The sequence below is a fragment of the Staurois parvus genome, unplaced genomic scaffold, assembly GCF_062004578.1.
Source record: "Staurois parvus isolate SC_StPar_1 unplaced genomic scaffold, SC_StPar_1.0 ptg000985l, whole genome shotgun sequence".
Classification (NCBI taxonomy): domain Eukaryota; kingdom Metazoa; phylum Chordata; class Amphibia; order Anura; family Ranidae; genus Staurois; species Staurois parvus.
In genome coordinates this window covers 1,992,262-2,059,147 of record NW_028318781.1, presented here as the reverse complement: position 1 = coordinate 2,059,147, position 66,886 = coordinate 1,992,262, and the positions used below count along the sequence as shown (strand labels likewise).

The 66,886-nt window shown below is 43.2% G+C and overlaps 1 protein-coding gene and 1 pseudogene across 1 annotated transcript; both read right to left on the bottom strand.

Moving 5' to 3' along the window:
- Positions 1 to 22,469: 22,469 nt before the first annotated feature.
- Positions 22,470 to 25,728, bottom strand: LOC149441429 (b(0,+)-type amino acid transporter 1 pseudogene; annotated as a pseudogene).
- Positions 25,729 to 35,406: 9,678 nt separating this feature from the next.
- Positions 35,407 to 65,674, bottom strand: LOC149441428 (b(0,+)-type amino acid transporter 1-like). The gene is made up of 6 exons (XM_089657358.1): positions 64,888 to 65,674; positions 61,352 to 61,485; positions 45,810 to 45,939; positions 42,817 to 42,941; positions 38,700 to 38,787; positions 35,407 to 36,953 (listed from the first exon to the last, which is right to left on the bottom strand). The coding sequence occupies exons 1-6, from the start codon at positions 65,632 to 65,634 to the stop codon at positions 36,723 to 36,725; spliced, it is 1,455 nt and encodes a 484-aa protein (XP_089513484.1). The 5' UTR covers positions 65,635 to 65,674; the 3' UTR covers positions 35,407 to 36,722.
- Positions 65,675 to 66,886: the final 1,212 nt, after the last annotated feature.

The window sequence follows — 66,886 nt, the reverse complement described above, 5'->3', positions numbered from 1 at the left end:
GGAGAAAGGAAGGAAGGATTGAAGGAAGGGGAGGGAGGGGGAAGGAAGTAAGGAATGATTGAAGGACAAGGAGGGAGGGAATGAAAAAATGAAAGGAGGGGATACAGGAGGGAATGAAGGTAAGGAATTGGAGGGAGGGAATGGAGGAAGGAAGGAAGAAAATGGATGAAGGAAGGAATGAAGGAAGGGGAGGGAAGGAAGGAGGGGAGGGAATGGAGGAAGGAAGGAAGGAAGGAAGAAAAGGGAGGGAGGGAATGGATCGAGGAAGGAAGGAATGAAGGAGGGGGAGGGAAGGAAAGAAGGAAGGAAGGGAGGAACGAAGGAAATTAAAGGAGGGGAGGGAGGGAGGAAGGAAGAAAAGAGAGGAAGGGAGGGAGGGAGGGAATGGATGGAGGAAGGGATGAAGGAAGGGGAGGGAAGGAAGGAGGGGAGAGTGGAAGGAAGGAAGAAAAGGGAATAAATAGAGAAAGGAAGGAAGGGAAGAGAAGGGAAGGGAAGGAAGAAAAAGGAGAGAGGGAATGGATGGAGGAAGGAAGGAAATGGATGGAGGAAAGGGAGAGAAGGAAGGAGGGGATGGAGGCAGGAAGGAAGGAAGGATATGAAAGGAGGGGAGGGAGGAAAGAATGAAGGGAGTGGATGGTGGAAGGAAGAAAAGGGAGGGAGGGAATGGATGAAGGAAGGAAGGAAAGAAGGGTGGGAAGGAAGGAAGGAAGGAAGGAAGGAAGGAAGAAAAGGGAGGGAAGGATTGGAAGGAGGAAGGAAGGAATGAAAAGAGGGGAGGGAGGAAAGAATGAAAGGGGGGATGGAGGAATGAAAGGAAGGGGAGAGGGAGAGGGAAGAAGAGGGAGGGAGAGAGAGGGAGAGGGAAGAAGAGGGAGGGAGAGGGAGAGAGAGAGGGAGAGAGGTGGGGAGAGGGATAAAGAGGGAGAGAGAGATGGAGAGGGAGAGAGAATGAATCACAGAGCTGCCGGCTGATATGGTCAGGGAAGGCAGAGCAGATCCTTACATCCACATGGATGGGTGTACCTGCATTACATATCATAGACAGATGATTTCTAGGAAGGTAGTGTATTACTTCAGTGAGAGAGAATAGTACAATATCCTAAAATACACCTAAGGTATACAATATGCCCACATGGATATGGATTGCTCTATAGGTATGTAGGTATGACTTACACTAGGAGGGAATATTAGCATCAATGAACACAACACAGAAATGGGAGTTCTTCAAAAAGACTGTATGTGAACACACTGTATATATTCCCATGGGCAACAAGTTTAAAAGGCTAAAAATCAAACCTATGTGGCTTACGGCTAAAGTTAAAAAAGCTATAGATAATAAGAAAAGAGCTTTTGTTAAATATAAAAATGAAGGAACGCTATCATCGTGTAAACATTACAAAGAGTATAACAGAATATACAAAAAGGAAATAAAGGCAGCAAAAATTTAAAATGACTGATTGAAAAAGATAGCAGGACAACCCCCCAAAATTTCTTCATATATATTAATAGTAAAAAGGTCCGAGCATGTAGGCCCTTTACAAAATAATCTAGAGTGGGTGACTGGGGACAAAGAAAAGGCAAATTTATTAAATACTTCTTCTGCTCTGTGTATACAAAGGAGCATGAGGGAGCTCTTGTCCATAATGGGCATGGTATTGACACAGCTCCAGATGAGTCACATTGGCTCACAATTGATCCAAAAATATTTAGACAGAATAAAGGTGAATAAAGCACCTGGACTAGTTGGCATACACCCACGGGTCCTTAAAGAATTGAGCTCTGTCATTTCAAAGCCATTGTTTGAAATTTTTAGGGACTCTTTAATGACTGGCATAGTACCACTGGATTCAGATACCACTGAAAAACAGGTATCTGCTCCCCACTCCCCACCAAAAGGTGGCAAATATGGTAGTGGGGGGGGAGGAATCAAATAAGCAGTCATTCCTCTTTTGAGTGGAACTCCACTTTAATAATGGCATGCAATGCCAAGCTGCGGTTTCTAAAGCAAGCAAAATCCTCTCTTGTATTAAAAGAGGTATAGACTCCAGAGAGAGAGATATCATATTACCCCTGTACAAATCATTAGTAAAACCTCATCTAGAACATGCAGTTCAGTTTTGGGTACCAATTCACAAAAAAAACATTGGCGAACTGGAGAAAGTAAAAATATTATACAAGGCATAAAGGAGCTCAGCTATGAGGAAAGATTAGAGGAACTGAATTTATTCTCTCTTGAGAAGAGGAGATTAAGGGGGATATGATCAACATGTATAAATACATCAGTGGTTCATATAGTGAACTCGGTGTAGAGCTATTCACCCTGAGGTCATCACAGAGGACAAGGGGGCACTCTTTACATCTGGAGGAAAATAAATTTAATCTCCAAATACGGAAAGGTTTCTTCATAGTAAGAGCTGTGAAAATGTGGAATAGACTCCCTCAAGAGTTGGTTCTGGCCAGCTCAGTGGATTGCTTTAAAAAAGGCCTGGATTCTTTCCTAGTGTCAGGGCTCCCAGGTATGACCAGAGGTGTGTGACTGATGCAGGGAAACGCAGACTTCAGATATGTGATAAACAATACAATTTATTAACACTAACAATACAAACATAAACGCAGTGCAATACTAAAACATAACACAGTGCAACCAAACCAACCACCCACAGATAACAGTATATACAAGCAAGCGTCGTCAGGCAGGCCGGGTCAATATCAATAGGGCAGGTAGGTACAGGGGGAGCAAGCAGAGAATGGTCGGGGTCACAGGCCAGGTTCAGCAGGTAGCAAGCAGCGTAGTACAGAGGGTCAAGCAGAGAGATGGTCAGGGTCACAAGCCAGGGATCAGGACAGGTAGCAGAGAATCAGACAGGAACAGAGAGCAGGAACAGGATACAGGGCCAAGAGAAACACAACACCAAGGCAGAGTCTGCAAGTCTGGCCATCCCTTAAATACCCCAGTATCATCAGTTCCAGGTGTTAGCTGGCTGAAAGGTTGAGTCTTTGATTGCTGGGAGCACCCGCTGGCCAGCCCTGGTACTGCAGATCAAAAGGCAGGTGAGTCCCACCATTGCTGGCCAGTCCATTCCTAACAGTACCCCCCCCTCAAGGAGCGGCCTCAGGACGCTCCAAACAGTCCTAGCTGGGCAAAATGTTCCACCGCCCGGGTCTGGTAACTGGCGGGATATCAAAGACTGGCACTCCGGGCAGCGGCACACCGGGCTGGACTCCGGGCAGAGGCACATCGAGCAGAGGCACACCGGGCAGAGGCACATCGGGCAGAGGCACATCGGGCAGAGGCACACCGGGCAGAGGCACACCGGGCAGAGGCACACCGGGCAGAGGCACACCGGGCAGAGGCACATCGAGCAGAGGCACACCAGGCAGAGGCACATCGGGCAGGACTCCGGGCAGAGGCACATCGGGCAGCACTCCGGGCAGAGGCACATCGGGCAGGACTCCGGGCAGAGGCACATCGGGCAGGACTCCGGGCAGAGGCACATCGAGCAGAGGCACACCGGGCAGAGGCACATCGGGCAGGACTCCGGGCAGAGGCACATCGGGCAGGACTCCGGGCAGAGGCACATCGGTTTACCAGGCGAAGCAGCAGGCAGCGGGCCACCAGGCGGAGCAGCAGGCACCGGGCCCCCGGGCGGAGCAGCAGGCACCGGGCCCCCGGGCGGAGCAGCAGGCACCGGGCCCCCGGGCGGAGCAGCAGGCACCGGGCCCCCGGGCGGAGCAGCAGGCACCGGGCCCCCGGGCGGGGCGACATGCATCGGGCCCCCGGGCGGGGCGACATGCATCGGGCCCCCGGAGCAGCAGGCACCGGGCCCCCGGGCGGAGCAGCAGGCACCGGGCCCCCGGGCGGAGCAGCAGGCACCGGGCCCCCGGGCGGAGCAGCAGGCACCGGGCCCCCGGGCGGAGCAGCAGGCACCGGGCCCCCGGGCGGAGCAGCAGGCACCGGGCCCCCGGGCGGGGCGACAGGCACCGGGCCCCCGGGCGGGGCGACAGGCACCGGGCCCCCAGGCGGGGCGACAGGCACCGTGCCCCCAGGCGGGGCGACAGGCACCGTGCCCCCAGGCGGGGCGACAGGCACCGTGCCCCCAGGCGGGGCGACAGGCATCGGGGCGACAGGCATCGTGCCCCCAGGCGGGGCGACAGGCATCGTGCCCCCAGGCGGGGCGACAGGCATCGTGCCCCCAGGCGGGGCGACAGGCATCATGCCCCCAGGCGGGGCGACAGGGATCGTGCCCCCAGGCGGGGCGACGGGCATCGTGCCCCCAGGCGGGGCGGCGGGCGCCGGACCCCCAGGCGGAGCGACAGGTCTCGGGCCCTCAGGAAGAGCGGCGGGCGCCGGACCCCCAGATGGAGCGACAGGTCTCGGGCCCTCAGGCGGAGCGGCGGGCGCCGGACCCCCAGATGGAGCGACAGGTCTCGGGCCCTCAGGCGGAGCGGCGGGCGCCGGACCCCCAGGTGGAGCAACAGGTCTCGGGCCCTCAGGCGGAGCGGCGGGCGCCGGACCCCCAGGCGGAGCGACAGGTCTCGGGCCCTCAGGCGGAGCGGCGGGCGCCGGACCCCCAGGAGGAGCGACAGGTCTCGGGCCCTCAAGCGGAGCGGCGGGCGCCGGAGCCCCAGGCGGAGCGACAGGTCTCGGACCCTCAGGCGGAGCGGCGGGCGCCGGACCCCCGGATGGAGCGACAGGTCTCGGACCCCCAGATGGAGCGACAGGTCTCGGGCCCTCAGGCGGAGCGGCGGGCGCCGGAGCCCCAGGCGGAGCGACAGGTCTCGGACCCTCAGGCGGAGTGGCGGGTGCCGGACCCCCAGGCGGAACGACAGGTCTCAGGCCCCCAGGCGGGGCGGCGGGCACCGAGTCACCAGGCACAACCGTGGGCTCCGAGTCAACTGGGATGACCGCTGGCACTGGGTCAGACATTGGATCGTCTGGCTGGACAGCGGTCATCGGGTCACCAGGCATCAGGTCATTTGGCTCGACAGCGGGCACCGCGTCATCTGGCAAGGCAGTGGGCTCCGAGTCAACTGGTATGACCGCGGGCGCTGGGTCAGACATTGGATCGTCTGGCTGGACAGCGGGCACTGGGTCACCAGGCATCAGGTCATTTGGCTTGACAGCGGGCACCGCGTCATCTGGCAAGGCAGTGGGCTCCGAGTCAACAGGCACGACCGTGAGCACCGGGTCATCAGGTACCGGATTGTCTGGCTCGACAGCGGGCATCGGGTCACCAGGTATGACAGCGGGCACTGGGTCACCAGGCATCAGGTCATTTGGCTCGACAGCGGGCACCGGATCAGGTACCGGATCATCTGGATCAACAGCGGGCATCGAGTCAACTGGCCTAATAGGATCGTCAGGCTGGATCAGTTCATCATGCTGGGTAGAGGCATCAGGCCAAGTAGAGGCTTCAGGCCGAGTAGAGGCTTCAGGCCGAGTAGAGGCTTCAGGCCGAGTAGAGGCTTCAGGCCGAGTAGAGGCTTCAGGCCGAGTAGAGGCTTCAGGCCGAGTAGAGGCTTCAGGCCGAGTAGAGGCATCAGGCCGAGTAGAGGCTTCAGGCCGAGTAGAGGCATCAGGCCGAGTAGAGGCATCAGGCCGAGTAGAGGCTTCAGGCCGAGTAGAGGCTTCAGGCCGAGTAGAGGCATCAGGCTGAACCACGGAAGGCAGGCTCACCGGTTTGGATACTGGCAGGATGGTATTGGTTGGAAAGAATTTTCGCTTTTTTCTGGTTTTAACTACTGGAGCACTGCAAGTAAACGCAGGTCTGCAAACGAATGGAGCAGCTGGAGACAGAGAAGAACTGGAGGATGGAACAGGAGAGGGAGCGGTTGCTACAGAGGGCTTTTTTACAGGGTTAAAGGCAGGATAGGTGCAGCGAGTGGGAACAGGGTACTGACATGCGGTAGATAGCAGGGCAGGAGGAGCTGTTGGGAATGCAGGAATAGAGTTTTGAGGAAATAGATTAGAAGCAGGACTGGGTCTTTGTAAGCTGACTGAGGCTGGGTGCAACAAATCTGTCCATGTCTGCAGTATGGGTTGAACAAAGCTGAGCTTACACAAAGCCTGTCTGGTCAATGACTGCACTGCGTTTATACAGTCTCTTAGTACCTGTGGTGAACATGTGGAATAACGCTCCAGAAAGTAACCCACATCATCCTCAAATAACCACACCAGGGACTCTACCTGGTCTGCACTAAATGGTGGCAAAAATTCATCCCTGCATTCGGGGGAACCAGATGAAACCAATTCAGCACAAACTTCAATCAAAGGCTGCACCTCAGAGAACTCTATGCCCTGATCTACTAGAACATGAGCGAGCCGTATACATTCTAGCAGTTCATCCCGGGTATACTCCTTCAGAGTCTGATAAGCATACTCCCTGTCATCAAACACTAGCAGATATAAATATTCAACCTCATCCAGATCCATCCTTCCCATCAACAAGCCAAGATGGCTTCCCTGTGCAGCCACTTCTGGTCAGGATTGGCCTTGGTGTAATGTCAGGGCTCCCAGGTATGACCAGAGGTGTGTGACTGATGCAGGGAAACGCAGACTTCAGATATGTGATAAACAATACAATTTATTAACACTAACAATACAAACATAAACACAGTGCAATACTAAAACATAACACAGTGCAACCAAACCAAACCAACCACCCACAGATAACAGTATATACAAGCAAGCGTCGTCAGGCAGGCCGGGTCAATATCAATAGGGCAGGTAGGTACAGGGGGAGCAAGCAGAGAATGGTCGGGGTCACAGGCCAGGTTCAGCAGGTAGCAAGCAGCGTAGTACAGAGGGTCAAGCAGAGAGATGGTCAGAGTCACAAGCCAGGGATCAGGACAGGTAGCAGAGAATCAGACAGGAACAGAGAGCAGGAACAGGATACAGGGCCAAGAGAAACACAACACCAAGGCAGAGTCTGCAAGTCTGGCCATCCCTTAAATACCCCAGTATCATCAGTTCCAGGTGTTAGCTGGCTGAAAGGTTGAGTCTTTGATTGCTGGGAGCACCCGCTGGCCAGCCCTGGTACTGCAGATCAAAAGGCAGGTGAGTCCCACCATTGCTGGCCAGTCCATTCCTAACACCTAGATACATATAATATAAGTGGATACTGACATTTATAGGTAAAGTTGATACAGAGACGGATTGCCTCTCGAGGGATCAGAAAGGAATTTTGCTGTTTTTTTTTGGCCTTCCTCTGGATCAACTGTCGAACTGAGTTACTAGAGCAACACAGTAATTTAAAGCTCAAAGAAAAAAACAAACATTTTCTATTAGTGTTTAAAAAAATATGCAGCTGTGTCAGCTCCAACCAAGTACTGAAAGACAAACATACTCGTCTCTGGTAAGAGCCCAAAAATAAATTAAATATCAAGGAGAGGAAGTGGATTGTTGAGGTGAATCTATCATTTTGCCTTGAATACGTAATGTAGAATGCAGCTCTTCTGATGCTTAGCTGTCATTCGTCCCTATAAATGTCCCCTCCTTGCAGAAGCTATGATTGACAACACACTCTTTCTATCTCTGGGATCTCTAGCTTAACATGAGTCAAGCTCAAAAACAAAGGTCTATTTTACACAGACATGAAGATTTGTAGGTTCTAATCCACAAACATCTGGTGAATTTAATAGCTATCATCCACTATGGTGAATGGAGGTTGCTGCATGGTCTGTAGGTCTTCTCACTGTTGGGCACCACATTAAATGGTCCTTCCACTGTTAGCATACACTGATCAGCAGCTGCATGATTGAAAATGTTCTGACATGTTCCTTTGACAGCAGTCAATTAAAGTAGAATTCCAGGCTTTAGCATGTTACAAATAGTCACATTGGCCCGACGTGGACCAATGTAACTATGTATATGACATAACTGGCCAATGCTGCTGGAAGTTGGAAATCACTGAAGTATATACTGCTGCTCCAGTGATCTCCACATGCTTCTGGGTCCAATGCTGAGCAACTAGCCTGATGCATTGTGAATACAGGAAGATGGTCATTCAGCATGAGTGCCATTCAGAAAATGCAAATGGATTCAAAACATATTCTGAATGAATGCAATGCATTCTCTGATTGGACAAGGTGGAGAGTGTGATGTCATTGCCCCTCCTCTCTACCTCATCCAGTGGAAGAACATATGCATTCATTCAGAAAATGTAAAGCATTCTCTGAATGGTGCCTGTGCTGAACAGGCAACATCCTGTGTTCACAATGCAGAAGAGCAGCTGCTCAGCATGGGACCTGGAAGCAAGTGGAGATCACTGGAGTAGCAGTATCTAGTTCAGTGAATTCCAGCTTCCAGCGGCATCAGCCAGGTATTGTGTACTTAGCTGGACCAATGTAACTATGTATAATATGCTGATGCCTGGAAATATTCTTTAAACAACTTCTGTCATGTGGAGGGAACCCACACACTGATGGAAATTTGGCCGGATCTGTTGAATTTCGATCAGTGTATGGTCATTCTATAGACAGAAACATGCTCGATCACCCAATAAGTATGGTCATGTTTGTACAATGAACTTTTGTTATAAAGATTGTTAGGTGGCTGCAACATGAATGTCTGTAAGGAGCTTTAGGAGCTTGTCAGAACTGATCATCTGACCTCCATCTGATTAGAGCCGAAGAAAATGTAATGCAGCCTTTTCTGAGAAACTCCTATTATTACAATTTATAAATTAGCTGTCATTTTATAAGAACACTACTGACAATTTAAAGTACCATAAAATTAGAATGAAAACACTATATTGGCGTTCACATGATTTTGTCATTAAACTATGGAAAAGTCTCCATGTTCCTAATCTGCCTCTCCACACATCATTGCTGGCAGCTCTGATTCCTCCGAAAATAGATTTTATCTGACTTTCCACACCTGCCAGAGATTGCTTACCTCCCAAACTCTGCGTATGACTGGATCCCTCACCACTCCCTCCTCATCCTGTTCCTGGGTTCATCAGTGCTGAGATTCATGCCCTCTGCTGACAGATATTCAGAGTTGCAATGTAGTCAGACCACAACCCACACCTAACTGCCTGACACCTTCCCCGAAATAGACTACGACTCAAGATAACCTATCTGGTCCTGATTGGTGGTCAGTTGTCACCAATGAGGCAATCCAGGGGGCTGCAGCCTGTAAGGGCTCTGCAATCAAACCCAACCTTACCATAATTTGACAAAAGGACTGTAGTATTTAATAGGGTTCCTTGAGGGACAGGGCACAGGGTCTCTGTCAGGGACCATCGCGACGCATGGGTCTGCACATGCGTATGTGTCTGTCAAGACATGCAGGCAGCAGGGCACTAGGACCCAGGCGCACCCGCCGTCTATGACAGTGCTGGGCAGGCACTAGGACGTAGGCTGCACCTGTCAGGTGCAGGGCGGGCTACTTAAACCAGCCCTGCACAGACACTTGTTGCTGAATGGTCTTTCTGCGATTCCTGTTATCTGATACCTGTGTTGTGAGTACTAGTGATCCGGATTGTCTGACCTTGCTGCCTTCTCCTATCCTGACCCCCTGGCTTGCCTGACTTCGCTCCTGGATGTTCCCCTTTAGATCTGATCTCCTGTTATTGACCTGGCGTGTGACCCGACCATTCTTTGCCTACTGTTTTGTACCGCACCGACCCCCCGGCTACCAACTCGGTTTGTTTGACTTAGCTTTCGCTCCTCCATCCATCCATCCCTCTAGGACCCCCTGGTCCCCTCACATCAGACTCTCACCCTGCGGGAGCCCCTGGCGGACTCCTCTACCACTGATGGGTATATCCAGTAGTCGCGACCTGGTCTCGGAGCGCTCCAAGTCCATCCCCACCATCAGGGGCTCTGGTGAACAAGTGCTCCGGAAATTAGACTCCGCGCTCTGGGGAAGCCCGACCAGTGGGTTGCTAGAGGTGCTGACAGGTGGTCCCTTACAGTCTCTCTCCTTCATACTACCTTTTTGCTTCCTTTTTTTTGCAAATTTGAGGTCCATGGAAGTGGGCTTGGAGCCTGCACTGCTACAGAGCCCTGGTTACAATAATTGATTGGTGCACTAGTTAAGGCTCCTGTCATCCTGTGACCAGAGCATTGGATGGACAAAATTAGTTAGTTATTTATCTGGAGTTGATTTGTTTTCTCAGGTATTAAGAGAGAACTAAAGACAAACCTTTTTTTTTTTACATTTTGGATAGAGTAACTCCCCTGTCACACAGAATTCACTTGCTCAATGGGGGATCTGTCCACTGATCCACCTCTGAGCAGAGCGGAGCAAGCAGATGATGACAGGCACATATCCAAGCCTCTTATGCAGAGTGGAGATGGACCAGCTCTGCTCTATGGCCAGTCAGGTGTAAATGGATAGCCAGTCTGACTGCCCAACCAACCTGTTTGTTTTTAGCAGATCAAATCGGATTGGAGGTAGGCAAGTGTAAACACACACAAGTCCGTTTACATCCACCTCTATACAAGTGAATAAAGGGTCTGATCGGGTTCACCTGAAAAATGGACAAGCAGACCCAATCTGACCAATTGTGTGAAAGGGTTCTTAGGGAGGAAGTTCGCCTCACATGAAGGACTTTTTGGAATGTATAACAGTTAACAAAAAGTACAGCCAACATGTTTCTGGGAAGAAAGCCTCCTCCCTCTTCTGGGCCTGAGGAGTTTATGGTAATAATATCATAATAGAATGCATTAGGGGACCTTTGTTAAGGCTTGATGAAGACTAACGTCTACTAGTGGCACTAAAGGTAGCCACTCAGCCAGTAGGGTCTACCTAATTTTAACACAGGTCCCCTTGCTGCCATCCTGCTCCTCTGCCAAGCCAGTCTGCATTATTCCCTGTCTCCAGCCCTTCAGCCTGTGGTATCCAGACCAGTCATCTCTGCGTTCCAGAGCTGTAAGAGAGGCCTTCCCCAGTGCTTCAGGCTCTATCACCAGGTACATTACAAATTGTCTATTTATCAATTTATGCATTCTTTAACTGTATTGCCATAATACATCCATTTCATCAACCACCCAATTGCCTCTGGCTTATTTTCTGTGTATTATTATAAAGTGGCAGCATACTAACCCTTGAGTTAAGCAGGTGTGAGTAGAGTACAACCAAGCAGATAAAAGGCAGAACAGAGGTCCCATGAAACTGAGCGGCTCCTCCAGCGCTCAGCACTACACTTAAAAAGACTTGTACAGTCAGAAATATAGGGGCTACCATTGCTGAGATTTTAAAGGTACAGGGTTGGGGATGAGCTCAGACATGTTCAGATCCTAGTCTAAGCCCGCCTGAACTATCCTGCCAAGAAGCTGTTACTGCACACTGCCAATCATAAGCAACTGAGGCATTCCCTGGCCCGTAGCCGTACAAATACAAGGGGTGTGTAAATATGTGACTGTGGACCAGGGAATGCTTTGGCCACAATAGGATCTGAACCTGCTTTAACTCTTCCCTGGTAGAGAGTCTTCATTGTCCTTATTCTACGGCCACACTAGAGATTTTAATATTTTCCTGTTAAAGGATTTGACTGGTTGTTGCAAATGAATAAAGCTACACCAGAGATATTTAGTATCTGAATCCTCCTTAATTCCTAGGAGTGGTGAATGATTACTAAACAGCTGGGACAAATGTCTGTCAATGGAGAAAGCTATACAAACATTGTGTAGTGGGCCATAGCATGTGAATGGAGCATTGTGCGGTCATGTGAGACTGATTGCTACTATGTGTTAGTTGTGTAATTTACTCTATAGGGTAGCAAGATTGAGCTAAAAATATCCTTTGTAGCTCTTGCCTATTAAAGGGATCTTTTATATAATTTTGTATCTCATGTGTAGCCCTAGGGTCAGCGTTGAATCAAAATGCATTTTTAATAAAACCAATATGTCATCTGAAACCAAAATAATGTCTGTAACTTTGTCAAATAGCACCTTGGATACAGCTACTGATCTGATATAGTTGGGTGAACCCTTGATTACTGGGTCCAGCTGGCATGAAATATACTGTATCTCAATGGTTGTTTGTGTCTACCATGTTCTTGTGTATGAATTCCAGTTGTCCTAAAACTACAACCTTTTACTGGAAATATTATAATTTATCCTTTCTTGCCCTCTTAATATTAGCTAGATGACAGAATGCTCTTTGTTTTCGTCTTACATATTTTCCTGATCTCACAACACAATATATTATAACAATACCGTCATGCTGAGACGTCCATAGAGCCAAAAGTTTCTTGAGCTTAACACTGCACTTAGAATGGGAGGAGACACATCCTTGCAGAGTCCACACATACTGCTTGGATTGAAAAGCAAAAGGTATCAACAATCTGGATGTAAAGGGACAGAAAAAATCATTTGCCAGATCAAAACCTGTGGAATAGTTGGAGGCTGGTGGTATCTCTCCCAAATGGGTGTGTAGATTTGGTACAATGTTTGTGTCAGCATTTATAATTGTATTACTCTCAAATCGTGGACCATACAGTAAGTTATTTACAGACCCTTAGATTTCATTTTTATATAAAAAAAAATATTTTCTCATTTATCCCGTCCATCTAAGCTATATTAGGTATTGTTGCAGCTGTAGTATAACAGCCACCTCTCTTAGTCTAACACTAACTGGTCCTACATCAAATAACCCCACACCACATATTTTTCTAATACCATGTGTTCTATCTTCTATAGCAGGGGTCTCTGAACTTTCTAAACAAAGAGCCAGTTTACTGCCCTTTAGACTTTAGGGGGGCCACACTGCGGCTAGTGGAAGTAACAGATGGTATCAGTGGAAAGTATAGTGCCCCATCAATTGTGTCAGTGGGAAGAATAATACCTCATCTTTGATATCAGGCCAAGAATAGTGCCTCATCATTGGCGTCAATGGGAAGAATAGTGCCCCAATATTGGATTCACTGGGAGGAATAGTTCCTCATCATTGATGTCATTGGGAGGAATAGTGCCTTGAGGGCCAGATAAAGGCAAGCAAAAAGCTGCATCCAGCCCATGGGCCGCAGTTTGAAGACCACTGTTCTATAGAATCAAAGTTAGCCTGAACCAATTGCAAAATACAGTATCTGCCCCTCATAAATTTGTTGCCACTATATCAGAAACTAATACTTGAGTGACCATTTCTTCTTCACACCCTAATTTCAATTACACTGATACTATCTACCTGAGGAACAATGTATTACCGCATTAAAAACAATCTCCCTTTTTAAGTGCAATGTTTTTAATATCAAAAGGATGCTTAATGAGTGCATATAAAATTTAGTATCACATGGACTTTTCTCTTAAATTTAACTTGGCAATGCTATTATAGGTCACCCACAGGAATACTGTACATTAATTTAAAAATGATTGGAAAACAGATTCAAAATAATTGTGATCACATTGTTTCTTATCATATTAATAAAAGACTAAATTCACCTTTTTGAATCAAATAATAAATGCACATATTTGAAGGAAAACAAAATAAGTAAAAGAAATAGCAAAAAGGAAAAGGACTTTAACGGCATCCAAAAATATTAATGCAAGCTTAACAGTTTATTACAATTTGTTCTAAACACCGTAAATATAAGAATCATACAAAACTGGTCCATAAAAATGCATAGAACCACCATGAAGCATATGAGTATAATAGTACATATTCAGTTCTTAATTTGAATCTTTGTAAGGGGGAAATATCAAGGTTGTTACTTCTAGAATATAAGCACATATGTCACAAGCAGCTCATTGAGAAATATTTCAACAAGGCAGTATACATGGACAATAATAAATCACTTACTGGACCAAAATCACTAAATTGTACTATTTCCCCAAGGTGTGAAGATTAATCCCTATATCGGCAAAGTTCCAGCTATTGAAGCACAGAGTACGCCAAAGAATTTCCCACTGGGCAGAAAAATGAATAAAATGTTAAGAATAAAGTAGAAAGAGGATAGAAAATAGAGAATAGAATTTTTTTCTCTTTTTTCATCATTTACATACAGACTTTGGGTCCCTATATTGTATTTACCCTACAACCCAATATTTTTTGTATAATTTGTGCACTAAGTTTGCTTGAGGTGATTGTAGCCGTATTAGTGCATTTGCGACAGAAACAATTGAGTACTGTCCGTGAAAGCTTGTCCTCAGAATTGTATGTTAGTGCACTATTTTTGTATTTTTAGGTGGGGATATATATTCTCATCACTTTTACTGATCTACATCTTGAGAGTTTCCTACTGTCCTGTTCCTTTGTGATTCAGTGGCCTGTGGTTGAGCATACTTGGCTATCCACTTTGAGTAGACACTGAAACTTCTCTCTTTTTCTTTGCAAAGAGCCCTAGAGATACTTATTTCATTTTTCACAAATGTTTCACTATAGTATGGTTGTTTACAAAAAATTATTTATTTACTTTTTTCTATCCTTCTACTTTTTTCTTAATGTTATATTCATTTTTATGCCCAGTGGAAAATTTAGTTTAGGGCATATGGTTAGATAAAGTTAGTTTTCTCTTTTTTCATAATTTATGTATAGACTTCGGGTCCCTATATTTTATATACCCTACAACCCAATATTTTTTGTAGAATTTGTTAATGTATAATGTTTCACTATAGTATGGTTGTTTACAAAAAAATATTTCTTTATTTTTTTTTCTATCCTGATTCTACTTTTTTCTTATTGTTATATTTATTTTTATGCCCTGTGGGGAAACTCTTTGGCGTCCTTTTATGCTCCAATAGCTGGAACCTTGCCGATCCCATATACCTGGAAACAGTGATATCTGCTCACAGACAAGGGGCCCGCAGATGTCTCCAGGCTCCAGACCTCTTCTCATTCATTTCTCTCAGCTGGAGAAACTTCCAGCAGCAGCTGCAGATACAGAGTGATAGATCGTAAACATTTGAGAGACCATTTATATTGACCACAGGAATGTAAACAATAGCTTCGCTGAGAATAGAGCACAACGTAGAGATACTTCAGCTGAAAACTGCCAATGATGGGTGCAGAGGCGGACTGACAACTCATGGGGCCCCCGGACAATAAGGGATCATGGGGCCCCTGTGTCCTTGCCCAAAGTCAAAAAATCCTATGAAAAAGGTACCAGGGGCATCTCATGGGGCCCCTTACTGACCCCGGGCCCTGGGGCAGTGCCCGAGTTTCCAAATGGTCAGTCCACCCCTGGATCGGTGCCAAGACCAGGTACACAGCGGCAATGAGTACAATTCCTGGAATAACGATCGGAACCTGAAACAAAAAAAATTTCATGGTCATGGGAAAAAACCTGATTCTTGTCTTCTGCTTTTATGAGAATTGTTGGCTGAAGGACAGAAACAGATAAGGATTATTTTAATTTTTGTTTATTCTGGTTTTCTTTAACTTGTTTTTCACCCATTCTCAAGAACCTTTAAGTGGGTCTTTACTACCTGGGGGCAGAATGAACTTCCTGATCACATGACCACTGTAATTGGCTGTCACAGTGGTCACATGATCCTGAGCTCATCCTGCTTTCTCCCGATCATGGCTAGGGACCCAATCGACAGCTCACTCGCTTTGCTGGGAGCACCCAATGAGTGTGCACTTAGCATAGCTATCCATAGAGGTATATGAGCGACGCATGGGCATTATTCCATCCTCTTTGCTGGTGCACGTATGCATTACAAGGGCAGCACGAGATTAAAGAACAGTTTTGATTAGGGTGAAAATATATGCATTAGCAGCATCCTAAAGTCAGCTTTACTAAAAAAACATAATTTGGAGTGGAAAATTTAGTTTAAGGCATGTGGTTAGATAAAGTTGCCTTTGTCCAGGAAAGAGATGAACTTAGAGATTGAGAACGCTTTTATGCCAAAATTATACCTTCAAAAATACTTAGAAACCAAACATCCTTTCCAACCCAACAGCCTGAAATAAACTACATTGGAAGCCATGCTTCTTGGTGAGTTAATACCGCCTGTGGATCTTGTTGGGTCAACATGTTGCCATACTGTCCATACAGACTTGGTCTCAGGAGGCATGTCTTTTGCACAAAGTGGCATTTGAAAGAGAACAGTATATTTTAGGATGGTGTGAAACCATTAGGCTAAAGTCAAGACTTTTCGGGTGCTCGGGTTCAAGGGGTTCCTGGAAAACACCAAGCTAAAGTAAATTGTGGATATAGCTAAGAAGCTAAACATTTTATCACTTACTTTGCAAGATACTGCATTCCCTATGCAGACATTCCTTTAATGTTTTACTAGAAAAGGCCATAGGAAAATGGCACCGGAATTTTCGCGCCTGCGCAGTACTATCTGCGCTGCTCCAATATGGCTGCCGCGATATGCGCATGTTCGGAATTTACTATAAATACAAGCGGCATACGATACAGTGTCAATGGCGACCCCCCTCTGAGGACGTGTTTGAGCACAATACGCGTTAGGAGGAACCACATCACGCCGTGGCGTCACACTGCCGGAGCAATGTGGAGTTCCGGCGGCCATCTTAGAATATCAGATGGTTAGTCTTCACTGATTCCTATCTGCTGTATTATACTTTGATGCATCACAATAAAGTTGTTTTATCACACTTACTACACTATGGAATTACCTTTGTCCCTACCCCTTGGGGGAGCTTTTTAAGCCTGCAGACCCACTATACCAGGGACGGACCAGTACTTCCTAGAGGATACTCATACATCCTGAGAGACACCTACTGGAGAGAGAGACACCTAGTGGACGAAGGGTGTCTTTGTCAGCCTCTTATTATCCTATGTGATGACCCATTAGCCCATAGAGGGAAGACCATCTCCAAACCGGTTCTCTACCTGATGACATCTGGATTATTATTACAAGGCGCAAATATTATGCGCCTCTGGTGAGTGTGCATTACCTTACCATTTTTACACTGATACCGGGTCCAGTGTCACCATAATATAAGAAGCATCCTGTCACTATCATATTGGGACTTTCTATTGATATTAATTTTATTGATTTTTATTGGCTCACAACAATTTAGCGCTGCACATATTTGTTTATTGTTGTCAATTTTGAGGTGCCTTATTGGTTACCTTTCTGTGCATGTTTATTTCTTTGGCGCTCACTATTTCTCTTTCATAATGTTAATATACTGCCATCTTGTGGATATTTTGGTTATGGCACCTTCTTTTTCTGTCTTAAAGCTTGTCCCCTCCCACTAGCCAGTGATGCGCTTCCATTTTTCTGCTTTTCTCTGTCTTCTTGGGATGAATATGGCTGCTTTTCTCTAGGCCTCATGCAATCTGCTCATATCCAGGGACATATTGCCATGTTTAGACCTGCAAATACTGTTCTTTTATTCATCTGCTACATCTTGTTGTCTGATGTACCTTCTGCATTGCAATAAAGATCCATGGATAAGAAAAACAGGTGTTTGTTGAGTTTAGCTATCTGATAAAGACTGACCGCAGTGACTGAATCTGCTTATACATGTCAGGCTCAGAGGTCTCGGCAAGGGATAAGTCACTAATACAACAGATGGAGTCAGAAAACAGGTTGATTGGTATAATTTTGTACACCAACACTGATTAAAGTAGACCCAAGTAGGCCAGATTTAAAGGAGAATATATAATGGGTGGAATTTATCAAAATCGGAACAAACAGAATCCTGAACAGTTGTGGCAACCAATCAGCTTCTTTAATTTTCAAAGCTTAACTGAAACTGAAGATAGAAGCTGATTGGTTACCGTGCACAGCTGCTCCAAATTCTGTCTGCTCCAGTTTTGAAAAATCCTCCTCAGTGGATTTAATCAATTTTATTTTAAGTTGTTTTCAATATTTACAGGTTTTTACCAGTATTTTGTTTAATAAACATTAAATACAGATTGCATAAATTACACTTAGGGTGTATTCACACTTGTAATGCACCCTGCCTGCAATTATAAGTGAGAACCCCAGCAAGGGGGGGGTTATTGCAATTAACTGGGAGAGGCAACCTCATTGAAAGGAATGGGTATAGCTAACTATGTCACTCTATCCATACTAAAGAGAGAAGAAAGTGCGTCCCTCCTCCAAATAACATAGCAGTCTATGTAATGTACTCCCCATTGCTCTTCCTTATAAAAATTACAGCGCATCTGTAAAATTTGCTGTAGAAACCTGACAGCCCTACTTGGATCACCTACTGGATGAAAGAGGTAAGTATGAATTATTCCCGTTTTACATTTACATGTTTTTAAATAGGACAATGTATTTTTAGTTTGATTCAATAAACAGACTTGTTAAATATATTTTTAAACGTTATGCATTTATTTTTTCATTGTTGAAGCACCAAAATATTCATAAAAAATGGATTATGAATTGATACATTTGCAAACAAAATATGTTTTCAAGCAAATGAAATCTGGTATTGGTGGAAGAATCTCCAATCCAATGGTAAGGTCCACTTTCTAGTCCACAGGTATCAAACACAAGGCCCGTGGGCTGAATCTGGCCCTCCAGGCCATTTCATGTGGCCCTTGCACCTCTCATACAGCTACGGTACCCCATCATCTCTGCCTCCACCTTGCCTCAGCAGTCGGCAGCAGAGAGGAGGACAGAACTCCTCTGCCAGATCCTGCACCTTTCAGTGCAGCTGCAGCACCCCCTCATCTCTGCCTCCCCTGGTCTCAGCATTCAGCAGACTCTGGTAACTGACTCCACCCCTCCTCTGGTCCTCCTCCAGACCCTGCACTTTCTGCTTCCCAGCTCTGCCCCCAAAGGGGGTGCACAGTGATATTAGGGAGGGTGGGGATTCTTGACATCTGATGTAATGGGGAGTGGGGTGCTCTAGTCTTAGAGATACAACCGGCCCTTTGAGGGCAACCATAATGCTGATATGGCTTGCGATGACATGGAGTTTGACACCCCTGTTCTTGTCCCTATTAGGCTTTCTGGGAAATACTAACAAACAGGACCATCATACTTCTTCTTAGGCTAACTAAAATGTATAATTAAAATAAATATTATGTTCAGGATTTAAAATACTCATATTAAATGTTTATGAATATGAAATGTATAACGTCATATTAATATTTCTAATCAGAATGAGCTAGGATCCTTTGAATATAATAAAAAGGCTCAAGCTGGAATTCCATCCTGTCTGTTCTGCTCAGATGGGGCCATAAAGAGATTAAATTATAGAGAGACAGTCTATGTTCAAACTGCTTCTGCCATGCTTTCCCTTAAAAAATATGATTCCTGTATCATGGGTGTATTAAACATATATCGTGTTTGTAAGATTTAATAAATATGATTCCTGTATCATGGGTGTATAAAACATATACCGTGTTTGTAAGACTTAATAAATACGATTCCTGTATCATGGGTGTATAAAACATATACCGTGTTTGTAAGACTTAATAAATACGATTCCTGTATCATGGGTGTATAAAACACATACCGTGTTTGTAAGACTTAATAAATACGATTCCTGTATCATGGGTGTATAAAACATATACCGTGTTTGTAAGACTTAATAAATACGATTCCTGTATCATGGGTGTGTTAAACATATATCGTGTTTGTAAGACTTAATAAATATGATTCCTGTATCATGGGTGTATAAAACATATACCGTGTTCGTAAGACTTAATAAATATGATTCCTGTATCATGGGTGTGTTAAACATATATCGTGTTTGTAAGACTTAATAAATATGATTCCTGTATCATGGGTGTATAAAACATATACCGTGTTCGTAAGACTTAATAAATACGATTCCTGTATCATGGGTGTATAAAACATATACAGTGTTCGTAAGATTTAATAAATACGATTCCTGTATCATGGGTGTATAAAACATATACCGTGTTTGTAAGACAATAAATATGATTCCTGTATCATGGGTGTATTAAACATATACCATGTTCGTAAGATTTAATAAATACGATTCCTGTATCATGGGTGTATAAAACATATACCGTGTTCGTAAGATTTAATAAATACGATTCCTGTATCATGGGTGTATAAAACATATACCGTGTTTGTAAGATTTAATAAATACGATTCCTGTATCATGGGTGTATTAAACATATACCGTGTTTGTAAGATTTAATAAATACGATTCCTGTATCATGGGTGTATAAAACATATACCGTGTTCGTAAGATTTAATAAATACGATTCCTGTATCATGGGTGTATTAAACATATACCGTGTTTGTAAGATTTAATAAATACGATTCCTGTATCATGGGTGTATTAAACATATACCGTGTTTGTAAGACTGTATAGAAATAGTAAGATAAAATATACTGTATATAGTCAATTTTAGTCTAGGTTCACACCTATGCATTTTCCACTGTGTTTTGTGTTTTGCAGAAATGTGCTACAGTTAATTTAACATGATTTCCTATGGGACAGGTTCATATCTCCACATTTTCACCCGGTATGTTTTTTGGAAGGGGTCAGAGACTTTTTTAAATGCAAAACTTTGCAATTATTGGTTCTGTAGACTTCAAAGGAGACGCTGCAGAAAAGCATGCAGTGCATTTTTGATGAGTTTTTGAAGCGTTTTATTCTGCCCAGCAACAGGTTGAGAAAAGGAAAAAAAATGCATCAAAAACGCGGCAAAAATGCATTAAAAATGCATGTGCAAAAACGCACCGCAGACACCCAACTTGAAATATCTGACAATCGTATGTTTTATCAGTCAGATCTAGCAGTTCTTGGGGCTCATTCACAATGTTATAGTAAATACACAAGTTGATTTACTGAAGGGCTTAGAGCATGGTCACTTTGCAAAGTGAATTTTCACTTAGCTTAGTGCATATGCTAAGGATAAATTAAAATTCACTTTGCAAAAAACACCAAAACATGTGCATGAAACATGTTTTAAAAAGTGATTTTTTTTTAAACATAACCACTTACAGACAGTATATGTAGCTGATAACTTTTGGGGGGGCTAGAACTCTGCTTTAACTGTTCTTCCATAGCTAGTGCCCAGGCTGGGCGCTGATTGGCTCCCGTTGTAATGAGAGACAGACCTCCCTTGTTGGAAGGGGATGCCCCACCTTTCACAGGTACACACTTCACAACAGGCTGCTTGCAAGACCTCCTTTATCCGTGGAAACCAATTGCTGTCTTCATACCCCAATGTGCTACTGACCCAAGCTGTAGACCATGTGTGCCGATTACTTGCATTACACCTCTTTAGAATAACTTCAGACCATGCAAAGGAAAAGTTTTGAAATCTTACTTAAAGGTTTTGACATAACAGTTCTAAACAAAGTGCAATCTGTTCCTATCTACCCTAGTCCCTAACTCAGGCCTGTGGCTGTCGCAGTGTACCCACACAGGCAAAAGGCCATACTTGGTACAGTCCATTTAGATAGTTCCCCAGCGGCGGGTATCTTTAGGGTGGACTGCAGGCCCCAGCAGTCTTCCTAAATTGTGGCATTGTGGAAGACTTCCGGATTTGGTGATCAACTGGATGCAGGCATAGGACCCTATATCTTCAGCCCTGGACACCTGTTCCATTACATAGCCACACAGGAGCAGTAGGTCTGGTCCAGAAAACCCATGAAAGCCAGACCAGGAAGTAGCAGCACAAAATTAACCACATCCCTCCCAGCCAAGGCAGCACCTAGCTTGCTAGTGGTGGACAACCTTCCTACAAGCCTCTAAAATTTAGACAGGTTTATTTTAAATTCCTGATGCCCATTTGGAATATTTAGGGGTAGTAGAACAAAATCAAAGGAATGTGGAGCACTGGGTGGGGCAGGATATGGGATGGAGGTGCAAAGGTTTGGAGGTTGTTTAAAAAAATGGAAAATTGTTCTCTTGCCTGAAAGTTGAGGGGAAGGAGGGCCTAATTCAGTTTGGGGAGGCACTGCTTTCTAATGTTCTTCCATGCAGGGCCATGGATAAACGGGTACAACCAGTCCTCCTGTACAGGGCCCAGGCCAGCAGGGGGGCCCAGGCAGCCAGGTGAATCACATGTGGGCTTGAAGGGTGAGCAGCACGGCGGGTGGGGGGGGTCAATTATTGGAACCAATCCCCTGTATGGCTCTCTGAAAGCTGAAAACTGGCTTCTTTTCCTCTACCCCCTCCACTGGCTTTCAGCTGCTGCAGAGAGAACCATACAGGAGATTGGTTCCAGTAGTTTACCAGCCCCTTCCTTTCCTGAATGTACACAATGAGTGATCGGTACCAATCACTCACTGTGTTCATTCATAACTAAAGCATAGTAAACTGTTTTTTTGTGGGGATGGGCTTTGGGGGGCCCTGTCAGGTTGGCTGTAAGAAGCCCTGTGGTTTCTAACAGCAGCCCTGCTTCCATGGCACCAGCTCTTTTCATTAAATGTTAAGAGCTGTTAGTGACCAAACAGAACTGTGTTTTTAGAGAGAGATGTAGAAGGATAAGGGATCGAGATAAATAAGTTCCCATTGCTTTAAAGAGATCACAATGTTTCTGATGGATTGCTACTTTGCTCTTGTCTTATTAATCTGAACATTCCCTGGAATTGCAATGTTTACTTGGAAATATGTACTATTTATTGATTGTGTTTGATTGCGTTTGGTGCATTAACTAACCTCTGGGTTGTTTAGTTCTTCCTGCAGGTGTGTTTTCAAAGGCATTCTGAAACACATGAGTGTTTCCTTTGACCAAGAGAACCATACCACCCACAGGTATAACCAGCAAGACAATCGATTTGGCAGCTGTGAAGAAGTTAATCAAAGAAGCAGCAAGCCTGACATTGAGGCAGTTTATAACACTCACTACTTGAAACAGTGGGCAGTCCTGGTAGAAGGCCACCATAACATATTCTGAAAAACCAAAGGAGATAGCAGTTATGCCAGCTGGTCTGAGCACAATAACCGATGTATATTCTGCATGTAATAAGCTCACCTCTGTCCATGACCTTTTTGTCTCCAGCTCCCTTAACCTACTAGCAATTACAGAAACCTGGCTTCAAGCAGCAGATTCTGCTTCTCCCGCAGCACTTTCCTGTGGAGGCCTCCTCTGGACCCACTCACCCAGACCCAGTGGTCGGAAAGGTGGTGCAGTTGGTTTGCTTCTATCCCCACTGAGCACCTTTCAACTCCTCCCTAACCCTTCCTCTCTATCCTTCTCTTCTTTCGAGACTCACTGCATCCGGCTCTTTTCTCCCATTTCTCAGAGGATTGCAGTGATCTATCGGCCTCCTGGACCTGTGTCCCGCTTTCTTGATGATTTCTCCGCCTGGCTACCCTACTTTCTCTCCTCTGAACTACCCACTATCATTCTCAGAGATTTTAACATCCCTATTAATGTCAACAACCCACTTGCTCCTCTAATAACACGAAGCATCAGGCTTCAACCAGTACAACCTTGGCAGACTGACGACACCAGAAATCTTAAACGACATAGTCGTGCGCTGGAGCGATTGTGGCGTAAAACCAAATCTCAACAAGCATTCACCCTATATAAATCTGCTCTCTTAACATACAAGTCCTCCCTTCATGCTGCCAAACAAGCCTATTTTGTCACTCTTATTAATACCTTGTCATCCAGTCTTCATCGTCTCTTCTCTACTTTTAACTCTCTACTTTCTCCACCTCCACTCCCACCCAGTACCTTACTCACTGCTCACGAGATTGCAAATCATTTCAAAAACAAGATTGACGCAATTCATAGGGGCATCGCCACTGCACAGACATCCATCCAACTTAGCATACCTAAACCTCCCTCAACACTTTCCTCTTTTGACCTTGCCACTACCGAAGAGGTCGCTAAGGTTTTCTCAGAAGTGTGTCTCACTACCTGGCCCCTGGATCCTGTCCCCTCACAACTACTACGGTCACCCTCTTCTTGCATCCTATGCTCCCTCACTCACATCTTCAATCTTTTCCTCTCTACTGGTGCCTTCCCCTCCCCTCTAAAGCATACACACATCACTCCCATACTTAAAAAGCCCTCCCTGGACCCCACCAACCTGAACAACTTAAGACCCATCTCCCTGCTGCTATTTACCTCTAAACTCCTAGAACGCTTAGTCTACATTCACCTGAGCTCCCACCTCACCGACAACAACCTTTCTTGACCCTTTACAGTCTGGCTTTCGCTCCCTCCACTCCACTGAAACTGCCCTACTAAAACTCACTAATGATATACTAACAGCTAAAACCAATTGCCACTACTCCATACTCTTACTACTCGACCTCTCTGCGGCTTTTGATACTGTTGACCATGCCCTCCTCCTCAAAAAAACTCCACTCTCTTGGCCCCAGAGACTCTGCTCTCTCCTGGTTCTCCTCCTACCTATCGCAACGCTCCTTTAGTGTTACCTATAAGGCTGCCTCCTCGTCTTCAGTCCCTCTTTCTGTAGGGGTCCCTCAAGTTTCTGTCCTTGGACCACTTCTCTTCTCCATCTACACCTCCTCCCTTGATCACTTGATAAACTCCCATGGCTTTAAGTACCATCTCTATGCTGATGACACACAAACCTATCTTTGTACCCCTCACCTCACCCCTTCAGTCTCCTCTCACATCACTAACCTACTAAGTGACATATCGGCATGGATGTCACTCCACTTCCTCAACTCAATCTTTCCAAAACTGAGCTCTTAGTATTCCCCCCAGCCCGCGCCCCCTCCCCTCCATCAAGATCAATAACACAAGCATCAGTCCCTTTCCTCATGCCAGGGTAATAGGTGTAATCCTAGACTCCCAGCTGTCCTTTCAGCCCCAAATCCAATTGTTGTCCAAATCTTGTAGACTTCACCTCCACAACATCTCCAAGATACGCCCGTTCCTAACCTCGGAAACCACTAAGCAATTTATCCACTCCCTTATTATATCTCGCCTTGACTATTGTAACTCCCTCCTCATTGGCCTACCTCATAGCAGGCTATCCCCTCTTCAGTCTATCATGAATGCTGCTGCCAGAATCATTCTCCTTACTAACCGCTCTGTATCTGCCACCCCTCTCTGCCAATCCCTCCACTGGCTTGCCCAATGGATAAAATTCAAAACACTAACAATAACAAATGAAGCCATTTATAACTCTGCCCCAAATGACATCACCGATCTTGTCTTTAAATATCACCCAAACCCTACTCTCCACTCCTCACAAGACCTCCTACTCTCTAGCTCCCTTGTCTCCTCCTCCCATGCTCGTCTTCAGGACTTCTCCAGAGCTTCCCCCATCCTCTGGAACTCTCTACCCCAATTTATCAGACTATCGCCTACTCTGCTCACTTTTAAGCGATCTCTGAAAACCTATCTCTTCAGGGAAGCCTATCCTGCCCTCAGCTAATACTGGAATCTTCTACTCTTCCAACCAGTCCATCCCCCACAGTTACTACCTTTTGTACCACTAGCCCCTCCCTCCTAGATTGTAAGCTCCAAGGAGCAGGGCCCTCCTATCCCTCTTGTATTGAACTGTATTGTTGCTGTATTGTCTCCCGTTATATTGTAAAGCACTGAGCAAACTGTTGGCGCTATATAAATCCTGTATAATAATAATAATATGCCAGAAGGAAGGCTGGTAAGATGTCAACATTCTGTAAAATATAAATATATTCACCTCCAGACTCCTTAATGACAGTACCAAGTTCAGCATAGGAAAGGGCACCTAACATTGATAGAATGCCACAGGCTGTCCAAAGGGTGGCTCCATAGGGCTGCCAATGTAGTAGAGGACCCATTGAGGAGACATGAAGATACCAGATCCAATCATGGTGCCAGCTAGCATAGACACAGCACCAACAATGTCAAGTTTACATTTGAGGTGCAACTTTTGGGTCTCATGTTCCATTATTTCATCACAGGATAGACAGGAGTCCCTTTTTGTCATTTCATGCATCATGAAATATTAGAGTCTTCTTGTCTCAGATTCTTCTAAGAAATGTGCTCTTTCACAGTTTAAGTGTTACAATTAACACCAACATTAATCATTACAAAGATTAGCACAAATCCTATATTACTACAGTTAATGATCTATTAAGTTAAACCAGTAATGTATATTGCCAAAAGTAATGAGGGAGCATGAATGCAACGATCAGGTGTGGTTTTGTGCTCTCAGTTAAAGTGTTACTAAACCCACAACAGTAAAATCAGTCTGTATATGCAGTAAAGCATGCTTGTTATACTCACTGTGGAACCTAAGGGGTTAATCCTCTGCACTGTGTAAAAACGCTGTTTGATCCTGTCTTCTCTTATCGTCCCCTTCTTCCAGTGTACCCCTCTTATCTCCTGATAAGACATATCATGTGGAGTCACTCTGCACATGCTCAGTTTGGTGTGTATTGTTAGCTAGGTTTTTTTTTGTCTTTGGAGAGCGCATGTGATCAGCACAGGGCCAATCAGCACTGTCCAGACCAGGGGCGGACTGACCATTTGGAAACTCGGGCACTGCCCGAGGGCCTGGGGTCAGTAGGGGGCCCCATGAGATGCCCCTGGTACCTTTTTCATAGGCTTTTTTGAGTTTGGGCAAGGACACAGGGGCCCCATGATCCCCTATTGCCCGGGGGCCCCATGAGTTGTCAGTCCGCCCCTGGTCCAGACAGAGGTCAGGGGTTCTGCAAAAGGAAAACTACTCCTAAAAGCTTTAACCAGTGCTTGGCTGGACACTGATATAAGTCACAAGATTGCTCTAATTTCTGATGAGAAAAGGTATTTAGCAGTTTATATTTATTAAAATAATTGCACCTCCATGTTCTGTGTACTGTGGGAGACCAGATATAGTGAATTCAGGGTCCGGGATTTAGTAACACTTTAAGGGAGGCACTTGATCACAAAATCGGCTTAGATCTTAAGAAAGCCTATGCGATTAAAGGAAGTGCATGCAGACCTGCAGTGGCACCAACTTTGGTTGCAAAGGCCATCTCACAGTGGACAGTGAATTTTGAAAAAGCACTACTACATGGAATAGGACACAAAAGTTGTAGAAACTGATGACTTTGTGGGAGAAGCATTGATGGACATTATCTAGTGCTCAGTTTTTAATGTGTAGAATAAACACACCACATAGCCAAACTGCTTTAGCAATAAGTTTGTATTAGGCATATACAGTACATACAATCACCCAGCAGGTACAGATAACCAAGTCATCTAAAATCAAACATAATACAACAAAGATGTACAGTTCATTGTTGAATCACAGCAAAGAACATGCATGCATATAGGTACAATGAGCTACACTTAAAATGTATATGAGCTGACGTTCAGAAATACATGTAGGAATCCAGTACTGAGAATAGAGTAATGAAAATTAAAGCTGAGCCAGACCCTGATGAAAAGAGAGAGGAGGAGGAAAAAAACAATGTTTTGGGGATTTAAAAAAAAAAATAATTCTCAAGAACCTCCTACCTGCTAATTACATTATTTAGTGCTCAGCCAGAGTTATGTTATCTACTATAGAACTACTGGGCCATCTTTAATATTGAATGGAACCTGGGCAAACATTTTCTTGCCCCCCCCCCCCCCCCCACAATGCAATTTCACTCTTCACCTGCTCTGAGATATACAATAAATAGTAGCTAAACTCAAAATCAGTTTACAACAGCAGATCATGCAGCAATTGCAAAGTACTACACATCCTTACCCCTCAATGGTTGGTTGCTAGAGGTTACTGCACATCCTTACCGCTCACCGATTGGTTGCTAGAGGTTACTGCACATCCTTACCTCTCACTGCTTGGTTGCTAGAGGTTACTACACATTATTACTGTTCACCAATTGGTTATTAGAGGTTACTGCACACCCTTATCCCTAAATGATTGGATGCTAGAGGTTACTGCATATTATTACTGTTCACAGATTGGTTGCTAGAGGTTACTGCACATCATTACTTCTTACTGATTGGTTTCTAGAGGCTACTGCACATCATTATTGCTCACTGATTGATTGCTAGAGAATTACAGCAGATCACTACTGTTCACTGATTGGCTGCTGGAGGTTATGACACATGGGAGGGTGATGGGATCAGTGGTAGTGGTGGGGGATGGGTTCAGTTGCAGTGGTGGGGGGATGGGATGAGTGACAGTGCTTGTGGAGGGATGTGATCAGTGGCAGTATTTGGGGGGGATGGGATCAGTGGCAGTGCTTGGGGTGTATGGGGTCAGTGGCAGTGATAGATGGGGATGAGAGGTGACATTTCTACATTGACTACCAATGTAAGAGGGGATTTAAACTGACCACCAATGTAATGGGGAATTATGCACTTACCACAAATGTAAAGGGAAATTTACAGTGACAACCAATGTAATGGGGAATTTTACACCAACAACAAATAAATGTCTACACTGCCCACCAATGTAAGGGGGAATTTACACTGAGTACCAATTTAGGGGGGCTTCTACATGGACCACCAATGTAAAGGAGGATTCGACACTTACCACAAATGCAACTTAGGGATTTTTTACCGACTACCAATATAAAGAGGAGTTTCTACAGTGGCCAGCAATGTAAAGGGGATTTACAATTACCACTAATGTAATAGGACCATTCACAGTGACCACCAATGTGCGGAGGGATTTACACTGTCCACCAATGTAAGGGGGACATTTACTGACCACTAGTGTGAATGAAAGGATTCTACACCAAGCCCCAATGTGCTGAGAAGGTATAAAACTGACCACCAATGTAATTGAGACATTTAGCCTATGTTCACAGTTGTGCATGTTGGGAATCATTGCAAAATCACTTTCATGACACCACAGAAATATGCTGCCCTTTAGCAAATATACAGCAGTGCCACTAATTGTTAATGACACTCTCACGCATCTGCTGATGTGCGCTTTTCCACATGCACAAAAATTCACCGTGCTGTGGCTCGGTGTGATTTTGAAAAAGGGTCAGGGACTTTATTTCCATATTTCTAGCGCATAGAGCAGACCATTGAAATGAATGGGCTGCCCTACACGTAATGTACAACTTTATCCACCCCAGCTGTACACCTTTGCATCCTAAATTTCCTTGCCAACCTCTGCATCCCAAACCTCCCCTATACTCTTCACTCTAATCCATCCACCTTAACTATACATGCCTCCTCTGCTCATCTTTTCACCCACCTTCCTTATCTCTCTATGTCCCCTCCTTGCTCACCTGCGCGCGCACACACACACACTTTGGTTAAATTTGCAGAACAAGGCTGATGGTTGGCTCAGTGACCACAGTTGCAGACAAGACTTTCAAGCATGCCCCTGTTTACCTCCCCAGTGAGCAGCATTGAGCAGAGGTGATGGTGGCTGAAATGGAAGTGGGGCATAATAGACATATGAATGCCAATGATATTTACATATGAATGCCCCCCTCTATTTATATATCATTGCTGCATTCTATTTACATATGAATGCTGATTATTTACATGTGAATGATGACATGGTCTGCATGAGAGTCATGGCAATAGGGCAGAGATGGGCAGAATAAGTGACAGCACTTCACACTGAGATATTGGGGCACAACCTGGGATGAAGACTTCAAGGGACAAGGGAAGGTAAACTGGGACAGTTGGTAAGTATGGGGCAGCTACATTGGGTCCCACAACAATAGCTGGGCCAAGGGCAGCTGGGCCCCTCTTTAAAGATGGCTCTGTAGAACTATAGAAGAGCACTTTGGCTGAAACCCTGGTTGGCAGATCCATCATCAAAGACAAATTGGTACAAAATCCCTTATGACCATTGATGAATTTGGCATCAAAGACAAACTGGTGCAAAAATCCCCTACAACAGGTCTTTCTTCCTTTAGAAAAAACCTGCTATGAACATTTCTCTTCCCCATCCGCTTGTGACACACCTTCAAACCCAATTTCAGAGTTTAGTTATGTGCGAATGTGACATTTTGCTGTACCTTTACTTCATAGACAGGATTCCCTCCGCACCTTTTCCAGTTCTGAGTCACTTTGTAAGACGTCGGCTTCCACTAAGCGTGCCCCATCCCAAATTTATTTATCGATCCAGAATCACATGGCTGAACCTTTACGTGCTTATTGTGCACAATGGAATGTGGAATTTCAGACACAGAAGTTTTTGCTGAGGATTGGGAGTCTATGTGGAAAGGGGTTTCCAGATGCTCTTGTAATATACCAGCATTAGAGAAAGTGATTTCAAGATGGTATTTTACTCCATCTCGGTTAGCTAAATTTATACCAGATTATGACTCCCAGTGTTTTAGAGGCTGCTCTCTAGAAAGTACGATGCTCCACATTTGGCGGTCCTATCCAGTGGCCTGCCGTTTGTGGACTAAAGTTTATAATCTTATTAATTCAGTTACGTCCATTAACCTCAAAAAAGATCCTATTGAGGCCTTACTTTTTAAGCCAATTTGTGACTTACCTCGCAAATCTCACTCTTTGGTCAATTTTTTTTTATGGCTGCTAAGCAGACTATTGCTGGTTCTTGGAAATCCCCTACTCTGCAGTTTGAGTAGGTCAGGTTCAGAATCCAAGGTTGCTTCATCAATGAAAAATTGGTGGCGGTGTTGGAAGATAAACATGATAAGTTTCTCACTGTTTGGCAACTGTGGGTAGATTATGATCCGGTTTCTCGCTGTAACACAAAACTTACCAATCCCTAATGTGTTGGGTTTTGCCTCTCCATTCCCCTTATGTGGGGATCGTGTCTCCCGTCTCCCCCCCCCCCCCCCCACCCCTTGGCGAACTTCTTTTCTCTGCTAGCCTGTTTCTTCCTTTTCTCTGTTCCTTTTTCTCTTCTTGTTTTTCTGTTTTCTATGGTTTGGGGGCCCCTTGGTCCTCTCTAGATCTACCGTTCTCTTTCCTTCCATATAGTTTGTTTATATTAGACCTATTGTCTACCATTTATTGTTGTTATTTTAGAGGTCTGTTATTCTCAGAGACAACATTGCTTCATGAGGGCATGACTCTCTATGTGCCTTCGCTATGTTGCTTTTTTGTATGTATTTCTTATACCTCTGCATGTGGTTGTTAGGCTACTGGCCCTATGCCTTACGTAGTGTTACTTAGACTCTACTGCGGGTCTTATATGGGTATCTAAGTCTGTTGTATGATGTCTCCCTTTTTTGTTGTCTGTTATTACTTTGTATCATATGACTTGTAATGGTTTGTATGTTACTTTCAATATGCGTAATAAAATCTTTGGTAAAAGAAATAACTTCCACCCTTAACAAGGTTATAAATGGATACTTAGGTTTAATCCCAATGGACAGGAAACACAGGAGTACATGACAACCACTGGATTGAAAGCAATTTTCTGATCATTACAGGGAGGTTAGTGTAGCATAAATGTAGGAGTAGAATAGTTTGATCAGTAGCTGAGATATGACGTGATCTGTAGAAGTAGTTCAAAAGTAGATATAGTTTAATCCTGTGCAGGGGCGGACTGACCATTTAGACACTCGGGCACTGCCCGAGGGCCTGGGGTCAGTAGGGGGCCCCATGAAATGCCCCTGGTACCTTTCATAGTCTTTTTTGGGTGTGGTTTGAGTGTGGGTGAGGACACAGGGGCCCCATGATTTCCTATTGCCCAGGGGCCGCATGAGTTGTCAGTCCGCCCCTGATCCTGTGTTATAAGTATTCCTTAACCACTAGCCTACAGGGCACTTATACCCCCTTCCTGCCCAGGCCAATTTTCAGCTTTCAGCGCTGTCATACTTTGAATGACAATTGCGCGGTCATGCACCGTACCCATAGGAAATTTTTATAATTTTTTTGAGACAGATAGAGCTTTCTTTTGGTGGTATTTAATCACCTCAAGGTCTTTTATTTTTTGCTAAACAAACCAAAAACCACTGAAAAAAAAGTTTTTTCTTAGTTCTTGTTATAAAATTTTGTAAATAAGTGATTTTTTTCCTTCACTGATGTGCGCTAATGAGGCTGCAGTGATGGCCACTGATAGGCTGCACTGATGGGCAGTGATGAGGAGGCACTGGTAGGTGGCACTGGTGGGCATTGACAGGCATCACTGATGGGCACTGAAAGGCAGCACTCATATATGGCACTGATAGGCGACACTGATAGGCGGCACTGACTGGCACTGACAGGCGGCACTGATGCACACTGATAGGTAGCACTGACTGGCATTAATAGATGGCACTGACTGGCACTGATAGGTAACACTGAAAGGCAGCTCAGATGGGCACTGATATGTGGCATTGATGTACACTGGTAGGCACTGATATGTGGCATTGATGTGGCACTGATGGGCACTGGCAGGTGGCAATGATGAGCACTGACAGCTGGCACTGATGGACACTGACAGGTGGAACTGCTGGGGCTACACAGATCATCAGTGCCCTGATGATCAGTGCACATGTCCCCTCTGAGTAAAGCTGAACTGGCTCTCCTCACCTCCTGAGCTATCAGCGTGGCAGCTCGTGAGGAGAGAAATGTTAATTGGCATTTTCCTATTATGATCAGCTGTGATTGGAGACAGCTGATCACATGACCGAGCCGACATCTTCGACTCTTTCCGTTGATCGGTGATCAGCTGTGTCCGAGGGACACAACACACCACCGATTGCCGCGCTGCGCACTCACGGAGCCACCCATGTGCGGTTAGAATGGGAGGACGTCATATGACATCCTCCCAGAATGAGAGAACCGCCTTGCGCCCATCATAACCTTATATGGTGGGCGGGAGTTAATCAGTCAGAGACATGTTTTTAACTTCTTGCCGACCAGCCACTGTAGAAATACGGTGGCAGGTCGGCACGGCTGCGCAAAACCGTGCATTTGCAAAACAGGTAGGGTGCCTGCCCTACCCATCCCGCCGATCACGGCTGCGGGTGTCAGTCGCCAGGTCACGGCTGGTCATTACCTACAATTAGCGATTAGCGGCAATCACTGACAGAGAGGACAGCTCCAGTGTTTCTGTCAGTGCTTTCTGTCAGTCCCCTGTCAGCTCCTGACATGCTGATCCGGAGTTTATCTCTCCAGATCAGCGTGTTCCCCTGCAGTACACCCCCCCCCCCCCCTAGTAAAACACTCCCCTCACACAGCTAACCCTTTCAGTAAATAAAGTTAACCCCTTCCTCCCCAGTGCCATTAGTACAGTGTCAGTGTTTTTTTTTTTTTGCACTGATCACTGTATTGGTGTCACTGGGGATGTCAGTGACCCCAAGTCAGTTCCCCCCCAGTGTCAGAGTGTCTGCCACAGTCCCGCCATAAGTCGCTGATCACTGCCATAAGTCGCTGATCGCCGCCATAAGTCCCTGATCGCCGCCATTATTAGTATAAAAAAAAATTAAAAATCCCAGTATCTTTCCCGCCATTTGTAAATGCTATAACTTTCGTGTAAACCAATTAATTTACACGTATTGGGGTTTTTTTTAGCAAAGACATGTCGCAGAATGCATTTTGGCAGATATTTATGACGAAATTTGATTTTTACATTTTTTTCTTACTGGACATGTTTTATAGCAAAAAGTCCAAAATATTGTTTTTTTTCCTCAAAATTGTCAGACTTTTTTTTTATAGCACAAAAAATAAAAAATGCACAGGCGATCAAATACCACCGAAAGAAAGCTCAATTTGTGGGAAAAAAAGGATGTGAATTTCATTTATGTACTGTATTGCATGACCACACAATTGTCCGTTAACCTAGCACAGCACTGTATAGCAAAAAAATGGCGTAAATTGCAGTATCTATACCATAGTTTGTAGACGCTATAACTTTCACACAAAGCAATCAATATACACTTATTGGGATTTTTTTTACCAAAAACATGTAGCAGAATACATTTTGGCCTAAATTTATAACCAACTTTGAGTTTACTATATATTTTTTATAGCTGAAATTAAAAAATATCTTTTTTCTTCAAAATTTTTGGTCTTTTTTTGTTTATAGCGTGAAAAATAAAAAGCGCACAGGTGATCAAATACCACCAAAAGAAAGATCTATTTGTGTGAAGAAAAAAAAAATTTAATTTGGGTGCAGCATTGCATGACCGCGCAATTATCAGTTGAATTAGTGCAGCGCCGAGTAGCAAAAAGAGGCCTGGTCATTAAGGGGGGTAAATCCTCAGGAGGGCAAGTGGTTAATTAGCATTTGAAAGGACAGAGCAAGCTTCTAGACTACAGTTAACACCTAGTTGCCAATAAAACTTTCTCATCTATGTAGCCAGATTGCAACTTTCTTGAACCTAAAAGAAGAATCCTAGCCATTTCAGCTACATGAATCAGCAAGAGACAGGGAGAAGGCTCTGAAATGTCTGCCAGCTTCGATTTATACTAATAGATCAGAGGAACCTATTTCATCTTTCATAAAAGCTAAAATATTAGTTGCAGAGAGATGAAAATAATTATTTCTGATTGGATACATTTTAGGCTAAATGTACATGTAAAACTGTATTTGTAGCCTAAGTAGAATCCCAGAGAAACACAAAAAATGGTTATATGGTGCCTGATTGCAACATCTGAACAGTGATTGGTACTGTCACGATCGGACTGACATGCTGGTGTAGGAAATCCTACCTTGACCCAGTGACCTGAACCGTTCCTGGCCCATTTGAGATTGGGCCCTTCAGAACACAGAACATCCTGTGGGCTGGCCCATAACATCCTCCAGAGTTGATTGGCCAAAGGCTAAAGTTCAGCCCACATCCATATTTTAATAAATTGAGGGCATGGGATATGGTTGGTGTGATTCATATGGAGCCAGTTCCATTTGACTGGTGAATTGCAGACTTTCTTTTGACTTGCTTCAGTCACAGGATAAATCTTGGTAAAAGTTTTTTATTTCTGTTTTTATTCCCCTTTTATTTCATAGTGAATAGCCAATTGTGTGTCTTTGTCTTTTTTGTATTTGTTGTAATTCCTTTTTTCTTTGTAAATATTTTATGCACTGCCCACGTTTGGGATATTAAATCATAAAATTAATAAGTGACTTCTACTCATACCTCTAGAGAGATTGCTTTATTGTAGTGTTTATGTGTTTGGTGTAAGTTCATTGCCAATCTGTATGCAATTGTGCTGCGTGGTGGCAGATTGCATGCAAATTGTAAAGTAGCAGATCTGCCAGACAGAGATCTGTGTGTGTGTGTGTGGCTGCTCAGCAAACCAGTCTGCAGACAAACTGTTGGGTAGTGGCAAGCTACCGTTTCTTGTGTGTTTGGTGTGGGGGGGTGTGGACAGTGAAAGAGTGATTAACACCAGGGTTCTAGAATGTAGGATAGCTGGAGGAATGCTAGAAGGGTGTGCTAAGTGCTAGAATGCTCCCCAACCCTTAGAGTACAGCAGATTGTATATACAGTGCCTTGAAAAAATATTAATTCCCCTTGAAATATTCCACATTTTGTCATGTTACAATCAAAACCGTGACTGTATTTTATTGGGATTTTAAGTGATAGACGAACACAAAGTGGCACATAATTGTGAAGTGGAAGGAAAATGATTTAAAAATTTTTTACAAATAAATATCTGAAAAGTGTGGCGTGCATTTGTATTCAGCCCCCTTTACTCTGATACCCCTAACTCAAATCTAGTGGAACCAATTACCTTCGGAAGACACCTAATGAGTAAATAGAGTCCACCTGTATGTAATTTAATCTCAGTATAAATACAGCTGTTCTGTGAAGCCCTCAGAGGTTTATTAGAGAACATTAGTGAACAAACAGCATCATGAAGGCCAAGGAACACACTAGACAGGTCAGGGATAAAGTTGTGGAGAAGTTTAAAGCAGGGTTAAGTTATAAAAAAAATATCCCAAGCTTTGAACATCTCAATTCACCATCCGAAAATAGAAAGAGTATGGCACAACTGCAAACCTACCAAGACATGGTCGTCCACCTAAACTGACAAGCTGGGCAAGGAGAGCATTAATCAGAGAAGCAGCCAAGAGGCCCATCGTAACTCTGGAGAAGCTGCAGAGATCCACAGCTCAGGTGGAAGAATCTGTCCACAGGACAGCTTTTAGTCATGCACTCTATAAATCTGGCCTTTATGGAAGAGTTGCAAGCTGAAAGTCATTGTTGAAAGAAAGCCATAAGAAGTTCCGTTTTCAGTTTACGAGAAGCCATATGGGGGACACAGTAAACATGAAGGTGCTCTGGTCAGATGGGACCAAAATTTTAACTTTTTGGCCTAAAAGCAAAATGCTATGTATGGTGGAAAACTAACATTGCACATCACCCTAAACACACCATCCCCACCGTGAAACACGGTAGTGGCAGCATCATGTGGTGGGGATGCTTTTCTTCAGCAGGGACAGGGAAGCTGATCAGAATTGATGGGAAGATGGATGGCGCCAAATACACGGCAATCTTAGAAGAAAACCTATTAGAGTCTGCAAAAGACTTGAAACTGGGGCAGAGGTTCACCTTCCAGCAGGACAACGACCCTAAAAACTCCTTTTCAGCACATGTTTGCAGCGCACCTAATTGGCTCATAGCAGTGCGTCTTCTGCTACTACTAGCTACTTACATTAATAGCATTTGTAAATAGGTGTACTTTTTTTAAGTACAAAACTGCTTGGTGCTTTTATATCTGATTGGAGTTCAGCTTTAAAGTTGTCCATTTGACAAAAACAATGTTTAGATATTTGTACTGTATAAATGAATTACCACATTGTAAAGTGTGTTCCATTTGTGCATGCTGCTGAAAATTGACTTTCATTTTGTTCTTGTAGTACAATAGATGCTGAACGTCCAGTGGTGTGACTCACAGCCGGAGTACATTGATGGTCAGTTGCTTGGCACTTTGTCCATTCAGAAAATGTCTTCCATTCTTTTAACAGAATGCAAGGCTCTCTGTGATTGGAGGAGGGGAGATTGTGACATTCATCTGCACCTTCAGGAGCTTCAGGGGACCCGTTGCAGGAAGAAAAGTGGAAATACTGGAATTTATATACAGAGAAGAGGGACGCAGATGCCTCCAGGCCTCATCTCAGTCATTTCTGTCACATGGAGAGATCTCCAGTAGCAGTTGCAGATAAAGAGTGATGGATTGGAAACATTTGGGAGACCATTTATAGCAGACCACAGGAATGTAAAGAATAACTCCGCTGAGGATAAAGAGCACAACGTAGAGATACTCCAGCTGAGGACTGCCAATGATGGGTGCCAGGACTAGGTACACAGCGGCAATAAGTACAATAACCGGAATGATGATCGGAACCTGAAATAAAAATAATGTCATGGTTATGGAGAGAACCAGATATCTCCTGCTTTCATTAAAATATAGGGTGGGTGAAGCAAAGAGATTTATTACAACTCATGATAAATTACACTGATGATCAGTAAGAAGAATGCTCTTTACACTTGAGGTCATTGAGAAGAATTACCCACTTACAGATAGCCAAAAAGGTCACTGGTGCGGAGGGAACTTATCTAAAAGCCAGAAATTGCTCATTGCTCAAGGAACCTCTAGCAACCTCAGGAAGAACCCTGGTTGAGAAACCCTGCTCTAGCAGTTAGGATCTGTTGGATGTGTAACACCCTCTAGTGTACATAGGTTTTTTTGTATAGTTAGAGGCTTGCTAGAAGGTTGGGTATGAGTCAGCTTGGGAGTGAGTCAGCGAGGTTACTTCAGATTAAGGCTGAAAGGCTCTGCAGGTCAGTTCTCTTATACCTCCCCCTGTTCTAGAAACATGGAGAAATTTCTAGAAGCCAGTGGGCGGGAGTGAGGAGCGGCTGATCTGTATACATAAGGGAATCTGGCCAATCCCCAGGCAGGAGGCCTAGCATGGTGGCTAGGTCAGCTCTTAAGAGAGAACCTGGTCAGCAGGGGAGTCGGGTGGAAGATAAAGTGAGGAAGCGCTGCTGGTGTGGAGCCTGGGAGAAGAGTCTGCCTACAGGCTGAAAGTTGGACAGAAGGACCTCCACTTTCCCACAGTCTACCAGAGAGAGACAGACTGTCGGCAGGGATGGAGCCAGCCCAGTGTAAGGCCTAAATCAGCTTTAGCCTTTAAAGCTACAGGAACAGAACAGTGTGAGTACCTCTACACCCCCTGGGCCAAAGAAGGGAAAGGGTGATCAGGTGCAATACCAAACTAGTTTTCCCTGGGACTGCTTAATTTGATTTACATCTGGGGTCTGAGGAGGTTCATTTATGGGTACCAAGTGCTCCTTGGAAAGACTATGTGCTGATCTTTCAGAATAAAAGAGCCACTCCTGAAGGAGTAGAACATCCAGGAGTTGTTGTTTTTGTAATTTTGCTGGGTTTTTGTCCTTTGTGTGTCTAAGAAGTTACCCTCCAAGTTGTTTAAGTTCCATTTGGCATCCCATATACCCCTGAACCCCAAATAAAAAAAAAAAAAAAAAAAAAAAGCTCATGGACTGTTTACTGACTTTGGATGAAAGTGTGAAAAATGTGTGTTGCCTGGCTGTGCAGAGCTTAGGGGGACCCAAAAACTCAGCGGTCATCAAGAGGGTAGATGTATGTGGGGGTGCTGGGTGTAGGGAGAATGTGTGGAGAGAGCTACAATGGGGGTGAGGTTGTTGTCTTTGGTGGGAGATATTGGATGTGGGCAGGATTTGTTGAGTAGGGGATCTGGACTCATTTATTTGCATCATTGCGTATGGTCTCTTTATATTCAATTGAAAGCTAACATGAAGCACTAGTCATACAGTATTGAAAGGTATAATAACTATGACTTATGAGCAAAATTATTGAACTTCGTACGGTTCCTGCATTTTGCACCATTTAAATAAAATGAATAGCAAATAAATCTTCTGTAATATAGAAGAACAAAGATTATATAAGGGAACTATGTGTAGTCAGAGATGCTCTGGTTGGCCCACAAGAGCAAGATAATCTCTTTAAGGAAATTATCTGTAATGTAGTACCATTACTCTCTTCGGTTCAATTCACTTATTTCTTGCTAGCGGATACAACTAATGAGCGGAACATTTTATGACTTACTTTATATGGTCTGGGAATATCCGGCTTCTTAATCTTTATATATATAAGACCAAAAATCGTTATACTGTAGAACAGCCAGGCTGTAAAGCTGAATGTAGACAAGAGAACAAGATTACAATAATCAGAATATATCACGGCAGATACTTAAATGTCCGGTTAGAATAAAGCACATTGGTGTACAGAACCAGTAAAGAAACATCCATAGCCATCATAAAGCTACCCAAGGCTAAAACTTTTCCATAAGGACATTGTAGTTTGTGCAGCTTGATCAGACCCTGTCACTATATAAAAATTGAATTAAATAAAGACAACTATTAAAATAATTGCTTTAATAATTATGTCTCCAGGGAATGGTGAGTGGAATCTTCGTTCTCTTGAAAATTTCAGGGCACTGCTGTGATTCCTCCAGACGCCCACTATGTCACTATTCTGTTCTGTAGTGACATTATAGAAAAAGAAGTTGTATTGCAGCAGTACCTAGAGCTCTTAGGAGAGCAAGAGTCCACTCGTCACCCAGCAAAAAAAAGTACGTTTAAAAATTCTTTTACAGGGATCAACCTGCTCAAAGAGGCACTAGGAAATGTTTCTAAACAAGTTCAATAGCTCTGGTGAGGCAGCTCTGCACAGCAAGGTTTCCTTCAATGGGCACCCAACAGTAGCTCAAACCATAAAAATACAGAAAGGACAGCCAGAGTAAATTTGGGTAAAATGCATTTTAAGGGCAACACCACTCCACCTTCATCGTGGCTACAAGAATGAGCAAAAAGCAGTCATAATGATGAAAAACTATGGCTAGACATGCATATAAATATATATGCCACAAAATCTAGAACATCACATTATAACAGCAGACATGTCACATGAACTTCAAATGAATTATAGAATGCGAAAAGATACAAATGATATACATAGTAAAAACATCCAAAAAAGAAAGTTATTATCTAATGTACAGATGTCAAACTCAAGGCCCGCAGGCCGAATCCAGCCACTTAGGCCATTTCATATGGCCCTCGCACCTCTCCTGCAGCTGCGGCACCTCTGTCGTTTTTGCCTTCACCTTGTCTCAGCTTTTGGCAGCAGAGAGGAGAACAGAAATTCTTCACCAATTCCTGTGCTTCTCCATGCAGCCACGTAGAAGCTAGTCTCAGCAGCTGGCAGCAGAGAGGACAGAACTCCTCCTGAAGATCCTGTGCCTCTCTGTGCAGCCACCGCAGCCCTCGTCTCTACCTCCCTTGATCTCAGCATTCAACAGAATCCGGCAGCTCACTCCATCCCTCCTCTAGTACTTCTCCTGACCCTGCACTTTCTGCTTCCCAATTCCATCCCAAGATTCTTCCTGGCAGCATCACAAGGTAAGGAGGTGCACTGTGATGTAAGGGAGGGTGAGGGACTGTTTACTTCTGATGGTGGGGGGTTCCTGATATCTGATGTAAGGGATGGTAGGGTGCTCTGGACATCTACTCTTACAGATATAGAAGGTCCTTTGAGGCCAACCATAATGTTGATGAGGCCTGAGATGAAATTGAGTTTAACACCCCTAATCTAATGTAAACATTTATTAAATTGCATCACAAAGAAAATGAGCAAAAATGTACTGAAACATCTGTTGCAATAGTGTAAGTAATTGCCTATTAGAACAAGTACTTAAAAAGTAAGTAATGAAACACAGTAAGAGACCAAGCTGCTAAAATAAAAATAATTGACTCCTAAAATCAGTTAAAACATATTGAAAGACCATGCTGCTGAAATAAACTGGTTTTATTTGTTTTATTTCAGCAACATGATCTCTCAAGTTTTTTTAAAAAGTGTTAAAAAGTGTTATTAAACACTTAAACAGTAAAATCAGTATGTATACGCAGTAAAGCATGCTTGTTATACTCACTGTGGAACCCAAGGGATTAATCTTCCATATTGTGTAAAAAGTCTGTTTGATCCTGTCTTCTCTGATCCTCCCCTTCTTCCACAGTCCCCAAGTCATCTGCTGATAGTACAGAGCCCTAGGAGGCACTCTGCACATGCTCAGCTTGGTATATATTGCTAGAGAGGTTTTTTTTTGTGGGGGGGGGGGGGGGTGCATGTGAGCACAGTGCCAATCAGCAGGGTGCTAGATTATTTTGCATTTTAGGAAAGATTTGCCACCCCCCACCCCTCCAAAAAAAAAAGTAAATTAATAAAAAAATTTAAAATCAGTAGAAACTATTAAATCAACTAAATATGAAACTGCTAAATTTCTTTTAATTTGCAAAAATAAGTGCCATAAGATGCCACCAGCACCAGAATCAGTGTCATGGGCGGACTGTATCTGTGGCTGGCAGTGGCAGGCTGACAGTTGCAGTGAGTGGGAGGATGATGGATCCACACTCTGACAGATCCTAGACTGGAATTCCCCAGGCAAGGGGGGGGGGATAAAACACTGCGACATCCCAGCCCACACACACACAGATCAGCAGGCACTAGAAGAGCAGGCTGATGATGTCATCACTCACAGACACATTGCACATGTGATGGATATCCAGCTGGCCGGGTCACACTCACACAGACACAAGACATCATAGTCAGACATTACCTTACTCCGCAGGCACAGCTCCACTGCTGATGAATGGGAAGAGAAGGGCTGAAACACCACAGTGATCAGCAGCCACCAGCCGGCTTGCCGTAAGGGACTGAGTCTGAGAGGAACACTGGAAGGAGCGGCAGCTCAACTGCTAGACTGGCCACATTCATTCATGACGTGGCAGCATCGCACACAGAGAGAGTAGCTGCCTGTGCTGCGCCCAGGCGTCCCTAGGTGGCACTGCTGCCTAGTGGAAGCACCAGTTCTGCCAATCCAGAAAGAGAGTTTGGTGTTATGAAGCCTCATAGGACAGTCAGTGAAAAATACAGACTCCTCCTACAAGCTTTTACCAGTGCTCGGCTGAACACTGATGGAAATCACAAGACTGCTCTAACTGCTGATGAGAAAATGTATTTAGCAGTTTATATTTACTAAAATAATTGCACTTCCATGTTCTGTGTACTGTGAGAGACCAGATATAGTGAATGCAGGGTCCTGGGTTTAGTAACACTTTATCTGATTTTAGGAGTCAATTAGTTTTGTTTCAGCAACTTGGTCTCTTAATGTGTTTTAGTTCTTAATTTTAGTACTTGTTCTGGCAGCCAGTTACTTCTATTTCAGCAACCTGATTCCTTAGTACTTGCACATTTTCTATTTGATGCAGTTTATTATATGTTTACATTATACATCATATCATCTTTCTTTATTGGATGTTTTTACTGTGTATATTGCTAGATTTTGTGGTTACTATTCATATACAGGGGCGGACTGACCATTTGGGAACTCGGGCACTGGCCGAGGGCCCGGGGTCAGTAGGGGGCCCCATGAGATGCCCCTGGTACCTTTTCATAGGTTTTTTTGGGTGTAGTTTGAGTGTAGGCGAGGACACAGGGGCCCCATGATCTCCTTTTGCCCGGGGGCCCCATGAGTTGTCAGTCCACCCCTGTTCATATACATATCTAGACATAATGTTTCATCATTATGACCATATGCTTTTTGGCTATTCTTGTGGCCCTGATGAAGGGGAAATGGCATTACCCCCAAAACGCGTTGGATGGTTTCATATGACTTTTTTTTTATTGACCAATAAATTATCGTGAACTCTTATCCGATTATGGTCTTGCTTTCCTATCTGTATTTTTATGGTTCTTGTGCAGGGTGGCTTTGCTTTATTATTTTAATATAGGGACAGGGTCGCTATAAAGGTAAGCACAGATTATATTATATACGATTGTTTAATCATCTAAAGATGAATAGGTCAAACTAAGCTTATGAAAATATTGTTTGGAGAAAAACAGGTGAAAAATTCCAGCTTTACAGATTGATTTTCAAAAGATCTCTCTTAGATAAATGAACATTTCACTCATAACTGGCCATTTCTTCAGACCAATGACCTATGTCTTTGGATGGTCAAATCTCAGGTCATACTGGCAATTCTGGCAACCCTTGCCAAAGGAAGAATCAACAGGGTGCAGATGCCACGTTTCCTAAAGGAATTCACAGCTCTGCTGGCTGAAACATCTGAAGGATGAAAGAAATTCTGGATGAAATGTATTCACTTACCTGAAGAAGTTTACGATAGTGCTGAAATCTCCTGGAATGATCATTATTAATGAGATGACTGTTGTGAAGATCAGGGCTGGGGATGGTGTGAGCCGCTTCACATGAACCATTGACAGAACATCAGGCTGCAGATGAAATTTCGGTATTATAAAAAGTAATAATAATTCTAAATGATGATATAATAGTATACATAGAAATAATACTTACAAAATCTAAAACTAGCATCACCATATACAGTAAACAAATCTGATTAACTATATCTAAGGCAATAGACAGAGTAGGAAATGGTTAGAACCCCTTTCAGGGTTTTTTTGCCATTTGTCTCGCATTGATTTACATTCACTTCTTGTCCTTTAGGCACACAAGGCATTCAGAGGAAATCTCTCCAATGTGAATGAAATGCACTCTTGACAGTTGCCACCGCAATCAGTGTCCTTATTGGAAGAGTTCTCTTCTATTCCTGTTCCTGTTTTTTTTCTCTTTCTCAGTGGTGGTCAACTTGCTAGTTACAGGGATCCTTCATCGTGACCCATGACACTGGTATGTATGGATCATAAAATTATTTCATACTGTATATAATTCAGTTAAACCAAATGCAAGCTCAAGACAAAAATATGTAGCACCCACCTAGTTAGCTAGAGGAACTAGCTAATTATGTTTTAGTTAGAAGGGCTGAGTAGCAGCCTGGGTGATAGTCAGAGGGTCAAATTTGGGTCAGGGCTGAGAGGCTCTGCAGATCAGTTCCCTGATACCTCCACCTAATCTAGAGACTTGGAGAAGTCTCTAGAACTCAGTGGGCAGGGTTGAGGAGGGGCTGGTCTGCACACTTAGAAGACTCTGCCCAATTGCCAAGCAGGAGGCTTGGCATGGGGCCAGGGCAGCATTTAAGTGTGACTGAGCCTGCAGAGCAGCAGGAGAGTTCAGGTGGAGGATGTGTGCACAGGCTGAGATGCAGGAGCCTGGAAGGGGGCCCAATGGGAAGGAACCTACCTAGAGGCTGGGATCTTGGAAGGAAGATCGCTCAGCCTCACTGGCCCCCCGAGGACCACCTATGGAGCCAGCCCAGCAGAAGACCTGAAAGCAGCCACCTACCTAAACCAGCTTACAGGAAAGAGACTGAGTAATACTACACCCCCTGAGCCAGTTAAGGGGAAAAGAGCACTCTGATGGGAAACCTGATTTAGCTCCTTACCTGGGACTGTTTCATCTTAAAGTGGCAGGCACTGGATCCCATTGTCCAGGGATTCCCTGAGGCAGCTGAATAAGAAGAGGATTATCTGGGGTCTGGGGTGGTACACCGGGAGAGACTGGAGAGCCCTCCAAGAAGAGTTTTGCTGCGTAAAGACTTGTAGATACTTGCTAGGAAGTTGTCCTCAGTTTGCAGTTCCCTTGGGCATCCCATAGACCTCTTCCCATCCAATTTCAATTCCCCTAATAAAACTAAAAACCAAGCTCGAGAACTGTTTTACTGTCTCTGGAATGTAGGTCTGAAGAAGCGTGTTGCCTGGCTGTGCAGGACTATAGGGGGCCCAAAATCTCTAGTGACTCCTAAGGTTGTAGTGCTACATATGTAATATATTGCAGCTTACCAGTCCTTAGATGTTGTAGCTGCATTAGATCTCCATTTTTGGCTTGAATCTGCCAATAACACCATTCCTGACCTAAGGTGACAATGCTGACCTGTTTCTATGGAGCAGCAGTGTTTTCACCCTAGAGTTGGACTACAGAACACCTCCCTCTCTCCGCTTCTCAAAAAAATAGGGGGAACGTGTTCAGTTGTCCACAGAAGTTAATTTTGAAAAATTCTGATAACAGTCAGGAGAGAACACATTTGGATATGGAGACAGGAGCGTCCGGTGGCCAGAGCGATGCCACACTTGATGGAAGGATTACAACTGTTTGAAAAAAATTATTATTTTTTTTTTTAAAACTACTGTACAAATTGAACCCCGCATTCTGGTGAACTACCACGGTGCTGTGGAGCGCTGTGGTGGTTCACTGAGTCTTCCTGTCAGTATATCTGCTTGCCCATGCATCCTGTATGGGGAAGCAGATATATTGACAGATCTAAAGGAGACCTGCATGGCACCAGCAATCTAGTGATCACTGGTGCAATGGTTTACAGGCTCCTGCAACAAAAAATAATAAATGCACATTTTTTTACCTGCAAAAAAAATGTGCATTTATTATTTTTTGTATAAAGGTGAACTTATCCTTTAATTGAAAAAGCTGAAGATAGAAGCTGATTGGCTACCACACATAACTGCACCAAACTCTGAGTGTGCCATTTTTAGTAAATCTCCCCCTATGGAACAATGGTACAATAATTTTAAAAATGATTAGCATATTTCACATTTTGCTTTGTTTGGCATTACAAACTGAAATCTTACGTTACATTTCTACAAAAAAGTCCATAGTATAAAAGCAGAGAAAGAAAATCTCTATAATTCTTATATTTATGTAAAAATAGAAAATTGGAAAGTCCTCACTGTATAGGCATTAACGCCAAAACCAGTAAGACCCCGGTCACACTAGGTGCGACTTGCAATGCGATTTACCATGACATGTGACTTGCAAATCTCATGGCAAGTCGCACCTAGTGTCCACAATTAAAGAGGTCATATTGGTGCAATTCTGACTTGGTTGGAGCTGCACCGATTTCTGAAGTAGCACCTCAAGTCGGAATACCATTCGACTTAAAATTGTGTGACTTCACTGGAAATCACACGATTTCAAAGTCGGATCGGTGTGACCAGGGTGTAAACAAGCTCTGATGCAACCAACTGCCTTCAGAAGTCACATAATTAAATTAATGGAGTCCACCTGTGTGTAGTTAAAATGTCTCAATCATCTGAAAAAAAATCTCAGAAATACCTCAAAACAACTAAAGAAATGGCAACATGAGGATCGTGATGATGTCAAAACAAGCCTGAGATAAAGTTCTAGACAAGCATCAAACACAGGAGAAATCAGGAAGAATTAAAAAGACCTACCAAATGGCCCTCTCTGGCTGCCACATAGCACAAACGGCCCCCACTGAAGAAGGTTCCATTGGCTGAACCGAAAGTAGAAAGTGCCACCCCAAGAGATATAATCCAAGTCCAGCTGCCCAGCACCTTTAGCCTAAGATAACAGATGATAATGATAAAAACAAGACATATGGAATAAAGTGTAAAAAAAAAACATAGAAACAACAAACACATCTCTGCAAAACAAGCAAGTTTCCTTATGTAGCACCCTCCTACGTTAGCTAGCAGGAGCTAAACTAATGGCTAGAGAGTAGCTGATCAGCAACTCAGGTGAGATAGAGGGGTAAAATTCTGGTCAGGACTGAGAGACTCTGCAGGTCAGCCCCTCTGGAATTTCCCCCTGCTCTGAGGCTTTTATAGGAGGGCCTTGGAGGTAGTGGGTGGATCTGAGGAGTGGTTGGATGCACGTTTGAAGGTTCTCAGCCAATCCTCAACAGGAAGCTTGGCAAGGAGCTGGACTCTCTTAAAAGTGTAGGAGTCTGCTCAGTAGCAGGAGTGTGGTGGTGGGAGAGGAGTGAGAAGCAGGAAGATGTGAGGCTGGAGGAGGAAGGCTGCCAAGAGGCCTAGTGGGATGGGGCCTGCCTGCGAGCCTGGAGCTGGAAAGGAGGAAAAGTCCAGAAAGGATACAACAAAGAAGAGAGGAAAAGGGGGGAGAGAACAGCAACAAAAGAAGGAGAGAAACATAGGAGAAGGTATATACAATCTTAGCTCAGTCCCATTATGCAAAGAAAAAGAAGCTGTTTTGGATTTGGGGCTTAAATTCGCACCTATATCTAATCTGAACAAATTCCAGACGTACAGTATATTGATTTGAATAAATATGTTAGAACAGGGGTGGGCAACTGTGGCCCTCCAGCTGTTGGTGAACTACAAGTCCCATCATGCTTCTGCCTTTGGGAGTCATGCTTGTAACTGTGCAATGCCTCATGGGACTTGTAGTTCTACAACAGCTGGAGGGCCACAGTTGCCCACCCCTGTGTTAGAAAATTAAATATTAAAAAATACTTTGCATCCCTCCCTGGTCCTACGAATATGGTTGTTAGTGGAAGAATTCACCATGATATGATTGAGAGCGGTTTTAGGAATAAATCCACTTTTAATCCTATTATTTCAGCAAATAAAAATATTGAAGTATTTAAACAAATGGTAAGCATGGATTTGAAAAAACTAGAGATTAAAAAACAAAGAGATGAATATATAGTACAAGGGCTTGAACAGCTAGAAGAAAAGAAAAATATAATTATAATTATTCATCCAGCTGACAAGGGTGGTGGGGTGGTACTCTTAAATAGGGAGGATTATGAAGGTGAGATGGAAAAAGTTTTGAGCAATGACACTACATATGTAAATATCAAAGGGAATTCAACGAGAAGATTGAGGAAGGAGTTAAGTGGTTTAATCACTAAGGATAAAAATATGAGAATATTAAATGAGAAAGAGGCTAAATATTTTGTCCCCATTTGTTGTAAAGTTCCTATATTTTATTATTTACCTAAAATTCATAAAAGTTTGACTCAGCCTCCAGGTAGACCCATTCTCAGCCTCAGTACATTCTAGAACTGGAGAAATACGTAGATATATTTTTACAACCCATAGTTAAACAAAAACCGGCATATCTTAACTACCTGCCGACCGCAGATAGCCGAATGACGGCTGCACTGCGGCCGGCCAGTTCTGGGTGGACGTCATATGACGTCCTCCCAGAACGCGCTCTCTTGCGTGCCCCAGGGGGCGCGCACCCGGCGATCTCCGTGATCGCTGTGTCCTACGGACACAGCTGATCACGTGATGTGGTAAAAGGCCAATCACAGCGGCCTTTTACCACGTGATCAGCGGTGTCCAATGACACGCTGATCAGAGGGAAATGCAAGTGCCAGTTCTCGGCTGCACTTTCCTCACGCTGTCAGATCGTGAGGAAAGTACTGCCGAGAACCGGCAGTTGTCAGAGCGGGGATCGACACCGATCATCAGGGCACTGATGATCAGTGCCCTGATGATCGGTGCCCAGCAGTGCCACCCGCAAGCTCCGCCCACCTGTGCCCAGCAATGCGCCCACTAGCTCCGCCCACCTGTGCCCAGCAGATCACCCACCTGTGCCCAGCAGTGCACCCACCTGTGCCCAGCAGTGCACCCACCTGTGCCCACCTACCTGTGCCCACCCACCAGTGCCCACCCACCAGTGCCACCAGTCAGTGCCCAGGGGTTGTGCCAGTCAGTGCCGCCAGTCAGTGCCGTCTATCAGTACCCATCATCAATGTCACCTATCAGTGCCGCCTATCAGTGCTGCATATTAGTGCCGCCTATCCGTGACACCTCATTAGTGCTGTCTATCAGTGCCGCCTATCCGTGCCACCTCATTAGTACTGCCTATCAGTGCCCTTTAGTGCTGCCTATCAGTGCCCATCAGTGCCGCCTATCAGTGCCCATCAGTGCTGCCTCATCAACGCACATGAGTGAAGGAGAAAAATTACCTATTTGAAAAATTTTATAATAGAAACAAAGAAACTTTTTTTTTTTTCAAATTTTTTGGGCTTTTTTTATTTATAGCGCAAAAAGTAAAAGTGCCCAGTGGCGATTAAATACCACCAAAAGAAAGCTCTATTTGTGAGAAAAAAATGATCAAAATTTCATATGGGTACAATGTTGCATGACCGCGCAATTGTCAATCAAAGTGCGGCAGCGCTGAAAGCTGAAAATTGGCCTGGTAAATAAGGGGGTATAAGTGCCTGGTAGGCAAGTGGTTAAGGATGGACAAGATGCTATTGATATTATTGAGTATATGGAAGGGGGGAAAGACATCACATTAGCTACCATAGATGTCAACTCCCTCTATACGAGTATTAGACATGAGGATGGGGTGAGTGCAGTTAAATGGGCCCTCAGGAGATATACAAATATTGAGAGGAAGCAAAGGAAAATTTATTATACAGTTACTAGAATTTGGTATGCATAACAACTACTTTTGGTATGGAGGCAAATTTTATATTAAAAAAAGAGGTGTAGTAATGGACGCGAAGTTCGCACCAAGTCTTGCAAATATCTTTATGTTAAGATGGGAGAATAACCAGATTTTTGGAAAGGAATGGAAAGGATTAAAACTATGAAAAAGGTTTATCGTTGCCACTTTGTAATCTGGGAGGGAAATAAAGATTTGTTTAATGATTTCATGTTATATATAGATACTAATCCCTACGGCCTAGGGTTCTCTAAGTTTATCGACACTCAATCAGTCAATTTTCTGGATTTGAATATTTTTCAAGAGGATAACAGCTTTTACACCAAAACCTATTTTAAAGTTACAGATCAGAATGGATATATTCCAACATTTAGTTGTCATCATCCTCTTTGGACTAAGGGAGTCCCAAAGGGGCAATTTTGCTGGATAAGAAGAAATTGTTCAAGGTTAGTAGATTATATTGAACAAACCGAATTAATTAAATTACATTTTGTTGATAAAGGTTTTGATTCGTAAGAATTAGAAAAGCCTAGATTTGAAGTTAGCAAAGGGTACATAGGAGGTAGAAGAGTGAATAAAAGTCTAGGGTAAACAGAAAAAGAAAAAGTGGAGTATGCATTAATTTCCAACTATAGGTGTCAATTTAAAGATATGGAGGCAATCATTAAGTAATACTGGTCCATTAAGAGAAGGGATAGAATTCTGGGTCCCCTACTCCCTAAAAAATTACCATTTCGAATTAAAAGGTTTCTTTCCGTGTAGAAAATGTAATATTTGTAGAACAACAAAAATAAAGCAAGAAAGATTGATAATTTCATATCTCACACGATGGGCAGGGAATATAATGTTAAAAAATGTATAACATGCACCACCTCATGCGTCACATGCTTCTTAGAATGTCCCTGCAAATTTCAATATGTGGGCCGCACTACAAGACAGCTATATGTTAGATTGAGACAACATGTGACCAATATTAAGAAAGGGAAAAAAGATCATAATTTATTGAAACATTTTAGGGATGCGCATAATCATGACCCTTCTTTTCTTAAATTCTGTGGAATAGATACAATAGAGAGGGATAAATGAGACTAGAGAAATTTCCAAGAATGAAACTTTTTGGATATATGAGATCGACACCATGAAACCAAAGGGGTTAAATGTGGATTTGGATCCTCAATTGTTTCTTTTCTAATACTTAGTTTGGGAATCTAAGTTATATCTGAGTTTGTAGGGGTTATCGGTTTAGTACCACCCTTATCCAATACATTATGTACAGTCTGAATCTGGGATTACTGGGATGTGTTAGCGTGTTTTATTATTATTAGCCTTTTTCCCCCCTGCTTTTGAGATAGATACATAGACTATATATGTATAATTCAGATGGTTAGTAGTACTCATAACTAAAATCTAGTACTCTTGCCTGTATCTGGGAGATAGTTCCCCCTCTTTGGACGTTCATGTATGATCTGTCATTGATTTTACCTCTGTCACATTCCTTTTTAGAGTTAAATAGCTCCATCCAGGTTTGGGAGGTTTCACATTCTTTCTCGTAATACATTGGTTTTAAAGGGGGGCTATTTATTGAAGGAGAGTATTCTTATGTATTCTAATTGGGGGTTGTACTCAATTGGGATTAGTAGGAGGATGTCTCAGTTTTAGTGGTAAATTTGGCCTGTTTCATAGAGTATATTGCTTAGGTGTAATTTGTGTTTTTACCACAAGATGTCAGCTGGAAGAAATTTCTAATGGGCCATTTGCAGGTTCATGTTTGTGATCCGTTTAAAGAATATTTAATATCTGTCTTATTATTACGTTTTAGGATACTGTTTTAAGTATATAGATTGTAGGATGTATTTGTTTATTTAGTTTACATTGTAGCACCTTAGCCCTCTTATAAGATGAAGATCTAAGGAGAAGTGAGGGCGGTGTGCAGTGTATTTAAGCCGGCCACACTTCTGACGGATACATGCTTTGACAAAGTTGTATTGAAGAAACGTGTCATAAAGTGACATCCAATGCAAAGCTGGAAGTTGCGTGGTGGCCATTTTGGAAGAGGTCCGGTCCTTTGGAATTTGTACCAATGCTGATGTACATAGTACAAATTGTAAGCACTTTTTTATTGAACAAATTTCATTGCCTTGATATTTTACACAATGGCTGCCTGTTCTCTTTGATTTATATATTCTGATGAGAAAGATTATAGTGATATTAGAAGAAGACCCCAATTGCTTACAACCTGATCCCCTTGTAGTTGGGTAAGGTGCATGGACTGCATGGTGGTGGAGTATATATTATTATTTTTTTTTTATTTCAGGTACTTATATAGCGCCATCAGTTTATGCAGCGCTTTACATATATATTTTACATTCACATCAGTCCCTGACCTTTCAAGGGGTGTACAATCTAAGGTCCCTGTCAGGGATCGGTGGCTCTGCCGCGCTGCGCCGGGCGGTGCATGCGCAGAACACCGATGGACCCTAGCCAGCGAGCAGCGGGACCTAGGCGATCGCGATGGCCACGCATGTGCACTCGCGATCGCGGACACGTGCCTGGCACCAATGACAGCGCAGGGCGGGCTATTTAAACAGGACAGGAGGTATGTCAAATTGCCGTTTGGTCTTATCTGCTCTGTTCCTGATATTTGATCCTGTGAATCTTCTGTTGCCAACCTCTGCATTGTTCCTGACCCTGCTGACCATCTCCTGTTTAACCCCTGGCTTGCCTGACCATCCTTCTGCCTGATCCTCTGTACCGCGCTGCCCGTTAATTACTGAACCCGGCTTGTGACCCTGACCATTCCCTGCCTGCTCCTCCGGTACCTCGCTGCCTGCACATTGCTGACCTGGCCTGCCTGACGTTACCCAGCCGATCCATCGATCCCACACGGATCTGTCCCTGTTACTAGGTCTGCCAGCCTCTTTACGTCAGGCTCCTTTCCCCGCACACCTCTGTTGACGCTCTCTACCATTGCCGGACGTACTCAGGGGTCGCGACCTGGTCTCATTCTGCTCCAAGTCCATCCCCACGATCAGGGGCCCTGGTGAATAAGCAGATTGGGACTTAGACCCTGTGCCCTGAGGAACCCCGTGCTGTGGGCTGCTATAGACGCCGCCAGGCAGTGCTTAACAGTCTCTAACTCACATTCACACATACAAGGGGCAATTTAGACAGGATCCAAATAACCTACCAGCATGTCTTTGGAGTGTGGGAGGAAACCGGAGTACCTGGGGAAAACCCACACAGGCACAGGGAGAACATTCAAGCTCCAGGCAGGTGGTGCCATGGTTGGGATTCGAACCAACGATCCTAGTGCTACCAGGTGGAAGTGCTAACCATTTAGCCACTGTGCTGCCCATATATGATATGATTTCACATGATTCGTGATCAGTGGATTGGTAACCAGGGAGCACTGTGTGGCATGTTTTGAAGTTATGTATAACATCACACTATATGCAATTCAATCTCTTAGAGGGAAAGGTTGTTCATGAGGAAGGAAGTTGAAGGAAGCATTCACGTTTTGGAAATTCAGTTTGAGCAAGCTATGTACCCTTAGAGGGTAAGAATAGGCATTACAGTAACAAGATGTGGAGTGACACTTGGTGGAGTTTTTGTTGGTTTTGAGCACTTTAATTTAAGTAGTTTGTAGTTTAATTGTAACCGTGTAACAAAGATAATGCACTATGTGTGGTTTATATATTCTCTTTGAGGATCAAAGAGGAAGAGGAGTTCACCATTTTCAAGATCTATAAATAGAGAATACACACGTTCTGGAGAATTAAGAAGTCATGTGTGGATTTTCATCAGAGTGAGTACATCTGAACCCCCTGGGTGGATAGGAGAAGGAACACTTTGGTGGGAAACCAGATTAGCCCTCTGCTAGTGACTGTGCACCTCATTTAAGAGAACAGAAGCCAGATCCCCTGCTCAGGAAGAAAACCTTCAGATTGCTGGGTGAAGAGGATTTCATCTAGAGTCTGTGGTAGAACAACTGGGGCTGCTGGAGCTAGACTGTGTGTCAGAGAAAAGAAGCTGTGAATAGTGCACAAAGTTGTCCTCAGACTTCATTTCCCTTGGGCATCCTATACACCCCTTACCCCATCCATGTTTAATCCCCTTAAGAAAATAACAAAACCAACACGCAAGGCCTGATTTCTGTCTGTGGGTGAAAGTTATGTGGAAAATACTAATTGACTAGTCGTGTAGGACTATAGGGGGACCCAAATTCATCAGCAATCCCTAAGGAGGTAGTGCTACACTTATGTTTTAGATCTTTAAAAATACTGCAGGTATTTAAACTGTTGATTTGCCAGAAATCCAATGTGCTTCTAATTTCCTGTATGGGCTGACAAAATAGTGTCTTTGCTGAACTAAAATCCCAAGCACTCTCGCTGGACTATAGAAGTCTACCTATCCCTGCCCCTCTCTGTCTTTCCCAGCAATATGAAATATGGCTAGCTTCTTCTTAGTCTTAGTCAATGGATGCAGGTTGAATTTGCTGGTTTTGGCATGATAGCCTGGGGGGACAATGCTGTTCCTCCATAGATGTACAGCATGAATGAGTGTTGTCACCCTAGGACAGGAATAATGTAACTGGCTGGTTCACCAGGTGAAAATATGGAAAACAAAAGGAAAGTCACAACCTTTAAGGATTGTCAAGCTGCAATGTATATATATATTTTGTTTTTGAGATGAATTGTGTTCCTTTGCAGGCTAGGCTTTGCCTATTTTCATTTTTTGAAGTGGCATAGTCACAACCACTTGCTACAGGGCGGCCGCTCTGTGCCGAATCACCTATATATACACGTTATTCTGCATTTCCGGGTAGGGGGTGCGTGCACACCTACCCATGCTGTCATTGGCTCCTGTACATGTCAATCACCGGGTCCCAGTCAGCAATTCATGGCTGAGACCAGACGATCGGTGGAGCAACTGACAGAAGAGAGATCTGTGAATTATAACAACACAGATCTCACTACTGTCAGCAGGGATATGCCAGTTTTCATCTCCCTGCAAAGCAAGGAGATAAAAACCAGTATATCCCTTAGTAAAACACCACACAGTACAGAGTAAAAGCACTCCCTAACACACAGTTAACCCTCATCCCAGATGGTAACCCCTTTGTTTTACAGCAAAAAGTAAAAAATGGGTATGTGTGGTCAGCTCCTAAGATGGCCGCTCAGTGAAGGATCTCCGGGGCCACCTCCGTGACAGCGCAACTTCACACACCGATAGGCGGGACACCGGCACTCTGAACCGGGGGACGTAAAGCTCCTCACCCTCTGGAAACATGCCTCGGCACAGCCGCAGAGACTTAAGGACTTTTACCCGGCCCGGGACACTAGCATCTAAGATGGTGCCAGCTCCATTACATGAGGGAGACCCTTCCCTGCTGCAGAGCAGTCAGTGTACACACCAGATCCCAAGCTATTGGTTCCACTCTATGAAAGCGATCCAAGTGAGTCTTCTCCTCCTCTCTCACCCACTTTCTGTAGCCCAGCAAAATCGAGGCCCAGGATTGAGGGCCCTGTTAATGCCACCTCACTCTCTCCAGATGCATCTCACGCTCCTACACTACTATTTCAGTTCGCCATTGAGTAATTTCCTGCTTCTGATCAACCTGTCTTTTAATTGGCCATGAAAAATATGCTCGTTTCACCCAGGCAGACTTTGCAAAGTGACATTACAAATGTGATCACCCCTTTATCAAATGCTGTTGTTGACCATACCAAGCATATACAGCATATAAAGTGCAAAATGGCCAACATGTTTACGGCACATAATACCATGGTAGATGCTCACGCAGACCATGAGAACGAAATCCTACAACTAAAGAACAAAATTGCAGATCTAAAAGACCGTTCTAGAAGAAATAATTTTGCGGTATTCCTGAATCGATCACTCCTGACGCGCTAATACCTTATCTACAACAATTATTGAAACATCTCATTCCCTCACTGTGTCCATTAGAAGCAACACTCGATAGGGCTCACAGAATTCCTAAACCTACATTTTTACCAGCTTCAATCCCTAGAGATGTGCTCCTCAGAGTCCATTTTTACCACATCAAAGAAAAGCTAATGATGCCGGCAAGAAACCCGTCAGACTTTCCGGTCTCTCATGCAGGGTTCAAACTAAATGTTGATTTATCCAAGGAGACACTTTACAGAACCTCGGTATAGGGTACCAATGGGGCTTCCCTACCAAACTTCTCAAAGAATCAGGGAAAATACTTCATAGTCCAAAATCTGGAGGAAGGCATTGATCTCCTAAAAGAGTGAAATGTACTACCTGCTGATGACCGCCGACATACCTCACAACAACCCCACCAAATGAAGGCTGATTGGACCCAAGTAAGAAAAATTAATAGGATGGTCCCCTGACCATTACTTATCACATATGCTGCTGTAAGGCCTTGATTCACTTTTGATGTATCCTTGTTTGTCTCAGTTGATTCGTGATGACAACCTAATGTTGCCATGGTTGCTACGTTGCCCCCAGATAACAGTAGCCCCATTGACTAACCATGTTCCTTGCATTTTTTGCAAGATTTTTCACACAAGTTTTTCCCCTCAGTTATCATTCTCTTCTACCAGTTGACTATACTCCATGCTATTAAGTCACACCCTTGGCAAATTTACCTGCCTGTGAATAACCCCCCATTCTACAAAGCTTCCTACCGATATGCCAGATGCTATTTGCTGCCAACCCAATTTTTTCAATCATTCCACCTCACAAGTGTGACAAGATGTATGACACCAATTCAACAGATCATCCAGTACCACCTCTGCACCTTTATATTTTTAACATAGGTTTAAGGTAATATCTCTCAATGTGAGGGGACAAAAGTCACCCTATAAAAGATCATCTCTTACCAAAGAAATCCATGCTCTCCATGTGGATGTAATTTTTATCCAAAAGACTCAATTTGCCTCTTCTAAAATACCTGTCATCCAAATCAAGAATTGTTCTATGAGATATCTGGCGTCTCACCACAAAAAACCCAACGAAGTCCTGATAGCTAATAAAGACTTGATTAAATTCTACTTTACCTCTGAATATGCTGGCCCTCAAGGCCTCTTCCACATCCTAGTATGCCTTATTAACAATGTTCCCTATACACTTGTCAACGTATATGGTCCGAACTCATTTTGCAGACACTTGATCACCAAAATCAATCCTCTCAGAAAAGGCTACCTGATTATAGGTGGAGACTTCAACATAGTGGGAAACACACAACTAGACTCATCTTCTTGCAAAAGACCCCTGAACCATAGCCTGAACCAATTTCTTCATACTAACAACCTTTATGACATCTGGAGATGTCAACACAGCTCAGAAAGGGATTACTCTTACTTCTCCCCATCACAGCGTACATACTCAAGAATAGACTTCTTCCTTATGGACAAATGGACACTACGTATTTCTTCCTCAACAATTCGGACTATCACATGGACCAATTTCTATCTCCGTGGGCCCTTCTAATAGCTCGTCAGTTCCCAAACCCTGGAGAATGAACTCCTCCATACTATCAGACCCTGCCCACAAGAAAGTCATCAGGGAAGCACACAATCTTTTTTTTAGACCAACGACACTTCAGACTTCTCGATACAAATCCACGCCTTGACTACTGTAACGCCCTCCTCACTGGCCTACCTCACCGCAGGCTATCCCTACTCCAGTCCATCATGAATGCTGCTGCCAGACTCATTCACCTTACTAACCACTCTATATCTGCCACCCCTCTCTGCCGATTCCTCCACTGGCTTCCAATTGCCCAACGGATAAAATTCAAAACACTAACACTGACATATAAAGCTGTTCATAACACTGCCTCTAATTACATCACCAATCTTGTCTCTAAATACCACCCAAACCGTATTCTCTGCTCCTCGCAAGACCTCCTACTCTCTAGCTCCCTTGTCTCCTCCTCCCATGCTTGTCTCCAGGATTTCTCAAGGGCTTCACCCATCCTCTGGAACTCCCTACCCCAAACTATCAGGCTATCGCCCACTCTGCTCACCTTTAGGTGCACTCTGAAAACCCATCTCTTCAGGGAAGCCTACCCCGACCCCAGCTAATACTGGAATCCACTACTCCTCCTACCACTCCATCCCCCACAGCTAATACCTCTTGTACCACTACCCCCTCCCTCCTAGATTGTAAGCTCCAAAGAGCAGGGCCTTCTAATCCCTCTTGTATTGAACTGTATTGTTACTGTACTGTCTTCCTCCATAATGTAAAGCACTGAGCAAACTGTTGGCGCTATATAAGTCCTGTATAATAATAATAATATGGACTACATACAAAGCATTCATGAGAGGGATTCTTATTAAATTAAATACTCAAATAAATACCCGCAGGAGGCACCAGATAGAGGAGGTACTAGCCTCTATAAAAATCAAAGAGGATCTAAACAAATCCAACTCTTCCTCATTACTGGCTGATAGAGAGAAACTTTGCTCTCTCTTACTATACCAATATGACCTTAACTTAAAAAAAAATGAAGGCCAGGTTTTACTCTAAGTAACAAGGCAGGATCCCTGTTAACCAGATCAAGGCAACAACGCCTTAAGACCAAAATCCAGGTGATCCGATCACCAAAATCCAACTCTCCTGTCTCGAATCCACTAGATATTGCTAATGCTTTTGTGGATTTTTACCAATCCCTCTATAACCTCAAAGATGATAAGGTGACCCCACAACCATCCCCCAAAGCTATACAAGCCTTCTTACATAAACTCCCAGTCTTTTCTCCTACTCAATTACAGAATGTCAGATCCATTTCAAACAACAGAAATTGAATCAGTAATCCGCACCTTACCCCCTTAACAAATCCTCCGGTAGTGATGGCTACACAAATCAATACTATAAAGAATTTGCCAGTATCCTCGCTACACATTTGGCTAATCCCTTCAATTCTGCTGCCTCCTCGGGTCATATGCCGAAAGAAATGTTACAATCCACCATCACAACTATTCCAAAACCAGGTAAGGTCCCATAACTAGTACAAAACTACAGACCTATATCCCTCATTAATACTGACGTGAAATTATATGCAAAAATTAGCATGCAGACTGCTCCCTCTCATCCCACCCCTAATACACCCACATCAGGTGTGTTTCATGACAGGTCGTCAGGCCCCTGATGCTACCAGGTGCTTAATTTCCTTAATCCATGATTTACAGGATCACAGAACGCCTTCTCTGCTTCTATCTCTAGATGCAGAGAAGGCATTTGATTGCATCCATTGGGGATTTATGCAAAAACTTGATATTGTAGGATAGATACAAATGGCCATTATGTGGCTATACTCCTCTCCCTTTGCAAGAATTCTCACAGACGGTATACTCTCGAGACCGATTGACATCACAAATGGTACCCGACAGGGCTGTCCATTATCCCCAATAATATTTGCTTTACTTGTTGAACCCCTGGCCACGAATATCGGAGAAGAACCATTCTGCTCAGGTATCAGTTATCATGGTAGTGAACATAAAATCAGTCTTTTTGCTGATGACATTATTCTAATGATTACCAACCCTACCCATTCGTTACATAGGATTAGAGAAATATTAACCTCATACACTGAAATTTCTTACTATAAACTCAACAAAAATAAATCTTTAATCCTAAAAAGTAAAGAGTAAAAGCGAGCGTTAAACCTAAAGCAGCTGAACACTAAAAAGGTAAACCATATGCCTTCAGTAAAATCAAATTAAAAGGTAGTGCAGCGCTAAGAACAGTCTAAAATGAAACAAATCCAAAATGCTTAAAGGGGTCACTAAGGCATACCCCTTTTGACAAAGTACATTTAGTACGAAACGCGTCAAGGAGGAGCCCTGCAAGCGGTTGACGTCAAGCCGTCAGATCACGGAGGTCTGGCGGCCACCTAATAACACCAGCTGGTTAGTTTTATTTGGGTGCAATTGTCATTATATTGCTCCTATCCGACACTGCAGTATTTGTACATTTTTTTGGATTTATTCCTTATTACCATTAAAGTACCATTGAAAAATACTACACTATGGGATTACCCCTATTCTTTCGCTCGGCACTGAGCACCTTAATCCCCTAGAAACCCCCAGTAAACGTCCCAGCGCCTGGAAGAGGCTGAACTATCTTTACTGGCTACTCCAATCTGGCTCTAGAGGAAGGCCATCAACCCCCAGGCTATATCCCGGACTACCCTTAGAAGGGAACCGTGACTGATCGACAATACTTGATACAACACGCTTTTAATTAGTGCATCTGGTTAGTGCGCACTTTATACATTTATCGGCACATGCTCCTGAGGATTATATGCACACTGAGACCTAACTGAGTCATCTGGAGATCTGTATTTTAACTTTTAAGGACATCCTTTAGATTGTAAGCTCCACGAGCAGGGCCCTCCTATTCCTTCTGTACTGAAATGTATTGTAATTGTACTGTCTCCATTATATTGTAAAGCGCTGTGCAAACTGTTGGCGCTAAATAAATCCTGTATAATAATAATTTCAAAATTATTTTGCATTTATATTTATACGTTTATTATGCATATTACTATTTGACTCTATACATTATTTATGCATTAGTAAGTCCAAGACGCACCTATAACTATTGTGCAAGTTTTTTTAAGATTGTAACACACCCATCATTGATGTGCGTTTATACTATTCGTTTACATGTTGCACTTTTATTTTGGATTTGTTTCATTTTAGACTGTTCTTAGCGCTGCACTACCTTTTTATTTTAAATCTTTACTCCTAAACTTGTATACACCAAAGATTTATCAAACTCTTCTTTCCAAACAATTCCCTTTCATATGAGCTGAACACTCTATTCCCTATCTAGGAATCAATATCTCCACCTCAACATCACAGTTGTATGACCTGAATCACAAAGTATTCTTATACTCTCTCCCTCAAGAACTCCACTCTTTTCGAATATTTGGATTATCTAAATTGGGGAATATAGCCGCTTTAAAAATGTTAATTTTATCCAAACTCCTTTATATCTTCAGGACTCTTCCCATAACCATTCCCATGCAATTCTTTCATACAGCACAAAGACACTTCTCTCAATTGATTTGGGAATCAATACAACCCAGATTCACCAATAATTTACTAATCCGCCCTTATCACAGAGGAGGAGCCAGCCTTGCATTTACACACTTACTATCTAGCTGCACTTCTTGATCAGATCTACTACTGGAGGCACCCAACCATGAAAAAAACTTGGACTAACATGGAACTCCAACTGTTCCACCCTACCACTCCGCAGAGTCTTCTTCTTTTGCGTTCTACCACTGCCAGATGCCCCCCACACAATCACCCCTGTATCGAGGCCTCCTTAGAAGCCTGGTCAATCCTTCTATCACACTCATTCCCAACTTCCAAATCGATATCCACTCCCCTTAATGTCCTCCACAACAACATCAAAGGGAAACTATAATGGTTTGAGGTTCATCTTATTTTGCTTCACACACGTTTTAATTTTTTTTTTAAAATGCTACATAATAATTATAGCACAAGCAATGAGTAGTAATTGGTAACATAGTAAGGATACAGAGAAAGTGAAGGTTGATGATTATTACTGCAATGGTATGATTGTGTTTGTGGCTGGTGCCATAGGAAAAGATTTTTTTACCCTGGAAAGATCTACTTCTATAGTAATTTGCAGTGACAAAATTTCATTGTTGACATTTCTAAAGTAATTAGGATATATCTGAATACAAGGAAGGATAGAAGAAAAAATGAAGAGAAGAAGAAAGAAAACAAGGAGAGAGCTGGTACCAGGAGGTCTTTAAAGTTTCTAGGGGTGGCAAAGGTTCAGACAAAGTTCAGACCAATTATATTTTGTTTTTTATATTACGGTAAGTTTATAGTTTTTAAACTGAGGTTTTGTCATTTTCTATTATTTTAAACCAACAAGCATTTATTCTATTGCAGCCACGATATGTAATGATTTCTATTTTTGGGTTTAATACAGCTTTAATGCAAAATATTTGTTTTGCAAAACCACATTACTGGTGTAGCATTATGGAGTTTCTAAAGAGACTGCACAGCAGAAGCTGTTTGCTTTCAAACTGTCTCTCTCTAATAAAAAGCCTGTATTGAACTGTGCAGAGAAAACAGGTGGTAGAATGAGTTAATCCTTCTCTTATTATTATGAATGGTTTTCTAAAGATTTTTACATTTTACTTTAATTACAAATTGTATAGATCAGCTAAATTGTGACTGAAGTGAAGACTCGTGTACTTGCTTGTTGGATGAAGCTTGGGATCAATCATGATACAGCTAATAGTCTTGCTATTAATAATTTTGGCTCAGGAATGCTGTTGATGTATATCATCATTTAAAAATAAACACCTCAGTCTCTGGATGTACTGTTTGATCCCATTCCTTTCATTTGGGAATTGAACTTTACAGCCATGCAAGACTCTGGTGTCAGCAGCACACTACAGGTGGATTAATAAACTTTGGCTATACATACAGTCTAAAGGATATTATTATTCATGGGTAACTAAAGACCCCAACAACTCACACAGAATTATTAATAATAAACTGACCCCCAGCTGATGGCCACAGCATCTGAAGAGAGAAGTTCCTGTGGAGTCATTGCTGCAAAATAGCTGACATTAGCCAGGAGATAGATGCATGTTACTAGTGGAATTGCGATCATCACAGCTCGTGGCAGATTCACCTGCAACACAGGACACAGCAGAGTCATGCAGTCAACTGATATAGGCATGGTAACTGGTAATTACCATGGGGCTGTCATGATATCCTGTACCAAAACAAAATTTGTATAATTTGTTTTACACAATAAGCTTTCTTTTGGTGGTATTTGATCACCACTGGGTTTTTTTATATCAATGAAAAAAGACTGAAAAGTTTGAAGAAAATTAATATTTTTTATTTTCTGCTGTAAAACATATCCAATAAAAAATTTTAAAAAAATCTAATTTCTTCATAAATTTTGACCAAAATGTATTCTGCTACATGTCTTTGCTAAAAAAAAAATCCCAATAAGTGTAAATTAATTGGTTTGTGTGAAAGTAGTTATAGCATCTACAAATGTCGCTACATACACTGGATTTTTTTTTAATACAAGTAATCGCAGTGATCAGCGACTTATAACAGGACTGTGGCGGGCATTCTGACACTGGGGCACTGGGGAGGGAACTGACTAACTGCCACTCCCCAGTGACACTAATACAGTGATAAAATAAGTGTATATTGATTGGTTTTCGTGAACATTATAGCACCTAAAAACTATGGTATATACTGGAATTTTTAGTAATTTTTTTTATACTACTGATGGTGGTGATCAGCAACTTATAAAAGGTACTGCGATAGTGTGGCAGGCAATCTGAAACTACTTGATGCTGAGGGGAACTGACTAACTGCCGCTGACATCACCGATATATCACTGATAATATTATACACGGTCACTGAATTAATGATACTGGCTGGGAAGGGGTAAACATCTAGGGTGATCAAGGGGTTAAATATGTGCCTAACTATGTGTAACGTGTGTAAAGTATGCTTATTTACAAATAGATCTCTAAGTTTCTTATCCTTGCTTTGCAGGGATTAGAAACACAGGGATCGTTCCTTCTGTTCAGAGCTCTGTGTTGATTGTTATCAGCAGAGACTTGCTGACAGGCTCCAGTTGTGTGCAATCACAGCAGTTGCCGGCTGGGGTTGTGCACATGTGCTCGCCCAAAACCCAGAAGTAGGTAGTGACGTATGGGTACGACACTGTCTACAGTGTCTGCCCATCCGCAGTACATTTTGGGTGGGTGTTAAGTGGTTAAAGAAACTCTGGTATAAAAAAAATTATATTCAAGAGTGTATTCTTAACTCAAAAATAAGTCCCTTTTATTGCTCTCAGTCTCCTCCAAATTAATTTTTTTTGCTGTTGTTTATACAGTACTGTATTTTATTTAATCTAGAATAGATTTTGTGTTAGTTTTTTTAAGCCAAGACACTATTAAGCAGCCCATAGATTATGCAACACACAACCAGTGTTGATGAGGGAATCTCACCTGCACCTCTATTGTTTTCTGCCAGCCGAGAGCCTTCCCCACCAGCAGAACACAATTACCGCTGCCGGTGGCTATAGCCACCGGCAGTGATCACATGAAAAACATTTTGCCTATGGCCGGCTTTATTATGGGAGATGTTTCTGGCAATAATTAGAGGTTTCTGGGTCATCTAATTATAATATATATATAGTGTATCTAAACCCTAGAACCAAAAATGTGATATACAGGTATTTCTGCTTACCAGTTCCTAGATTTAATGGCTGCATTACTTTTCCTTTTCAGGCTCTTTTTTCTTCATTTGCATATGGTGATTCTGTCAGTAAAACACCTTCTTTATGAAGCTGGCCATACATGGGTAATTTTTTCCTCATTAAACCAGCAGATCGAATTGAAAAACTGACCTGATTCTCCCACTCACACATGTGGGAATTCACCCTGCTATGTCATTGTATTCTGACAGTGGGGTGACTCCCCGCTGTCAGAATACACAGATCAGCACTGCAGTCTATTGCCTGCAGCGCTGATCGAATAAGAGAAAATACCGACAGGGTGGTTGAACAGCCAGTCAATCAATAGATCGACTGCTGTTCAACCACCGTGGCCATACATGGATAGAAACTCGGCTGGTCCCTGCTGAACCAGGCAAATTTTGGTCCATTTAGAGCCAGCCTTAGGGTGTCAACATATGGTATTTACAGATCTTAGGCTGCTCTCCTGATTTAAACTCCAAACGCTTCCAACTCTGTCGTCATAACATAGGTGGAGATTTATGTAGTTCACAGAAGAGAACTGGACACAATATATTTGGCAGGATCATCAGATATTTTCTATATATGTAAAAAATGGACTTGGCATTTAAAAACAAGAAAACTAAAGCAGTGTGCACATCGAGTGGCTGGTAAGCTGCAAAACATTGCATTTTTGTTCTTGGAGTTAGATGTGTCCTCTGTGAGTATCTTATATAAAAAATTATCATGCAGGTACTTTTAACCAAAGATCAGTGAAAACAACTATCCAGAGTCTTCATACTTTATGACCCCCATTAACATCAACACAATGTTTAATGCTTTGCAATTCTATAATGTATCTCTTTTTGTATATGGCCATGGATAGCATCAGAATACGCAATGGACAAAGTTTGTATAGTATCTCCAAACAATGGTCCATCCAGTCGCAGTGTTGTAGTGCACAGTATTCACAGAAATAATGGCAAACATAATGCTTCTCTTTTATTCCATGTCCTGCATCCTTGCCCACAATGTAAAATGTATTTAGACATTATTTCTCCCAAAGGTTTCTGTTTTGCTGTCCAACTAATGAAAAACAAATAGTTATTGCATACAGTTTTACAGTTTGCTACAATTAGCATTTTGCGATTTGCCTTAATAAGGAGATATTCAGTCAAAAATACATCTTTGCTTTTTCAGCAGAGTGTGGCAAAGTTGTCCCAGCAAGGTGATCAGGACAGGGAGAGATGATTGTGGAAAACCACCCATATTCAGCATGCAGAAGGACTAGCCTAGGTGATCAATCTATGGAGTATCTATTGCAGGTAATACAGAACCAGTGGAAAAGATGAACTCCTACACTCATTCATACTCAACAATTAAGTCTCAAGCTGGACATACACATGTAGAATTTTGTGTTTTTTTTTGTTTTTTTTTCAGAATGTTCACTCGTTTCATACTGACAAGAAAATTCAAAGGGACAGGGTAGAAATTTTTACTTGAATGAACACATTTTTAAACAGTATATGTGGTTTTCATTTTGGAACATACATTTATACCAAAACCAAATGTTAAAAGCAAATTAAATTTTAAAGTACTTTTGAATGACATTTGCCAATTCTCTTTTGGAATTATTGAATGTACTAACAAGATTTTTTGTACAAACTTTCCTTTAAAAATCTATGTACTGTATGGCCAGATTTAGTCTCACTGATTTGTGCATGTAGCCTTGTCCCTCATTCACAGGTAACCCAAACAGTCCCTTGAAATATGAAATGGCTGGTATGTAAGTACATATCATAAATAGTTTACAATGCACTCACTAACCTCAGGATTCTTCACTTCTTCGGTTACATAGTTCAGATTGTTCCATCCATCGTAAGACCAGAGTCCTTGATAAAAAGCCACTCCAACTGGTCCGAAACCTGCAGCTGTATTTTCAAAGGCATTCTGGAAGACCTGAGTGTGTCCTTGGGCCAAAAGGACCATACCGCCTACAATTATGACCAGCAATACCAACAGTTTGGCAAATGTGAAGACGTTAATGATAGCGGCAGAAAGCCTGACATTGAGGCAGTTAATTATGCACAAGATGAGGATACAGGCAGCTGCTGTGCACTTCAACACTACCTGAGGTGGTGGGCAGTCCTGGTAGAAGGCTGCCACCACATACTCTGCAAAACTTAAGGAGATGGCAGAAATGCCAGCTGGTCTGGCCACAATGACCGACGTGTATGCCAGGAGGAATGCCGGTAGTTTGCCAACATTGCGTAAAATATAAATGTAATCCCCTCCAGATTCCTTAATGACAGTACCAAGTTCAGCATAGGAAAGGGCACCTAACATTGATAGAATGCCACAAGCTGTCCATATTAACAGGCTGGCTCCAGGGCTGCCCATGTAATAGAGGACCCATTGAGGAGACATGAAGATACCAGATCCAATCATGGTGCCAGCTATCATTGACACAGCACTAACAAGGCCAAGCTCACGTTTGAGATGTAATTTTTCAATCCTGTCTTCTATGTTACCATCATTGGAGGGACAAGAGCCTCTTCTTATACTTTTATCCATAATGGAGTGTCTTCTGATCTCAGATCCTTCTGAAAAAGATCTATGCTGTTTCTCAGCTAAAGGGTGCAAGGTAAAACCAAAGTTAATTATTACTGAGTGTACAACGTGCAAAGAATATGGCAGGTCTTCAATTATTGCAGTTAATGATCTATTTAAAAAAATAAAGCATATTATCAAGAATGATGAGAGCATGAGAATATGATCAGGTATAACTTTCTGCTTCCATTGCAAGCTACCATAAAGGTATGCAGAAAGCTGTTGTAAAATCAAGGATAGTACAAGGCAAACTTGGCTTACGGCAAGGTTTTGTAGTTGGCTAAGAAAAGGGAGTTAAAGAACGGCCACTCTGACAAAAGCGGGTCAGACCAGAGTCATTTCACAAACTTGTGATAAATGGTTGGTCATGTTAACATTGTGCTGCCACAGATTCGCAACAATGACACACTCAGCCTCACCCTGCACAAACATGTTCCAGCTTGCAGGACCAGTGATTGTCACTGGGTTTAGTTAAGTAGAAACATATTTAAAAAGGCTGATGCTGTGAATTTATGGTGGGTGATGCAGTTGGTCAGCAATGGTCACCTGTATTGTCCCTACACATTTCCCCTTCTTTGATCGATGCTGAGCTCTCTTCCACATACAACCATCTACATTAGCCTGGAATAAGTACAAGATGGGAGACTCCCCAAGATGTGTTTATTAACTAATTAAACATGGAAAGACACTAGGGGTATTGTCACCAATCTCCCACACATATTCTTATGTGTAGAATAATGAAATATAAGACAACAAAAAAAACCAAAGTATCAACTCTTTCCTTCAATTCTTCTCCTCCACGTTGTAATGTACTAGTACTGCACTAGTAATGTAATGTCCATTGTGTAATGAACCACACTTCACTCAGAACCACAGAGTTGTGTCTTGGCCAGAGAGTTTCCTTCTCTAAACATTAGATCAGAGAATTGTTGCCAACATGAAAAAGAAGGAATAAATAGGTTAACATTAAAAATGCTGTCAAAATACAAAGCCACGTTAAAATATTTTGTACAGATTACTGTGTGTATCTTTTTTCTATAAATATAGACATATAACTTTTTTTTTTGCCTCTATGGAATCGAAGAGTCTTTTAGTTGAATCCCATGGTCAAAAATTAAACTGCCCAGAGAGAGAATAGATTCTTTCTCCAGTTTTGACAATTTTAACCAAAAAGATGACAAGCCTGCCCACCAGGCACAAGGTAGACTCTTTTAGG

Coding starts and splice junctions, on each gene's coding strand:
- LOC149441428 (XM_089657358.1), bottom strand. CDS start 65,634: ATGGATAAAAGTATAAGAAGAGGCTCTTGTCCCTCCAATGATGGTAAC. Junction 38,788..42,816: donor ACTATCGTAAACTTCTTCAG/GTAAGTGAATAC, acceptor GTCTACATTCAG/CTTTACAGCCTGGCTGTTCT. Junction 36,954..38,699: donor ATATTCCCAGACCATATAAA/GTAAGTCATAAA, acceptor TTTTTATTTCAG/GTTCCGATCATCATTCCGGT.